Raw genomic sequence first — 72,089 nt, 5'->3', positions numbered from 1 at the left:
CTATATGGACTTCGCGGATGTTTTCTGCAAAAAACAAGCTGAGACTCCAACTCCTCACAGGCCTTATGATTGCCCTATCGACCTCCTCCCGGGCACTACTCCACCCCGGGGCAGAATTTATCCTCTCTCTGCCCCAGAGACTCTTGCCATGTCCGAATACGTCCAGGAGAATCTTAAAAAGGGCTTTATCCGTAAATCCTCCTCTCCTGCCGGAGCCGGATTTTTCTTTGTGTCCAAAAAAGATGGCTCCCTACGTCCTTGCATTGACTACCGCGGTCTTAATAAAATCACGGTTAAGAACCGCTACCCCTTACCCCTCATCTCTGAACTCTTTGATCGCCTCCAAGGTGCCCACATCTTTACTAAATTGGACTTAAGAGGCGCCTATAACCTCATCCGCATCAGAGAGGGGGACGAGTGGAAAACGGCATTTAACACCAGAGATGGACACTTTGAGTATCTGGTCATGCCCTTTGGCCTGTGCAACGCCCCTGCCGTCTTCCAAGACTTTGTCAATGAAATTTTTCGTGATCTGTTATACTCTTGTGTTGTTGTATATCTGGACGATATCCTAATTTTTTCTGCCAATCTAGAGGAACACCGCCAGCATGTCCGTATGGTTCTTCAGAGACTTCGTGACAACCAACTCTATGCCAAAATTGAGAAATGTCTGTTTGAATGCCAATCTCTTCCTTTTCTAGGATATTTGGTCTCTGGCCAGGGACTACAGATGGATCCAGACAAACTTTCTGCCGTCTTAGATTGGCCACGCCCCTCCGGACTCCGTGCTATCCAACGCTTTTTGGGGTTCGCCAATTATTACAGGCAATTTATTCCACATTTTTCTACCATTGTAGCTCCTATCGTGGCTTTAACCAAAAAAAATGCTGATCCCAAGTCCTGGCCTCCTCAAGCAGAAGACGCCTTTAAACGACTCAAGTCTGCCTTTTCTTCGGCTCCCGTCCTCTCCAGACCTGACCCTTCCAAACCCTTCCTATTGGAGGTTGATGCCTCCTCAGTGGGAGCTGGAGCTGTTCTTCTACAGAAAAATTCTTCCGGGCATGCTGTCACTTGTGGTTTTTTCTCTAGGACCTTCTCTCCAGCGGAGAGGAACTACTCCATCGGGGATCGAGAGCTTCTAGCCATTAAATTAGCACTTGAGGAATGGAGGCATCTGTTGGAGGGATCAAGTTCTCCTGTTATTATCTACACCGACCACAAGAACCTCTCCTACCTCCAGTCTGCCCAACGGCTGAATCCTCGCCAGGCCCGGTGGTCTCTGTTCTTTGCCCGATTTAATTTTGAGATTCACTTTCGTCCTGCCGATAAGAACATTAGGGCCGATGCTCTCTCTCGTTCCTCGGATGCCTCAGAAGTTGAACTCTCTCCGCAACACATCATTCCACCTGACTGCCTGATCTCCACTTCTCCTGCCTCCATCAGGCAGACTCCTCCAGGAAAGACCTTTGTTTCTCCTCGCCAACGCCTCGGAATCCTCAAATGGGGTCACTCCTCCCATCTCGCAGGTCATGCGGGTATCAAGAAATCTGTGCAACTCATCTCCCGCTTCTATTGGTGGCCGACTCTGGAGACGGATGTTGTGGACTTTGTGCGAGCCTGCACTATCTGTGCCCGGGATAAGACTCCTCGCCAGAAGCCCGCTGGTTTTCTTCATCCTCTGCCTGTCCCCGAACAGCCTTGGTCTCTGATTGGTATGGATTTTATTACTGATTTACCCCCTTCCCGTGGCAACACTGTTATTTGGGTGGTCGTTGATCGATTCTCCAAAATGGCACATTTCATCCCTCTTCCTGGTCTTCCTTCTGCGCCTCAGTTGGCTAAACAATTTTTTGTACACATTTTTCGTCTTCACGGGTTGCCTACGCAGATTGTCTCGGATAGAGGCGTCCAATTCGTGTCTAAATTCTGGAGGGCTCTCTGTAAACAACTCAAGATTAAATTAAATTTTTCTTCTGCATATCATCCCCAGTCCAATGGACAAGTAGAAAGAATTAACCAGATCTTGGGTGATTATTTGCGACATTTTGTTTCCTCCCGCCAGGATGACTGGGCAGATCTCCTCCCATGGGCCGAATTCTCGTATAACTTCAGGGTCTCTGAGTCTTCCTCCAAATCCCCATTTTTCGTGGTGTACGGCCGTCACCCTCTTCCCCCCCCTCCCTACTCCCTTGCCCTCTGGTCTGCCCGCTGTGGATGAAATTTCTCGTGACCTTTCCATCATATGGAGAGAGACCCAAAATTCTCTCTTACAGGCTTCATCACGCATGAAGAAGTTCGCGGATAAGAAAAGAAGAGCCCCTCCCGTTTTTTCCCCTGGAGACAAGGTATGGCTCTCCGCTAAATATGTCCGCTTCCGTGTCCCTAGCTACAAGTTGGGACCACGCTATCTTGGTCCTTTCAAAATTTTGTGTCAAATTAATCCTGTCTCTTATAAACTTCTTCTTCCTCCTTCTCTTCGTATCCCTAATGCCTTTCACGTCTCTCTTCTCAAACCACTCATCCTCAACCGTTTTTCTCCCAAATCTGTTCCTCCCACTCCTGTTTCCGGCTCCTCGGACATCTTCTCGGTCAAAGAAATCTTAGCTGCCAAAAAGGTCAGAGGGAAAAATTTTTTTTTAGTGGACTGGGAGGGTTGTGGTCCTGAAGAGAGATCCTGGGAACCTGAGGACAACATCCTAGACAAAAGTCTGCTCCTCAGGTTCTCAGGCTCTAAGAAGAGGGGGAGACCCAAGGGGGGGGGTACTGTTACGCCGAGCGCTCCGGGTCCCCGCTCCTCCCCGGAGCGCTCGCTTCACTCCCCCCGCTGCAGCGCTCCGGTCACGTCCTCTGACCCGGGGCGCTGCGATTCCGCTGCCAGCCGGGATGCGATTCGCGATGCGGGTAGCGCCCGCTCGCGATGCGCACCCCGGCTCCCCTACCTGACTCGCTCTCCGTCTGTTCTGTCCCGGCGCGCGCGGCCCCGCTCCCTAGGGCGCGCGCGCGCCGGGTCTCTGCGATTTAAAGGGCCACTGCGCCGCTGATTGGCGCAGTGGTTCCAATTAGTGTGTTCACCTGTGCACTTCCCTATATCACCTCACTTCCCCTGCACTCCCTTGCCGGATCTTGTTGCCATTGTGCCAGTGAAAGCGTTCCTTGTGTGTTCCTAGCCTGTGTTCCAGACCTTCTGCCGTTGCCCCTGACTACGATCCTTGCTGCCTGCCCCGACCTTCTGCTACGTCCGACCTTGCTTCTGCCTACTCCCTTGTACCGCGCCTATCTTCAGCAGCCAGAGAGGTGAGCCGTTGCTAGTGGATACGACCTGGTCACTACCGCCGCAGCAAGACCATCCCGCTTTGCGGCGGGCTCTGGTGAAAACCAGTAGTGGCTTAGAACCGATCCACTAGCACGGTCCACGCCAATCCCTCTCTGGCACAGAGGATCCACTACCTGCCAGCCGGCATCGTGACATAAACTGAGCTCAGTGTGGCAAGCACAACGGACTCAAGATACTTGTCAGTACACTCCTCCTTTAATCCTTCCAGTACTTAGCTGCTGTATGCTCCAGAGGAAGTTGAGTTGTTATTGTTATTTTTAGTCTGAGTCTGACCACAGTGCTCTCTGCTGACACCTCTGTGGTGATTTGCGCCTATTATGGACAGTTCCTGACATGGACAGAGGTGTCAGCAGAGAGCACTGTGGTCAGACAGAAAAGAAATTCAAAAAGAAAAGAACTTCTTGTGGAAAATACAGCAGCTGATAAGTGGTGGAAGGGATTAAGTTTTATATTTAATTAATTTACAAATCTTAAGAAAGGGATTTCTCAGTCCTCAGCTTACCAGCTGTCACAAGGACTGATCTATGGTGAATGTCTGTATCTCACAAAAAAGAAACCTTATAGACCAATTCTAAGTATAAAGTTACATTTATTTAAAAAAATGTGATCAGTTTATACTCTAGTATAATAAAAGATTCACAGACTGCAGGGCCCTACAGCTGTGTAATAAAATGATTACTTGTACCTCAATTTACACACAAATTTAAATATATATGGTTGTCACCAATGTATTTGTTTGCAAAGTACAGGGTGGGCCATTTATATGGATACACCTTAATAAAATGGGAATGGTTGGTGACATTAACTTCCTGTTTGTGGCACATTAGTATATGTGAGGGGGGAAACTTTTCAAGATGGGTGGTGACCTTGGCGGCCATTTTGAAGTCGGCCATTTTGAATCCAACTTTTGCTATTTCAATAGGAAGAGGGTCATGTGACACATCAAACTTATTGGGAATTTCACAAGAAAACAATGATGTGCTTGGTTTTAACATAACTTTATTCTTTCATGAGTTATTTACAAGTTTCTGATTACTTTATAAAATGTGTTCAATGTGCTGCCCATTGTGTTAGATTGTCAATGTAACCCTCTTCTCCCACTCTTCACACACTGATAGCAACACTGCAGGAGAAATGCTAGCACAGGCTTCCAGTATCCAGTTTCAGACCCCCCCCCCCCCCCCCCCTCACATATAGTAATGTGCCACAAACAGGAAGTTGATATCACCAACCATTCCCATTTTATTAAGGTGTATCCAAGTAAATGGCCCACCCTGTATATCTTGCTAAAAAAAAGGACCAATACAGTATGTATTTAGCACTGTGTGCCTATGAACACATTCGCTGAATGGTCAATATTAACTATTTGTGATCCTATACAGATAATCTAAGGAGATCACTTACATTTACTATTATTACAATATACAATGTCTGACAAAACAATATACATATCCATAATTTCTGTAAACAATATATAATGTTCCTTTATATATTCTGTAAGGACAAATGGCCAAAAATCTTGTAAAAGAAAATATGCAGTGTTCCTTTATATATGGTATGCAATATAGCATCCTCCAATCCTTTAAGGAAAAATATGCAATGTCCCCAAATCCTGTAAAAGATAATATAAAGTTTTCCTTTTGTGTGTATCAGGGAACAACAAATATCTGTAATTATAATAACGTTCCCTTATGGTGCACAAATCCTGCGTTTTGTCCTTACAGAACATATATATATATATATATATATATATATATATATATATATAGACCGTATATATATATATATATATATATAAAAAGGAACATTGTATGTTTTTTACATGAATTATGGATATGTATATTGTTTTGGCAGACATTGTATATGAACAATAGTGAATTTAAGTGATTTCCTTAGGTCAGTGTTTCCCAACTAAGGTGCCTCCAGATGTTGCAAAACAACAACTCTCAACATGCCTGGACAGCCTGTCAGTTGATATATAAAAAAAAGTTTTTTCCTGGATAACCCCTTTAAATAAATGTAACTCCCGTATGCCTTTCTATGCGCTCCCGTATGTAATTAATTTCAATGAGCCAACCACAGTGAAACGTTCGGTCGGCTCATTTTTGCCCCGTATGCGCTTTTACAACCGGACCTAAAACCGTGGTCAACCACGGTTTTAGGTGCGGGAAAAAAAAGCGCATACGGGGCAAAAATGAGCCGACCGGACCCCTGCCGTATGCGCTCCCGTATGGGGGAAAACGTAATGGGAACCCAGCCTGACTGTGGGACTGATAACCTGAACCAGTGTTTTCCAACCAGGGTGCCTCCAGCTGTTGCAAAACTACAAGTCCCAGCATGCTGGGAGTTGTAGTTTTGCAACAGGTGAAGGCACCCTGGTTGGGAAACACTGACCTGGACTGACAGCTGTTGGGTCCAGTCATCAGATCTGCGGATGGGCTGGGACTAGAGGCCATAGTATAAACACAAATATAGCTATAAACTATGCTGATCCGAACCCAGCTTAAGAGCTCATCAATCACACGAGTGAATTTCCTTTTAAACTCGCAGGGTGTTTCCAGATGCAAGTTTGAAAGGGGAGGGGGGGCTCTCCAAGGGCTGTCCGCAGCAAATTTTCGCCAGTGGAATCTCTGCAGCCAAAAATCTGTTGCAGACCCCATTGAAGTTAATGGGGCCTGTGTTGGTTTTTACGCTGCTGAAAATTTGCTGCGGACAGCCTGGGGAGTGCCCCCCGCCCCATTTCAAACTCACAGCTGGAAACACCCTGAGAGTTTAAAAGGTAATACAGTCGTGTGAATGCACCCTATGGCACTCTTATTTGGCCATTCTATGGCACTATTATAGCAATGTCATGATGGTATTATAGGCCTTTTGCACACAGCCTTATTGTACAATGCTGTAATAAGGCTCCCATTCTAGTTTATGGGACCTCCACAATACTGCAAACCTTATACTGAGAGATAGTTATTCTGTTCTTTTCTTCTATTTTATAAATATAGAGGCAAATGTGCCTTTGAAAACTTTTAGTGCAGCAGAAATATTTTGGAACCTTCTCCAGATCTGTGCTCTCTTAAAGGGGTACTCCGCTGCCCTGCTTCCGGAGCTCCGCTCCCCAGCGTCCGGAAGTTTATTGTTCCGAACGCTGTGTGCGGGCTTCCGTATTCAGGGCCGCCCCTCGTGACGTCACGCCCGCCCCCTCAACGAAAGTCTATGGGAAGGGGGCGTAACGTCACAAGGGAATTTAAGTGATCTCCTTAGGTCAGTGTTTCCCAACTAGGGTGCCTCCAGATGTTGCAAAACTACAACTCTTCCCATAGACTTTCATTGAGGGGGCGGGCGTGACGTCACGAGGGGCAGCCCTGAACACGGAAGCCCGCACACAGCGTTCGGAACAATAAACTTCCGGACGCTGGGGAGCAGAGCTCCGGAAGCAGGGCAGCGGAGTACCCCTTTAAGGGGAGCCCATTCAATTCTATGGCCAAACAGAATCACCTAGTGACTCCAATCAGGATGTATGTGCTGCTTCAATAGCGCCACCATCATGAGTTCACCTTAAAATAGCAAATACATCCCGAACAGAGTCACTAGGGTTGACTCCACTTGGCCATGGAAGTGAATGGGGTCTGCTGCTTCAATAAGCAGTATATGTCAGCATCCCCTTTTTTGGTGGGATGCCAACAGATTCTATTAACAGCAGCTATAACATAGTGTGATTGTAACCTTACAGGCAAGTCTTTCCCCCTCATGGCTTGTTTTCTATCTCAGATATGCATTGTCAGCTGTGATATGTTATATAGACAGGACTGTGGGGGAGATTTATCAAGACCTGCCCGGAAGAAAAGTTGCTCATAGCAACCAATCAGATTGCTTCTTTCATTTTTGAAAAGACCACTGAAAAATGAAACAATCTAATTGGTTGCTTTGGGCAACTCTGGAAAGGTTTTGATAAATCTCCCCATATCTTTCCAGATCATGCCCAATCACCTTCATTTATCACAGGTGACTGCAATACAGGTGTTGAAACATCTCAGATGATAAAGAGAAATAGGAGGCCCCCCCCAGATAAAATGTTTCTCCCTTAAATTCCGCAATAGAAATCCTAGAATGATATGACTTTAAAAAAAAAAATTAAAAAAATTGTGGGGGGAAAAAAGCCACAAAAACTGCATCATGGAGGATGGGGTTTCAGCCCAAAAAAAAAGGCAGAGGAAAAAGTGTGTCTGAAGGAAGCCTAACGTTAGCTTGGGATGACTGTGCGGATAGAAGGAACTTTGACACAACAAATCATCTGTCATGACTGGAATAGGAGCAGATACTGTGGGCCCCTGGTGTGATTTACCGTATTTTTTAATTCTTTATTTTTAAGTTTCCACATAGATTAACATCCAAAAACAAAAAAGGAGAATGAACATTACACGCGTGGTTCAATTATACAATGCATCCATCATATTAAAATTATATATGAAGCTTATCCATCTCCTCTCTTACTCATTAAGGAAAGTGTCTAACTTATTCCCTCCCCTTTACCCTCCCGCCACCCCCCTCCCCTCTTAAAGGAAAACAAAAATTTGTACAGATTTAATAGGTCAAAGTAGAATAATAGATGCAAGGTTAAAGGGGTACTCCGGTGAATACCTTTTTTCTTTTAAATCAACTGGTGCCAGAAAGTTAAACAGATTTGTAAATTACTGCTATTAAAAAATCTTAATCCTTCCTGTACTTATTAGCTGCTGAATACTACAGAGGAAATTCTTTTCTTTTTGGAATTCTCTCTGATGACATCATGAGCACAGAACTCTTTGCTGACGTCATTATAATAATAATAACAATAACTCTTTATTTATTGTCGTCCTTAGTGGGATTTGAACCCAAGGCAGCAGTGCTAACCACTGAGCCACCATGCTGCCCTTAGCATACATCTGCTATGCACGGTTGCTAAAATGGACCGTGATGTCAGCAGAGAACACTGTGCTCGTGATGTCATCAGTGTTCCAAAAAGAAAGGAATTTCCTCTGTAGCATTCAGCAGCTAATAAGTACTGGAAGGATTAAGATTTTTTAATAGAAGTAATTTACAAATATGTTTAACTTTCTGGCACCAGTTGATTTAAAAGAAAAAAGGTTTTCACCGGAGTACCCCTTTAATGTCCTAAACTGTTCATTGGATAACCCCTTTAAGCTTTCATTTTAACAATGTGATCAGTTGCCACGTGCTACGTGGCACAATATTTATATGAGACACAACGCCTGTTATACAGAGATAGGCCAGAGTCTGTAATACTGGCCTCCTTGCAGCAGTCACGTAGGCTATGTAAACATCTTATGTGAACACATCCAGCATAGGTGGCAGGAAGAGTAATGGTGCATGGACTGAATATAGTCATAACCCTCCTCTCCCCCCAACATCAAGGTTACATGTGTCTGAAAACGATTTTTCAACAACACAGCATGCTGAGCTTTCCTATGCAGTGGGCAGCTGGAAAAAAATTAAATAAAAAGCTGTGGCGAAACAAAAAAAAATTATTTGTGGGGTGAAATGAGGAAAAAAATATAAAACACCATTTTCCAACTTTTTAGGGCTTCCGTTTCTACGCAGTACACTTTTCGGTAAAATGACACCTTATATCTTTATTCTGTAAGTCCATACGGTTACAGGGATACCCAATTTTTGTAGGTTTTATTTATTTTACTACTTCAAAAAAATTATAACTACATGCACCAAAATTAGTATGTTTAAAATTGTCATCTTCTGACCCCTATAACTTTTTTTATTTTACCAGATACGGGGCTATACCATGAAATCTTTTGATTGCATACACTGAACAATGCTACGCCATAGCATTGCATTGATCAGTGTCATTGACGCTCTACTGCTCCAGCCTGCTAAGCAGGCTTGAAGCAGTAGATCGCCGATCAGATGACAGGGAGGTAGGTGAGGACCCCCATGTCGTCCAGTAAGTCGATTGGGACTTCACAATTCTGTCGAGATAGTCCCGATCAGCTCCGCTGAGCTGCCGGGATAGTTTTACTTTAACTTTAGATGCCGCGATAAACTTTGATTGCGGCATCTAAAGGGTTAATCGTCCTGATCAGTGGTGCCCGGTGTTAACCCTGGGTCCTGGCTGCTGCTAGCAGTCAGGACCCACGGGGTTTGAAGCGTTCTCCGCTCATGAGAACATTTTGAACCCCGGTAACCGGAGTCCTTAGGTACCAGAGCATCATTAAAGTGTTACATTAGGGTCAGAACACACTACGTTTTCGCCCATGTTAGTCGTATCCATCAGCAACCCCCCAAAAATGGGGTGCTGACGTATACAGTTAATGGGCGCAGCGGACCCCATTCAATTCTATGGCCAAAAGGCAACAGAGTTCTAACATCTCTATGGGAAAGCTGAAGATACACGATCACCGTATCTCCAGCTCTACCATAGAGAAACATGGAGGGTGTGTCAGCCACCACTTTGTGCCATGGTGGACTGTAATTTGTGCACAAAGCAGAGATCCAGGGTGCCAGGAAGACGATTGCAGGGAGTCCCAGCGGTTAGACTCCCCACGATAAGTACTTATGTACCAAAGTTCCCTAACTGCTGTCACATTGCCGAACAGGACTTTTATGATCGATTCTGGCAGAAGATTGAACAGGTTTTGGAATCCAAATCCTTGTTGGAAGTTCCATCATGGAACTTCTGACGTGTGAACTGAGCATCCGCAAACCCCATTGAAATCAATGGGCATGCAGTGCAAGTCAGAATCCACATGGAATTTGGGGTAATTTCCTGAGCGTATTTAAGTTTTGGGTTGAGCTGAGAAATGCAGCTGGCAGACAAAACTGACATGTTGGGAAAATCACCCGAACATAGTCACTAACTGACTACGCTTGGGCAATTGAAATGAATAGGGCATATCATTATGACATTTTCCCGGTGTATCTGTGTGTTTGTGGCAAAAATCATGGTCTCCAACCAGATGGGCTGGTTCACAAATATTTCAACAGTGACTGCATGGGTTTACAATAGCTTTTTTTTTTTTTAAACGGAGAAGTCTCATGTCTGAAATTACAGAAAAACTTATCCCCTATCCGCATGAATTATCTACATTATATAAAAAGTTTTTGTTGACGACAGGTAACCCTTTAAGTTTAGTATGGCTTCAAATTACAAAAGCTGGGTTTTACTTGGGTAAGTTAGCTCCCAAATGCAGTATTCAAGTCTTATGTATTGTATTGTATTTTTGAATTATATAGATAGGTGGCGGGTACTACTCTGCCTTTGCTCAGAGAGGGGGGGGGGGGGGGGGGGATGATTGTCCCGAGTGTTCTGTATAACCACCCACATATTTTACACGTTTGTGTGTAATATATATTACACACACACACACACTGCAAGGAATTTTAAGACCAACAACTGGCAGCAAGCGTAACAAAAACCTGTGGCTTTTATTGCAATGTTGAAGTTTACATTTTCTTTCTTTGGCCTTGTCCACCGTGCAATTTAGAGTGTTAAATTATAGGCCAGAACTAGTATAAACAATATATTGTGAACTTCATAATTATATATACACACACACACACGTGTATTATATATGTATTAACCCCTTAACGACACAGGACGTATATTTACGTCCTGCGCCGGCTCCCGCGATATGAAGCGGGATCGCGCCGCGATCCCGCATCATATCGCGTCGGTCCCGGCGCTCATCAACGGCCGGGACCCGCGGCTAATACCACACATTGCCGATCGCGGCGATGTGTGGTATTAACCCTTTAGAAGCGGCGGTCAAAGCTGACCGCCGCTTCTAGAGCGAAACTGAAAGTGACCCGGCTGCTCAGTCGGGCTGTTCGGGACCGCCGCGGTGAAATCGCGGCATCCCGAACAGCTGACTGGACACCGGGAGGGCCCTTACCTGCCTCCTCTGTGTCCGATCGGCGAATGACTGCTCCGTGCCTGAGATCCAGGCAGGAGCAGTCAAGCGCCGATAACACTGATCACAGGCGTGTTAATACACGCCTGTGATCTGTGTAGAAGATCAGTGTGTGCAGTGTTATAGGTCCCTATGGGACCTATAACACTGCAAAAAAAATGTAAAAAAAAAAAAAGTGTTAATAAAGGTCATTTAACCCCTTCCCTAATAAAAGTTTGAATCACCCCCTTTTCCCATAAAAAAAATTAAACAGTGTAAAAAAATAAAAATAAATAAACTTATGTGGTATCGCCGCGTGCGTAAATGTCCGAAATATAAAAATATATCATTAATTAAACCGCAGGGTCAATGGCGTACGCGCAAAAAAATTCCAAAGTCAAAAAAGCTTATTTTGGTCACTTTTTATACCATAAAAAAATGAATAAAAAGTGATCAAAAAGTCCGATCAAAACAAAAATCATACCGATAAAAACTTCAGATCACGGCGCAAAAAATGAGTCCTCATACCGCCCTGTACGTGGAAAAATAAAAGTTATAGGGGTCAGAAGATGACATTTTTAAACGTATAAATTTTCCTGCATGTAGTTATGATTTTTTCCAGAAGTGCGACAAAATCAAACCTATATAAGTAGGGTATCATTTTAACCGTATGGACCTACAGAATAATGATAAGGTGTAATTTTTACCGAAATATGCACTGCGTAGAAACGGAAGCCCCCAAAAGTTACAAAATGGCCTTTTTTCTTCGATTTTGTCGCACAATGATTTTTTTTCCGTTTCGCCGTGCATTTTTGGGTAAAATGACTAATGTCACTGCAAAGTAGAATTGGCGACGCAAAAAATAAGCCATAATATGGATTTTTAGGTGGAAAATTGAAAGGGTTATGATTTTTAAAAGGTAAGGAGGAAAAAACGAAAATACAAAAACTGAAAAACCCTGAGTCATTAAGGGGTTAAACTCAATGGGGGAGATTTATCAAAACCTGTGTAGCTGAAGAATGGTGAAGTTGCCTAAAGCAACCAGATTGCTTCTTTCATTTTTAGAAAGGCCTCTGACTGGTCAACTTTTACTCTGAACAGATTTTGATCAATCTCCCTCAAATGTGTATATGTGAGTGTATGGTGCAGCATCACTTCCAAATGGCGGAAGAAATTTTGATAAAACTTGGTACACGTTACTTACGGTGGGGCAAATAAGTATTTAGTTAGCCACCAATTGTGCAAGTTCTCCCACTTAAAAAGTTGAGGAGAGGCCTATACATTTTCCTCATAGGTATACCTCAACTATAGGAGATATAATGAGAAAAAAAAATCCATAAGATCACATTGTCTGATTTTTAAAGAATTAGCAAATTATGGTGGAAAATACGTTTTTGGTCACGTACAAACAAGCAAGATTTCTGGCTCTCACAGAGCTGTAACATCTTTGAGTCTCCTCTGTCCTCCACTAGTTACCTGTATTAATGGAACCTGTTTGAACTTGTTATCAGTATAAAGAGACACCTGTCCACAACCTTAAACAGTCACACTCCAAACTCCACTATGGCCAAGACCAAAGGACACCAGAAACAAAATTGTAGACCTGCACCTGGCTGGGAAGACTGAATCTGCAATAGGCAAGCAGCTTGGTGTGAAGAAATCAACTGTGGGAGCAATTATTAGAAAACAAAGACCACAGATAATCTCCCTTTATCTGGGGCTCCAAGCAAGATCTCACCCCGTGGTGTCAAAATGATCACAAGAACCGTCAGCAAAAATCCCAGAACCACATGGGGTGAACCTAGTGAATGATCTGCAGAGAGCTAGGACCAAAGTAACAAAGGCTACCATCACTAACAAACTACGCTGCCAGGGATTCAAATCATACAGTGCCAGACGTATCCCCCTGCTTAAAGAGGCACTGTCATTGTTAAAAACTTTTCATATATTGCAGGACTCAATATAATATGACATTTCTCAATATACACCTGTCAAATTTTTTACATTTTCACCTGAAATTCAAGCTCAAAATAGCCACCACTAGGGGTCACTTGTCTTTTAGCCAGACAGACTAGTCAAGATTTTACAGCATACTGGATACGGCCGTAAAGCATACCGGTATCCAGTATATGAGGTTTCTATTGTGTATGCAAAACTACAGATAAAGGATGTGTGGACATGCTGGGAGCTGTAGTTTTAAAACAGCTGGAGGCAACACTGCTCTAACACAGTTATTTACAAACATTGCAGCTTCAGTTGTTACTAAACTACAACTCCCAGCATGCTGAAATAGTCAAAGCTTTCTCGGACTCCTGAATGACAAAGAAGTTGATCAGACATTCAGGAGTCTGTGAAAGATGAATGACACACATAGTGACAGCTATGCTGATTAGCATCCAGCTTTACTAGGAGAAGATAAAACAGATAGAACATGTATTCATAAAAATGCTGTACTTTTATCTAAAAAAAATCCTTGAACTAATTTTATAAAGATCTATTCTTATATTTATGCATTTTATCCTGTTATGAATTCACCATAATGTCTTCTGATTACTGCAGGCAAGCTCCAAGTATCTTCCTCTGACACATGACACAGCATAAAATCAGAGAGGAAAGGGTTACAGAGTAGAGAGTACTGATTGGCTGACTGCCCAGGCTTGCTCCTGTGAGGGAGACAGACTGACACGCCCCCTCCAGCCTGCACAATGAAAAAGTAACTCACCAGCAGATAAATGCTTATATCTCTGGATATATAGGTCCGAGACACATAAAAATTATATGCACATGATCAGGATTGGGTCCTGAGTAACATATTACTTTTTTTTCTTTTTTTTGCACTATGACAGGTATGCTTTAAGCCAGTACATGTTCAGGCCTGTCTGAAGTTTGCTAAAGAGCATTTGGATGATCGAGAAGAGTATTGGGAGAATGTCATATGGTCAGATGAAACCAAAGTATAACTTTTTGGTAAAAACTCAACTCGTCGTGTTTGGAGGAGAAATAATGCAGAGTGGCATCCAAAGAACACCATACCTACTGTGAAGCATGGGGGTGGAAACATCATGCTTCGGGGCTGTTTTTCTGTTAAGTGACCAGGACGACTGATCTGTGTAAAGGAAAGAATGAATGGGGTCATGTATCGTGAGAGTTTGAGTGAAAACCTCCTTCCATCAGAAAGGGCATTGAAGATGATACGTGGCTGGGTCTTTCATTTCAGCATGACAATGATCCCAAACACACCGCCCGGGCAACGAAGGAGTGGCTTCACAGGAAGCATTTCAAGGTCCTGGAGTGGCCTAGCCAGTCTCCATATCATAACCCCATAGAAAACCTTTAGAGGGAGTTGAAAGTCAGTGTTGCCCAGCAACAGCCCCAAAATGTCACTGCATTAGAGGAGATCTGCATGGAGGAATGGGCCAAAATACCAGCAACAGTGTGTGAAAACCTTGAGAAGACTTACAGAAAACGTTTGACCTCTGTCATTGCCAAAAAAAGGGTATAACACAAAGTATTGAGATTAATTTATTATTGACCAAATACTTATTGTGCACCATAATTTGCAAATAAATTCTTAAAAAATCAGACAATGTGATTTTATGGTTTTCTCATTATGTCTCTCATAGTTGAGGTATACCTATGATGAAAATTACAGGCCTCTAATCTTTTTAAGTGGGGGAACTTGCACAATTGGTGGCTGGTAGAGATGAGTAAATTTGATTAGTCACGAACTTCTCGGCTCAGCAGTTGATGACTTTAGTCTGCATAAATTAGTTCAGCTTTCAGGTGCTCTGGTGGGCTGGAAAAAGTGGATATAGTCCTAGGAGTTTCTTTCCTAGGACTGTATCCAACTTTTCCAGCCCACCAGAGCACCTGAAAGCTGAACTAATTTACGCAGGATAAGTCAGCAACTGCCGAGCCGAGAAGTTTGTGACAAATCGAATTTACTGTTCGCTCATCTCTAGTGGCTGACTAAATACTTTTTTGCCCCACTGTATATGTAAACTACAAACATAGGATAGATAAATTAACCCTTACCCACCCCCATTTGCCAGGGTTGGGGTTTTTGTTTAAAGTCCCATGCAAGTCTATGGAAAATGTATGTTCCAGCCTAACTTTCCAAATTTACAAACTTAGTACATGTTAATTTATGTCAAATTAAAATATATGATAGTTAAATTAATCCTAACCTACCCCCTTATGTGAAGCATGGGGTTTTTGTCGTAAGTCCCATGCAAGTATATAGGACTTCCAGCATCTTACTCCAAGCTCTGCATTTCCTGGTGAGTGTGTCATTCCTGCCACAACCCATCTCACAAAACCACACTCACCATTTAAGCCACACCCCTTTTATTTTCTACCTTTTGGTGCATTGATCAGGCTTACAGGTCATGCCCACTTCAACAAAACCTCGCCTCCTATTTTCACCCTACAATCTCTTCATCACAACTCAGCCCCACTTGAGGATGGGATAGGTGGACGGGATATGAGGACAAGTACTTCCTCCTATGTTGCTTTTCCTCCCCACCCCTTCCCCCCCCACCCCACAAGGATTAGGTAGGAAAAACAAGGCAACAGCGGGTACTCCGCTAGTAAGCAATAAATGAAAACAAACAAACAATCAGCTTCATTTAGCTAAGTTTATTAAACCAAAAACTCTCTATGCAAGAGTTTTTGGGGACCTTGAAAAAGTTCTCTGGATGCATGGACACCTGCCATATAACAGCTGCTATTAAGACTATACATTTAATGTTAGAATTGTTGGAGATTTCTTACCCTTATCAGTAAGAACATGTACCTGACTACTTGCTATTGGACAATTTGTTAGAGCGATTTCACAGAAGCAAAGAAAATCACATCCATAAAAGAAATAAATAGGTGAACAGCAGTCTAAACTCCTTAATATTGACATTTAAATATATTTGCATTGTGCTGAAAACTGATTTTAAAACACCTTTGAGGAAACCGAACAAAACGTGTGGCAAATATTTATTCTATGTTATTTCTCAAAGCAGTGTGTGATCTCAGCATCAAAAACAATGTTATTTGAATCAGCACTTTTTTTTAATACAGCAGCCCATAATTTCAAAATAAGGAATGTTTTCATACATTATTTTCCTTTGTGACAACTATAACTTTCATACATCCAAACTAAAAGTCAATGACGGATTAAATTAAGGACTTCACAGTTAGTAATGAATGAAATCCATGTAGCCTGGGACTATGTAAAAACACACGCGCACACGCTCACAATTCTATCAACTAGAGCAGCTAGATCTTGCCTGCAAGTTTAAGGGGTCACAAAGCCCATAAATGTGCAAAGAAATGCAATACGAGAAACCATGCAAAAAAATAAAAAAATAAAAACAGAGGGAAACAAACTGTAAAATAACAAAATAATGGAAAGAAAAAATATATGCGGTATAAATACATTTACTCTCCACTGCTTGGTGAGCAGCAAAGGACCTAATATGATCTGTATACAAATGGTAGTCTATAGCATTAGTTGGATACTGAGGCAGAGCCGACACACCAGATTTAATGCTTCCACGTCTGTGCAGTTAATTCATGCCAACTTTTTTTTTTTTTTTTTTACTTCTTAAAGGAAAGTTTATTCTGGATTTCAACATAAGTCATGCCATCTTTGGTTGGCTGCAGTACCGAAGGGAGTGAAGGGGCAGATTATTTAATGGATTTGAGAAATGTCAACTATCAGTAGGAAGTTGAGCTTCAATGTCCACTCTACAAATGGGGCACTTTTTATTTGTGATCAGCCACTGGTCCACGCACACTTGGTGAAAGAGATGCATACAGGGAAGGCGCCTAGGAATAGAAAAACAAAACACAAAACACATTAGCACAAATCTAAACTTTCTATACAGTAGAGCAGTGTTTCCCAACCAGTGTGCCTCCAGATGTTGCAAAACTACAACTCCCAGCATGCCCGGACAGCCGTTGGCTGTCCGGGCATGCTGGGAGTTGTAGTTTTGCAATAGCTAGAGGCACACTGGTTGGGAAACACTGCAGGAGAGACTGATAAAAAATAAAACACATATTGGAGTTACATGAAGCCCATTGTCTCTGGTGCAAAAAATGTAATCAGTTCTGTACTATTTTTAGTTCATGTGGTTGTAAAGCATATAGGGTCCGAGCAGTGACCAGCAACAAAACTGCATCTCCATTTCTGAATGGAAATACGCTGGAATCCTGTAAGCAGAATTAAAAGGGGTTATCCAGGAAAAAACATTTTTTAAATATCAACTGGCTCCAGAAAGTTAGAGATTTCTAAATTACTTCTATTAAAAATAAATCTTAATCCTTTCAGTACTTATGAGCATCTGAAGTTGAGTTGTTCTTTTCTGTCTAAGTGCTCTCTGATGAGACGTGTCTCAGGAACCGCCTAGTTTAGAAGCAAATCCCCATAGCAAACCTCTTCTAAACTGGGCGGTTCCCGAGATACATGTCCTCAGAGAGCACTTAGACAGAAAATAACTCAACTTCAGAAGCTCATAAGTACTGAAAGGATTAAGATTTTTTTAATAGAAGTAATTTACAAATCTGTTTAACTTTCTGGAGCCAGTTGACATATATAAAAAAAAGTTTTTTTCCTGGATAACCCCTTTAATGGTGTAATATAGGAAAATGGGCAAATAATGCATAGAAATAGCATTAAAAGAAATTATGTAGAAATGACATAGAAGTCATATCTCAAGATGGTCATACACATACAATAAGTGCATATAAGAAATCGCAAATATTAAAAGCCTAATGATAGTCCCTAAAATGTCTGATGAGAATACAAAAACACAAGTAAATATTATGCCAGCTCATTACTATTTTTAGGAAATGGTTAGGTTTTAAAGGACCCCCCCCCCCACCCCCCAAAAAATAAAAAATAAAATAAAAAATAAAATAAAAAATAAAATAAAAAATAAAACAGGCAGATGTGGTTCTTAAAATGGTATATTACCTGACATCTTCACCTTCCTCTAATATAGAAAGGCAGATGGTACATTTTTCTTCAGTGTCTTCCTCAGTGGCTTCCTCCCCATCTTGTTTGTCCTGCAGTTTCCTCTGTGAGAACCAATCAGTGGATACCTTATTAGAGATGAAATTATTGGCAAACTTTATAAAAGACCAGTTTCAGGAATATGCATACATTAACTACAATACAGAAATAGTCCACGCACCCCAATTTTCCTTCCAGCAATACTGGCAACCACTGCCTTTTAGCAGGAAAACTCAAACAACATTGAACAAAAACGTTGGACATGTCAAAAGTTTTAATCCGTGGCTGTCCCAGTACTGAGACCCAGGCATTAGCTGAGAACTTCTTCCTATTCGTTTTAGTGATCAATGGGAGTTTTGGCACCAAGACCAAATCAAAACGCCATAATTATTTATTTTTTAATGACCCTAACACTAAACAGCTTTAAATAACTATTCCAGGATGTAACAAAAAGATGATAAGATAACACTGCAACTATTCATCTAGATGTGTGCTCTTTGTTATGTTTATTTTGATATTTAGTTTTAAGCAATTGCATGATATACAGCAATTGACACAAAGGCAGAATGATGGGGGGGGGGGGGGGGGGGATCTGTCCAATAATGCAGATGTGTGTGTTCTTTATAAAAAGCTATGGATCTAGTGGGTTTCACCTAGCATTTCTTTCACACCCAGCTTCTGTATTAGAAGGTAGGAAAATAGCTAACTAGAGTATCAGAAGACTGAACATACTGGAACACTATTTTTATGCTATAATATAGGTGTATCATAGAATACTTATTAGGAGAAGGTTTTAACGACTCACCTTCTTATATTTGTGTGGGTATGTGCATCTCTCTATGGTCCCCTGTGAAGCGCCACGATTTACATTTCCAAGCCTTTCCTCCAGATGGATAAGCTCCTGTTAAAAAAAATATATATAATAAATAATAATTAGCATAAGTGAAAAAATAAAAACTGACCAGCAGCCTCCTTTGGCAGTAACAAGCATCAACTATAAATGTCACTTCACTCAGTCCCTCCACGTAAATGGTTTATATTACTTATGTCAGATTGTAGTGCGCAGCTTTCAAACCACCATGAAAAGATGGCACATGGATAAAGTGGTCGCTGCAAATACAGGAAAGAAGTTTATGCATGTATGGGATAGGTATAGTGCTATCCTTCATATAAGAGGGCCAGGGATAATATTCAGAATATTGGGCAGACTAGATGGGCCGAATGGTTCTTATCTGTCGACACATTATATGTTTCTATAGTTTGCAGAAAAAAAATATATATACACCAAGAGCTACTTTCTAACAACCTGACAAAGCTCAGCCTCCCCCTGGGCTAGAATAATACAATGCTATTATGTTAGGCTGGGTTGACATCACGTTTTTTCCCTACATGGGACCGCATACGGCTGGAGGAAGATAAAAACGTGCGGTCCCATATCCCTGCCGTATGCGGTCCCGTATGTAATTCATTTCAATGAGCCGACCGGAGTGAACCAGTTGGCTCATTTTTCCCCGCATGCGGTTTTCTACCGGACCTAAAACTTAGGTCAACCACGGTTTTAGGTCTGGTAGAAAACCGCATACGGGGAAAAATGAGCCGACCAGTTCACTCTGGTCAGCTCATTGAAATTAATTACATACAGGCCGCATACGGCAGGGATACAGGAGCGCAAGTTTTTAGCTCCCCCCAGCCGTATGCGGTCCCGTATAGGGAAAAAACATGATGTGAACCCAGCCTAACACAGGCAAAGGCACATATAGAAGTCACATTCTGCTCTGCATATTCAACATTACAACTCTAGAGAACTGAAATATTTATGAATTAAAGAGCTTTTAACAACATGAACTTGCTTCATGTCTTACAGAAAAACTTTAAAATCATACATCAGATCTGCTGCACAACACAGGAACTGCGGGACTATTAGGATGACACTACTAACAGGAGAAAAAAATATCTGCATTTTTGCATTGCAGTTCTATCTATGTACAAACAAATACTGCAGATTTTAGGCCTTTTATAAAGTTAGGCCTTGTTTTACAAACTACAGTAACGTGGACATTCTCATGTACATTCTCACAAGTATGGAGAGGTTTAAGACAGAATGGCTAAGGCTGGGAAAATACATTAGATTTGCCAGCCAAGCGTGCCTATTGAGCTCAATAGAGCATGAATGTGTTTAAGTGTTAAAAAGTTAACTGTCCAGTCCTTCATTCCCTGACAATCTCTCAATGGCTTGGTGGAAGGCCACCCATACATGATAGATGGTAAGCCAGCCGCATAGAACACTATAAGCCAGAAAGGGCTGGCAATTTTACTGTCCAACTGAGTAGACTGTATCGGAAAGCAAACCCTCTGGTGCTGTACATGGGACAGTTTTATAAAGGCATGCCTCTTTGAAGCAAATACACAAAATAAAGTAAACTGAAATACTCTTTTTAACCAAATTTGACAGTTTAAAAAGGGAAACTGACAGCTGGACCAACCCCACTGACCTGAATATACCAGTGGTTAGCGTGGGTGATCCTGAGTACAATTATGTGTTTCTTACCCTAATCCGTTCAGCCATTCCCGAGACATAGCAAAATCTTGCAATATACGAATAAATGCTTAACTGCACTGGAAACTGGTTTAAATGGGTACTCCGGCCCTAAGACATCTTATCCCCTAAGACATCTGATTACAGAGGTCCCACCGCTGGGGACCCCCACAATCTCTCATGCAGCACCCATGATGCTCCGTCCCCGTGGTCGTGAGGCTTTAGACAGCCTCCAGCGCTGTGTGCGGCACACACAGGTGGGTGCTGCATGAGAGATTGCAGGGGTCCCCAGCGGCGGGACCCCCGTAATCAGACATCTTGGGGGATAAGATGTCTTCGGGCTGGAGTACCCCCTTAAACCAGTCTCCAGTGCAGCTAAGCATTTATTTGCATATTGCATGATTGTGCTCTCTCTTTGGAATGGCTGAACGGATTGGGATGAGAAATGCATAATTTTACTGAAGATCACCCACACTAACCACATGTAAATTCAGATTGATCAACCCCCACTAAATTTTTATTTTTCTTATATAGAGCAGAGTAGGCTATTATGAAATAGTAAAGTAGAGGCTGTTGCAAATGCTGTGTATTTAATGCTGTGTATTGTATTTTGTGGGGAGAGTCTCATCATTGTGTTTGCTCCGAGTTAAATCTTAGTACAGAAATGTACTTAGCTCTTCTTTCCACTCACTCACGCTGTATTATATTGTCTATGATGCAGCAGCTGTATCACACCCGTCTCCTTTTCTCAGTCATCTCTTACACACAGAAAAGAGCTGTGTCAGACACCATCACACAGGACACAATAGACAATCTGCTTACAAAAGGCAGTCAGTGTGATCACTTGTATAAATGCAGCTGACCAGAGTTTGGACTCACCAGCTGTCATGGAGATTTTTGTATTTTAGGGCAAAATATAAAATCTGGGACATAGAGATGAACAGGAGGGTGGAGCTGATAGGTGATTATGTAATCATGTAGTTCACAGGAAGTCTGGTTACACAGGACAGACAACTTCCTGTGACACATTAAGCACTGTTATTTTTGGATTGTCAGACTGATGGTCATGTGAACCATCTGCATTAATGAATTGTATGGATGCAGTTGAGCTGGGATGAAAAGGATAGTACTACAGGAATATCGGTGGCGAGCTTTATATGCCGCCCCCCCCCCCCCCCCCCCATAAAAAAATAAACAAACAACAATAAATAACAAAACAACTCTGGGAAGCTTCTCTAAAGTGTTTGCTTGGTCCCAGGTACCTATCCTATAAAGTAATCGCAGGTAAGACATCTACATAGTAAATACTCTTCATCTAGGGATAGCTGTTCTTCGTTTTGCTGCACTTCATTAACCAAACAAGCATTATCTTTTGCTCACACAACATAGTGATTGTACATGGAGGATACACAATGGCAGATGATGCAACAAGCAGTAAAATGGCATCAAATATTATGAAAACTATGTATAATTTGCTATAATTTGCTTTTTAGTCTTACAGAGTGCAAATGCTGCATTATTTTAAAACAATAAAACAAAATGCTTAAATATTGAACATGGATATGTGCATTTACAGTATACTGTACTTCACAATAGAATAAATCAAATAGGGTTTAATTCTTTGTCTAACAGCTCATTCCAAAATGCGTACTATAGAGATCCATAGGAAATTGGACTGTTTCTCGTATTTGGGAGACCCATATTAACACTCTGCATCTGATTATGGGGGTGAATTTATTGTGTATCCTTTTAATCACACTAACACAGCAACCTCATGGAAACATTCCATAGATACGTTGCTCAAAAACATAACAGCAGAAAGCTAACATTCTGTTACAAACCTCAAAATTGCCCCTGAAAGGAACTCTGAATGACCTTCCATCCAATCCAGATGAAATGTAGCGGATGTGAGGGTAGCCCGCCATGTCTGGTACCTATTCAAATAGCAGATGTAAGTTAAACTTTAACACAACTGCTTGGAAATGATCACACTGATCTCTTTGCTGTTGGAGAGGGTTTCTGCTGAGCCTCTAAGGGAGAGAAGCACCCATCTGACAGCAAGAAGATCACTTGTCAAAGAAAAATATATATAAATAATGAAACAAAAACAACACATATCTAAAGTGAAGAACCAGAGTCTGGTTTTATTTCTTTGAGGTAGCCTACTATATACAACTTTGTACATTTATTGTACCATACTACAGAAAACAGCTGTAGTCCCAACACAAAAGGTAGATGCTTCATGGGCCCCAGACAATGTTGTTCAAAAAGACGACAACTTTGATGACATAAGACAAAAAGGACTACAGGCAACATTTCAGACAGAAGTTAGTCAGCTTAGTACCCCAAGATACAAAGATCCACAGTATTAACATGTCATATCATATCCATCAAAGACCAGAAACTATTGCCTGTCCAAAACACACGATACTTAAAAAGGACTGATACAAGTCCTGCTGAAACCATCAGCATGTCCTAATCTTTCTGTAAAGAGCAGAAAGTTAATAGACTAGTATTAAAGACAATAGGGCCAATACACCCAACTATCTATGAACCAGTAAGACAAGGAGATAACAGATTACTGATCTGCATGGAGGAAAATAAATAAATAAAAAATGTGCGAAAACTGCAATACAGATTTTATATAAATTAATAATCTAATAAACCAATCTCTGCCATCAATGTGTTTAATGGATTAACAATAAGTTGTCACTGAAAGAATAAGTTTGTTTCTCTTCTCTAGTCTAGGATTATAAAGGATGCACACCCTCAAGAGCTAAAATGAACACAACATTAACAACTCCTGCTCTGTGCAGGAGAACTGCTAAAATGCAGACATCACCGTAGTGGAATTAGAATCAGATGCAGAGTGTCAATTTACTAGTTGTCAACCGCCCAACAACTCAGTTTTTGTTGAAAACAGAAAAATGTTACCAAAAAGCTGATGAAAAATAAAAATACACAACATCAACGAGTACACAAGAGTATAAAAAAGAAACATTAGATCCACAAAAGAAACTGAATAGACATGGCACTCACCAAGGTGGACGTCTTGAAAGTGATGTTAATTGTCGTATTATTGTACAAACATCAAACATCGGGCTGACGCTGCGGGAGAGTGGGGCGGGTGCGGGGGAAGGCAACATCCGTTTCACGGCACATGATTCTTCTTCCGGCCTCCGTGCAGGCTGGAAGAAGAGTCATGTGACATGAAACAGATGTTTCTTGCCCCCCGCCCCACTCTCCCGCAACGTCAGCACGAATGTTTGATGTTCGTACAATAATACCACAATTAACATCGCTTTCAAGATGTCCGCCTTGGTGAGTGCCATGTCTATTCAGTTTCTTTAGTGGATCCACTATTGCTTTTTATTGAGATAGAGCACCACGCTGACTCATAAGCTGACCGCTATAAGCATCATATGTGGCTGATTGACTATTGGGCTGTATTCACACTTGCAGTGCCTTTTTTTGCGTGCAAAAAAGAAACATGCTTCTTCGGTTCATACTAAGCAAAAAAGGCCCTCATACCATGTGACGAGCTGCTGTACAGAAAAGCTTAGCTCTGATATTATCGTGACACTGCATATAAGACTACAGTTGTTGGCAGAAAGTTTACTGCTTTTAGGCAGTTATTGCATATTGCCGATTGCTTAGCACAGCCCTACCTTGGCATAGGCATTAATATCCCCCATTACTAAATTAAATAGTTACTTGATGAACATCAATCTTACCTTCAGGTGTACAATGGGTTAAAGCATCACTTTCACTTACAAAAACTTTTGATATGTCAGAGACAAGTTTTGATCAGTCAGTGTCTGGGTGCTAAGACCCCCACTAATTACTAAAATGAACCATAAGAAGAGCTCAGTTAAGAGTTACGCAGTGATATAGGGGATACATTTTGTTATACTGGACTACTCCTTTCGGTGCTTTTTCTCCTTATCTTACAGCATAGTATGAGCTCCAAAGACTTACTATGAAGTCCATGTTATGCTGCAGGCAGTGAGACAGAACGAGAAGTGTGCTGGAGTTTGAACAGCCAGACCCCGACTGATCAAAACTGCGTGACAGACAGATTCCATTGACTTTAACAGTCTGTTTTTCCTGAGCGAACCAAAAAAAAAAAAAAATTAATTACTGCTGGCAGCATTTTTTGTCCATTCAGATCTTGTTTATTAAAAGGAAACTGACACCTTGTTCACCCACACTAAACCCAACAAACAATGTTATAATGGGGATAACCCTGATTAAAACAAAGCAAAACTCACCCTGATCAGTGGTCCGCTACATTTACGATTGCTAATATTTCCTGTGCAATGCAGGCGGAAGGCGGTTTGAGGTGCAGAACTGCGTGCCATGCAGTTCTGAGTTCGCTTCTTCCCTCAACTGTTCAGAGATTTTTGAACATACAGCGAGGGGAGGGGGAGGCAGAGCTGGGCAGGACGCAATTCTACACCTCCCTCAGCCCCGTACAGCGCTCCCTCAGGAGGAAAGGAGGGACGTAACTTTTCACAGCCCCGCTCATGTCACCTCAGCCCCGCTCAGGGACGTAACTTTTCACAGCCCCGCTCATGTCACCTCAGCCCCAATCAGGGACGTAGATTTTCCCAGCCTCGCTCGCACAGTGTTTATAATCATTTAAGGCTTATTTTTCCCTTTAAAACCCATTAATACAATGTTACTTTGTATCTTTAAAAGAGTACCTGCCACCATCTCCATCTTTATATTATGCTGCTGGTATGTTGCCCTCTTCATTACCTGCCCCCCGCAGTTTTTCTTTTTCATTTTCGCCCAGTATTTCCTTCATAATCCTCTTTCAAAGCTATCTTACTCAGGCAGTGTTCACTGTAGCTGAGGTACGCCATGCAGTGTGAACAGTGCTTGCTCCCGTCTGTCTGATTGACAGACAGGGAGCTGTGCTGTGCTTGGCAGTGTCCAGGCTGCACTATGAGAGTTAGGACCCATGCATGAGCCTGAACTCTGAGAGACTTGTGGCCGGGACATGTAGGGAAACCCCTAGTGGTCAGTTTTTAAAAGTCAAAATAAATATATAAATGTATTTTTAATGACATGGTATTAGAAAGTTTTTTCTAATACATTAATTAACAACATATAAAAAAAATTTTGATGACCATATCATACAGTCAACTACTATAATACTATGCTTTATTGGTAGTTTTTATGTAACAACAACAGTAAAAAAAGCATTCTGGACAGTTCACTAACATATTCTCTATTAGATTCAAGCAGGAAAGGTCTACATGGTAAACAGTGCAGCTGCTGGGAAATAAGTTACATTGGCTAACCCTGGTGAAAAACTAGACAATCATTTACAGCTTACAGTAACACAACACTGCATGAATTATTATCTTCAGGTATACCTAAAAGCCAGAAGTGTATTGTAAAAACTCTGCTTAAAGAAGTTGGCCCAACTTGCACGATGAGAGAGACAAGCAAAAACAAAAAAACAAAAAAAAGCCTTGTCAACAAAAAAAATTCCCAAATCAAAAAAATCCAACATTACATCCGTGCAAAGTTTTTTTTTTCTTTTTTTTTTTTGTTGGAAAGCACATCAGAACATTGAAACACATTCTAAAGCAGCAGATTAGTTCCTATAGGTTATTGCAGGGTTAACACGATAATTTAAAAAGCACATCCATTAGTCAGCACTGATCTAGTTTTTTTGGCTTGGAGGTACATACTACTGGTTGACTAAACTACCTCCTGATGGTAAGAATACAATTGTAATACACATACAATTTGTATGTGGAACAGATTCATAGTGACAACTTACCATTAAGGGAAGGGCCCCGAGCTGTAAGTGGTGAAGCCTTGGAGGTGTATGGTAGTGAGATAAATGGGGATGTAAGGGACTGGTTTGGTACGGTGCTGCAGTCACTCCAGTTTCAATTGCTATCTCCCTGCAGGATTTAAACAAAAGAATCCATTTTGATCAGTTTTTTCAGTACAACATTACATAAAGAATAAAAACCAAGACAATGGTGTCACATCTGACGGGATTAATTATTTTTTGTTTTGTTTAAGGCCTTTTTGAAAATTAAATATAAACAGAAACTCCACTGATTTACCCTTCTCTAATTTTGAAGAATCTCTCATAACACTGTTCATAGAAAATGGCCTGATGGTCGATGCTGGACACAGAGATAGTCTCTAGGGGTGTGAATCGCCAAGAATTTGGCGATTCGATTCGAATCGTGATACCAGTGTGGCGATTCGATATATCCCGATATATCGCGATACCGTCTAGGTGACAATACATCGCGATATATCCCGATTCTGTCTAAAAAACAATGTCTTTTACACTTTTATTAAAACTTTATTTTTATTTTATTTTTTTGTACACTTTATTAGTCTTTTAGGAATCATTAGATTCCTCAGACAGATGAATAGATTCTATTGAACTCCATTTATCTGCGATCCATTGATAGAGCCTGGTCCAGCCAGGATCTATCAATGACAGAGCCACGGAGAGCAGGGAAGCAGAGGTAAGTCCTCTGGCTACCTCCACAGTGGATCGCCCACCCGCGATCGCGCTGCGGGGGGGGGGGGGCGATTTAGCCCACCAGGGAGCATACACATGTCCCTTTAGACGCCGCTGTCAGCTTTGACAGCGGCGATCTAAAGGGTTAATAGCCAGCCGCGGCGATCGCTGCATGCTGGCTATTAGCGGCGGCCCCCGGCTACTGAGAACAGCCGGGGGCTGCAGAGTTTGGAGCGGGCACGAGTCGGGAGCCCGCTCCATACACACTGCAGAGCACCGCATGCTGGATATTAGCGGCGGTGAAGCATCAGCGGCCCCCGGATACTGAAATCAGCCGGGGGCCGCAGAGTATGGAGCACGAGTCGGAGCCCGCTCCATACATCCAGAGCGCCGCCGCCGTGTCCGATCCGGCTGACAAAATGTGGAACTTGTATCTCCTGATGCCCGGGACATGCTTTCTGTGCATCAGGAGATACAAATTCCACATCACTAAAAGAATCGATTCAAAAATATTTTGAATCGATTCAGTATCGGCAAGTGAAAAATCGCGATAATCGCGGGAATCGATTTTTTCTTACATCCCTAATAGTCTCTGTAATGTTATTTGCATTGTCCCTTCAGACCTTTGCCTGGAGCATCTATTGTTAGGCTCCCCCAATGGGAGGTTGTTGCATCTACACATTTCCTGCATGATGTAGTATTAGGTGACAGGCATTTGACTAAATTCATCACCATGTTATTATGTAATGCATGGCAATACTGAGGCCTCCAAAGTTGAAGCTAAAAGAAGTCGGTGTTCCCAGTTGTGTGGCATTTCTACAGCTTTGCAACAAAGTTGACATCTCAATACAGTTTGACAATTTAGGCAGTGGGAGTGACTTCAGAAAAAAAATTATATAAATAATAGGGGGATTGAAGGATGATATGTATGGTAGAAACTAGGAGAGTGCGAGTGAGGAAATAGGTGAGCGGGAAGAAAGGAGTGATGTGGTTGAGTCAGGATTGAAGGTTGGATTTTGAGGAGGGAGGAGCCAAATGCTATTTTTCTAATTTTGTTTGGTTTTAGTGATGGGAAGGTCTATTTAGGGGGTGGGTGGGGAAGAAGAGGAGAGGTAGTATTAGATAAGGCAAAAGGAATATTCAGTGGTGAGGGTCAGACAGGGCACTGGAACCGGATTGAAGAAATGTACAGGGGGGGGGGGGAATTATTTTGAAATATTGATAATAGATGTTATTTTATATGGAATGTATAATTGTTGTTTAAATAAAAAAAAAATGGGGAAAAAATAAAATGGGAGTGACTTCAGATAATGTGCGTGATTGTACAGTTAGGGGGTGTGAATGTTTACATTGAGGGGCCTGAATGCCTAATACCCCCCTGACTGTATAATCCCACCCATCACCTGATATTCACTTCTATTATTGAAATTAAGTTCACGCCCATCTGACTGATTTCCTGAATGGTCAGACACTATAACCCTACATATCCCAGGAATGGAGGGACACATCGAAAAGCTATTTAAAAAAAAAAAAAAAAAAAAAAAGTGTTATCAGGGCACTCTAAGCTATTTAAGGATAACCCTGCCTAATTTTTTGGCATTGGCAACAGGTTCTCTTTAAAATTCATTAGTCTGTATCAGGCACAACACTTAAATGGGGGAAATAAATATGACAATAGGATTCTGAAGTAAAATGAAGTGTTCATATCTCCGCACTGACCAGATTGTGTCCTTTCCTAGCTCTGATGACTAAGTGTAGGGGTATATGGAGTTACCATGCAGCTTACTTTTGGATGCCATCTAGTGAGTGCACTAGATGTAGTATTAGAGTAAGATTAACATATGAAAGAGGGAACCAGTAAAACTCTGCCAATAGGCTTATGCTGCTCGGAGTTTCTTAAAGTGTAGTTTCACAAACAGTGTTTTGTGTGAAAAAAAATATAATGGAAGGACTTCCGGATTTAGCTCAGAAAACATGCATAACAACTGCAGCTGTGTCTTTAAAAAAAAGTGCCATGTGTAAAGAATTACCACTAAATGCCTTTTTTTTTTTTCAGATAAACATATGCATTTTATAATTCAACATAAGATTAATGCGATCAACAACACGCACCACAGCCAAAATAGACATCTTCCACTGTGCATTTGCCTAAAAAAATCAACATAATATTTTTAGGCAGACACAATGGAAGATGTCTATTTTGGCTGTGGTGCGTGTTGTTGATCGCATTAATCTTATTATGTTTAATTATAAACTGTCAATTATTAGAGAGAATACAGTGGAACACCTAAAATGCCATTTGGGAGCCTTGGATATCATTTGCCCATTGCCAAAATATATGCCATTGTCTTTATATTGATTACCGATTCCCTTTTGTGACAGGGAGAAGCCAGCAACAAGAACCACAAAAACAACACATATCCACCTAACTTTAGCCTACTTACCAAGCAGAACGTTCAGAAGCTTGTCTAGGATGAGAGGACATTGTTTGTGGTACATGAATATGGTGTCCATGCCCATAGTTTGGATGCATTCTGTGCGGATGTGGCGGTGGGCGTTCATGAGCACGTCTAGAAATCAAAGCACAAAAAAAAAAAAGTTTTTTGTTTTGCTTTTATGACCAGTAAACACAATAAGAGTTGACAGAACAAAATTTGGGCTTCTGTAAAAAAAAAAATAAAAAAAAACAAGCCCAAAAACGTTCATTAGACTTACGTTGGATGTTGCATCAAACGTCTTCTTTGAACTTCCATTCTTTGAATAACTTCATGAGGGTGTAACCTCTGTGTTGCAGGTGCTGTTGCAGAAATATGATGGGACATGGACTGATGGGAGGTGGAAAGATGCTGAGAGAGGGGAGCAGTAGCACTTGTAAAGTGGTGGGATGGTGGGGGAGGAGGAACAGGATGTGTGGAGGAAAGACTGGGCAGAGATGGGTGGAAAGGGGGCACAGCGTGAGCAATCACATAGTCCATCTGAGGAGGTGGTGGAGGCGGTGGTGGTGGTGGCGGCTGCGGTGGAGGATTAGCATGTGAATGAGGACAGGCAGATGTTTGGTGGTGAAGAGGTCTTGTAAGTGATGCATCTACCAAAATAAAGAACAACAAGATTAGCACTTCTATCCATTCAAACTGTCCAATTTCAATATAGCACCCTGCTGGAAGTTAAACATTGTCCCTTAATTAAAACACTGATTCAGGTCTATAGCGAACCATAAATAATCTATGCATCTATTCAGCATATGTTTGCCAGGAGATGCTTGAAAGAAGCCAGACAAACCACTTCAAGTTGACCCAATGTATGTTGCAACTGCTATTGTGTAAATACAGGTTTTACATGTTTAGCTATGTTCACACTTGTGTTAGAATTTCCATATACAACAAAATCATGTATACTGCAACAGAAGCCACTGCACTAAAGGTTTCTCCAGTGATGTTGTCCCACATGTTCTCCACAGTTTAGTATGGGAAAAATGCTCCTTATTCCTGGTGGTTGGGTTGCCAAGGCAACCATACAATATCTGGTGAGTTCCGTGCACTAGAGCTGCTGAGCTACGGTTATCTGGAAAGCAGGGACGATTTATTAAAGGGAATGTGTCACCAAATGTGATATTTTTTTGTCATATCTCCCACTGTTGATCAGCAGAGGGAGCCAACATGAAGAATCTGGTGAAAGCAAGCAACTTGTCTGGCTGCTGCAAAGTAGACCTCGCCCGTCTGCCTTCCTCCTTTGTCTATGTGCAAAAGGAGAGGGGGAGGGGGTTTTGTAGTTTTCAATTCCACTGTCACAGTTTTGTTCGTGTCTTAAAGGAGTAATCCAGTGGTGATTCAGTGGTGAGCAACTTATCCCCTATCCTAATGATAGGGAATAAGTTTGAGATCGCGGGGGTCCGACCGCTGGGGCCCCCTGCGATCTCCTGTACGGAGCCCCGACAGCCCGCGGGAAGGGGGCGTGTCGACCTCCGCACGAGGCGGCGGCCGACACGCCCCCTCAATACAACTATGGCAGAGCCGAAGCGCTGCCTTCGGCAATCTCCGGCTCTGCCATAGAGATGTATTGAGGGGGCGTCGGCCGCCGCCTCGTGCGGGGGTCGACACCCGCTATCTCGGCGGAGAGCCGGGGCCCCGTACAGAGAGATCGCAGGGGGCCCCAGCGGTCGGACCCCCCACGATCTCAAACTTATCCCCTATCCTTAGGATAGGGGATAAGTTTTTAACCACTGGACTACCCCTTTAAGAGTGGCAAAGAACAGACTAGATGTCTCTCACTGCTCCACAGGGACCTCAAGAAAATGGCACTGGCTCCCCCCTTTCATTTAACCTAGCCTGTGCTATGCACATGTGCAGTAAGCAGTCCATGCTTTCCTATGAGACACTCTCAGTCTCATCTTTCTTATGCCCTGTGCCTGCCATAAAGGAAATGTATAGGTGTTGTGAAGAGACACGCCACAAAGAGGCTACAGTAATGGCAGGTCCCCAGTACACACGTTGTTAATAAATAACATTAAAACTACATTGTCCTAAAACTAAATACATAAATCTTGATAGAATAATTTTATAAAAAATAAAATAAAATGGTGACACATTCCCTTTAACAATGCTTTTCTCAGGAAAGCCTGGCTATCACTGGAGAGCAGTGGATGAGAGTAAATTGCAGACCACCAGATGTTGGGGTCCACAAGAAAATATGATGGAATCTGCTAGGGAAGATCTAAGCAGACCCATTGACAATAATGTGAACAGGAAAAATACTGCAATTTATGGAAGTGGTACATACTTTTATGATGATTTTATGAGTACTGCACTTCTGCAAAGTTAAAATAAACAAACTCATGTTTCATCTCTGGATCACTACTTTTGTGACTTGCCAGGTATTCGCCTGTCTCTGTACTGCTAATCTTCTTTAAATAAAAAGGATTAAAAAAAAAAAAAATTAACATACAATTTTTACCACCCTCCCATTCTAAGCTGAAACAAAGCAAATCTAAAAACCGTAGTAAAAACAGTTTTTTTTCTGCAGAACTACCAGTGAAACCTACATGGAGCATGCATAAAATGCCGACAGGAGGAGAGAGAAGTCTGTGGAGGTTGTTGCGCCTGGGCTACCATACTAGCTCCATAGCCATCAATAGCTATAGTTTGGGCTGTACTGACAGTCGACTGATGTCCGTAAACTGAAGACCGCGAAGATGAACCAGGACAGCAAGGGTCAAAAGCCGAGGTGCTATGAAAGCTAACACTTCCGTGGCTTCTTATCCCATTATTGCTCAGATCCACAGGCAAGGCTTGCTGTAAGATAAAAAAAAAAGGTACAACCATGAGAAAACAAAATATATATAATTTGAATCATGTATCCACACAAATCAATACAATAATACTCTTAATAGAAAGCAAACCTCCAAGTATAAAAAATAAAACTGCAAAAGAGAATGTAAATCATGCTGAAGTGGTAAATAAAGCAATAAACACTAGACATAACTTTTCCACTGCGGTTCTAGAAACTTGTTAAATACATATATGGGAATATATGCGACACAGAGGCGATATTACTTTATTATTCTATCTATTCAACAGTTATTTATTACATAGAACAATATTATAGCAACAAGAAATCATATGGAACTTCTTCACAAACACATTCTTTTAATATAAAATATGGAAGCTGTTTTTTCTCGATAATTCTTACCGGGTCATGGTATGTGGAAGAAGAGCTGCTTGTGGCTCCACAAGGTGGTGGGACAGGGGCATTTCTTTCCACAGGACAGTGTGTGTCCGAAAAGGAAGGAGACAAGGGAACGGTGGGGTGAGAACTGTGATGGTGGTGATGATGGTGATGTGGAAAGTGGTGACTGTGTGTTGGATAGCAACTTGAATGAGGATGTCCGAGGACATGGGGATTCTGAGATGATCCTCCACAGGGTGAATGCTCCGGGCAACAAGAAGGTAATCGTGGCATTGCTGGAGGACCACCATCGGCAGTAGTGCCAGCAGTCCTTCTGGCATCATCTACAAGAGGAATTAAAAAGGCAATATAAAAAAAAGTGAATTTTAGGGAATGCTGCAACTTTAACCCAAAATGTACATACGGCATATGCAAATTTTGCAGAAGATAATAGGCCACAATGTGCTGTGTGTGATCTCCGGAGCTAGTACTCTTTCCCAGTCAAACAATACATTGATATCCTTTGAAAAAAAAAAAAAAAAAAAAAAAAAAAAAAAAAAAAAGGAGTGCAGTGTACTGCACATGGGGAGTCCGCTGTCCTATTTACATGACAAAATTTCTACAGCAAAAATTCTGCTTTATGGATTTTGCAAAAACATTGAACATTTAAAATTTTGCAGAATTTCTTGTGGAATCCCATTGCAGTCAATGGGTCTTTTAATTTTGAGCACACAAATTCCGGAAGCTTTGAAGAACAGATCTTAAGTGGAATCACAGAATTTCTACTGTGTGAACATAGCCTAAGAATCTACTTAAAGGGGTACTCCGCCCCTAGACATCTTATCCCCTATCCACAGGATAGGGGATAAGATGTCAGATCGCCAGGGTCCCGCTGAGAGTTCGCTCTGTGCATAATGACGGGCAATACAGGGGCCAGAGCAGCGTGACGTCATGGCGCCGCCCCTCATGACATCACAACCCGCCCTCTTAATGCAAGTCTATGGCAGGGGGTGTGACGACCGCCACGCCCCCTCCCATAGACTTGTATTGAGGGGGCGGCTGTGTCATCACGATGCTCCAGCCCCTGTATTGCCCGTCATTCCACGCAGAGAGAACTCGCTCTGTGCAGTAATGATAGCGGGGTGCCGCAGCGGCGATCCCGGGGGTCACCAGAAGCGGGACCCCGGCAATCTGACATCTTATCCCCTATCCTTTGGATAGGGGATAAGATATCTAGGGGCAGAGTACCCCTTTCAACCTAAAAGGTATACCCTGATTTATGACATATATAGAGGACAAATTTTTCTATGTAAAAGTCTTGTGTGCACATGGCCCACAAACATCTGATACCTCGCCTTTTAGCTTAGTCATGAATGCTAAAAAGAAATCACAGTATATTTCAATATCTTTTTGTCACTGTAGACAACATTATTATGGATATTACAGCTTTGGCTCCAAACATTGTGACACACATTATACATCAGAAATCACCCAAGAAAACAAACAGTCTTTTTTTCCCCAGACACATAGAAAGTATTACATGTACAGAATACAAAATGTCCTCCTTCCTCCCCTCAATGTCATATCAAACAGTCCTTTCAGTGTTCTCTTTAAGACTACTTACTTATGACATGGCAGCGTGACTTCCGTTGTGGAACCCTCGGCGAATATCGGGAGAATAAATAAGAGAACTTAGCGGCCGTTCTCGACGGGGCGCAACTTTAGTGTTAAACTAGCCTAAGAGTATTATGAAGATCTTGTTGTGAAGGTACTTGAGCCCCAGGAGAAGGGGTCATTACTGAAACGTGGATCAGTATGAGCGCCACCTCAGCCTTCCATTGCAGTTCTTTATTGCTAATCAACGCATTTGTACTATTCCCCGTTGTAGTATTTTCACTTGGATATTGTTTTAGGAATACGTACAATAGCTTTAACCAATAAGTTTTGCTATAAGTCAGAAGTATACTGTATTTGCATAATCTGCATGGATGCCAGTAGCTGAAGTCTAGGTAATTTATTTTATGAGTTTTTATTGATTAGTTGCTGCAACAACTTCCTGTAGGTGAGGGACTTCCCAAGTATAGGCTGCCCCTACAAAGTGAAGGCCTTCACTCACTTCTTGTCTCACTGTCAACCATTTAAAAAAAATAAATCAATAAATAAAATTATATAATATACATATACACACACACACACACACACACACACACACACACACACCGTATTTATCGGGGTATACCACGCACCGGCCTATAACACGCACCCTCATTTTACCAAGGATATTTGTGTAAAAAACTTTTATCCTTGGTAAAATGAGGGTGCGTGTGTATACCCCGATACACCCCCAGGAAAGGCAGGGGGAGACAGGCAGTCGCTGCCCGCTTCTCTTCCCCTGCCTTTCCTGGGGTCTAGAGCCCTGCTGCCGCCGCTTCTCTCCCCCTGGCTATCGGCGTCGCTGCCCCATTGCCGTCGCTGATAGCCAGTGGGAGAGAAGGGGCAGCGGCATCCATTGCCCGGCGCCGCTGCCCCGTTGCCTCCCCCATGCCCGGTTTTATAATTACCTGTTGCCGGGGTCGGGTCCGCGCCGCTTCTGGCCTCCGGTTTGGTGTCCCCTACGTCGTTGCTATGCGCTACGAGACGCAATGACGAGTGACGTCTTCAACGTGACGTCACTCGTCATTGCGCCGTGCAGTGCATAGCAACGACACAGGGGACACCACACCGGAGGCCAGAAGCAGCGCGGACCCGACCCCGGCAACAGTTAATTATACAACCGGGGATGGGGGAGGCAACGGGGCAGCGGCACCGTTAGCCAGGGGGAAGAGAAATGGGCAGCGACGGCTCGGGGCTTGTGCGGGGGTCAGAAAAAATGGGGATGGGGGAGGCAATGGGGCAGCGGCGCTGGCAGTAGTCTCTGGACCCCAGGATAGGCAGGGGCATAGAAGCCGGCAGCGACGGCAGGTCTCTGCACCTGCAAAAGCCGCTGCAGTTCATTGATTTAAATCGCCCGCTTTAAAATCATTGAACTGCAGCAGCTTATTGACATAACACGCAGATAGACTTTAGGCTAAACATTTTAGCCTAAAAAAAATGTGTGTTATACGCTGATAAATACGGTACATATATTACAGTGAGTCACAATGTAAAAGTGAATGGCTTGATTGCAGTCAAACTGCCCCCATATTTCTTTGCCATCAGAAGGAGAAACTGGACTTACCCGCTGACAAGCCTGTTGCACTGTTACTTGGTAGGACAGCAGGACCTTCAGAATTTGTTAATGTCTGACCCACTGAGGGTCCTGAAACAGCATCAGAGGCCGGCTCTGAGGTAGACGAATCACTGGAAACAGTGCTTACAGGCTGAGACTCTGTTCTGCCAGAGGTAGTTGGCACAACTGTAGGATCTGTGTTGGAAAAAAAAAAAATTTACAAATATAAATGGTTAGCATTTGTATATACCGTATATACTCGAGTATAAGCCGACCCGAATATAAGCCAAGGCCCCTAATTTCACCCCAAAAACCCAGGAAAAGTTATGGACTCGACTATAAGCCTAGGGTGGGAAATACATCATCCCCCCCATGTCATTATCAACCCCCCCCCCAGTCATCATCCTCCCCCCTTCATCATCACCGCCTTTCAATCCCTTCTCAGTGGTCTTCAACCTGCGGACCTCCAGATGTTGGAAAACTACAACTCCCAGCATGCCCGGACAGCCATCGGCTGTCCGGGCATGCTGGGAGTTGTAGTTTTGCAACATCTTGAGGTCCGCGGGTTGAAGACCACTGAGAAGGCATTGACAGGCGGAGATGGACGGCTGGGACCATCCCCTCACAGCTAAAGCCAGAAACGTTTTTTTTTGTTCACTCGAGTATAAGCCGAGGGGGGAGTTTTCAGCACGAAAAATCCTGCTGAAAAACTAGGCTTATAGTCGAGTATATACGGTAAGCATATATTTATATATTAACATATAGCTCTCTGGAATTCTTCTGTCTAGTAACAACAGAGCATAAGAAGATGTCATCAGCTGGGCCAAAATACTGCCAGCATTAGAGCTTGGAGATTTTTGGAAAACTCATGCCAACAAGATAAATTCTGCTCTAAAAAATCTAAACTAATCTGTGCGATCTAACTTTTTGTATATCCCTGCGCATACATCCTCAGTCCAGTGTTACAGTAGTGCCATAGTGGATGTAATAACTGCAAGGAGGGGGGCAAATACATGAGCTATAGTAGAGAGCTGCCAATGGGAGCTAGAATTCTACAAAGCATCAATCTATAAGTTTGTGGTGCATTACGATCTTGGCATGCACTGCTATGGAAGAAAAGTCAATTTAAATCATTTCCTTTTTCATCAAATGGTCTCTATATCTGATACCTCCAAAACACTGGTACAGTTCAAGGGAGAAGTACAATTTATTTTATTTACTTACTTTTTTCCCCCCCCCCCCTTTTTTTTTTTTTTTTTTTTTTTTTTTTTTTTACAGTGAACAACAACAATTTGTCAATCTACTTCTAAATATTTGTTTCTCAATAAGCTGCATCAATTGAGTATCATCATTGATGACCTGCAAAACTGTCACTAGTGTATACATGTTGACCAAGTGATAGGACTTGGATTCTCCACAGGCCAGTTACACTTACCATCTTCATCTACAGTCAGGTCCACAACTTCAGTTGCATTTTGTCTTAGAGGCTGAATAACAGTGGAAACTCGACTGCGACTCCTGTGCTCCTGGGATCTTCCAGACTGTGAACTTGAACTTTGGCCCCAGTGAGATCGAGAGTGTCCAAGTGAGGACCGAGATCTGAGCAAAAAACATAAGTGCCTAGTATTGAACATCTACCGTTGAGCAATATAGATAGGTTAAAATATGTACGATACATACGAAATATAAAAATGGGCATCAATAAGACCATTGTCATACTCTCTGCTAATCATAGTGTGAGCCAAAATTATTATAAAAAAAAAAAAAAAAAAAAAAAAAAAAAAAAACTCATGGAAACTTTGGCAAAGGCCTAGCTTAGTAAATAAATATAGGTTAAAGGGGTACTCGGATAAAAATAAAAAATAAAGTTTTCTACCGGAGTACCCCTTTAACTGCTGATCCTATTTTTATTTGCTAAGATAGGCCTTCAAGTTTCCTTGAGGGTTTATTTATTTATTTATTTTTAAATGAACTGGAGCCAGAAAGTTAAAACAGATTGGTAAATTACTTCTATTAAAAAATCTTAATCCTTACAGCATTTTTTAGCAGCTGTATGCTACAGAATTCTTTTCTTTGTGAATTTCTTTTTTGTCTTGTCCACAGTGCTCTCTGCGGACACCTCTGTCAGTGTCAGGAACTGTCCAGAGCAGCATAGGTTTGCTATGGGGAATTTTCTCCTGCTCTGGACAGTTCCTGATACGGGCATAAGGTGTCAGCAGAGAGCACTGTGGACAAGACCAAAAAAAAATTCAAAATCAAAAAAATTTCCTCTGTAGCATACAGCTGCTAAAAAATACTGGAAGGGTAAATTTTTTTTTTTTTTTTTTTTTAATAGAAGTAATTTACGAATTCCATTTATCCATCTGGCACAAGTTGATAAAAAAAAAAAAAATTCCCACCAGAGTACCCCTTTAAGACCCAATATACCTGATCCTTCTCTCACATGACAGGTGACTGAGGCCTCCATACACACTAAACAGGGAGCCAGGTTCGGCCACCTTTTCACTATTGTGTATGGGACTGCAACTACTGCTACTAAATATAGAAGCGTTTCTCAACCAGGGTGCCTTCAGCTGTTGCAAAACTACAACTCCCTGGATGCCCGGACAGCCAAAGGCTGTCCGGGCATGGTGGGAGTTGTAGTTTTGCAACAGCTGGAGGCACCCTGGTTGGGAAACACTGACATATGGTGACAATAAGTTTAAAGGGGTTTTTCATTCGTTTATAAAAGTTTTGTTTACTTACCCCACCGGAAGAGCTGCGGCGACGTTGTGTACACCTTATCAATCGCAGGCCGTAGTGGTCTCTTACTGTATGTATGACACGTGACTGCTGAAGCCAGTGACTGGTTGAAAATTGTACACGACATTATCACAGCACTTACAGCAAGGAACACTGTAGTGGCCACAAAATAAGGGCTCAGCCTGTATTAACACCAATGAAAAAATCTGAAGCTTTGAAAGGTTAGCTACTTTTTTCTTTTTTACAAGGGTGATAATGGTGTTGGTCAAATAATCCCCCCCCCCAATCTCTGTAAATTATGGTATGATGATAATCTATACCATAACCCAGTATTTCCTAACTAGTGTGCCTCCAGCTGCTGCAAAACTACTGAATATTGTAATTTTGCAACAGCTGGAGGCACACTGGTTAGGAAACACTGCCCCAAAAATCAATAAGCATGGTGGATTATACCACTGCTTAGCACACTTACACATGTGCTTAAAGGGGTACTCCGCCCCTAGATATCTTATTCACTATCCAAAAAGGATAGGGGATAAGATGTCTGATGGCGGGGGTCCCGCTGCTGGAAACCCCCATGATCTCTCCTGCAGCACCCCGTGCCGCCACACCCACTCCCATAGACTTGCATTGAGGGGGCAGGCCGTGACGTCACAATACTCCGGCCCCTGTATTGCCCGTCACCATGCACGGAGCGAAGTTCTCGATGTCCACCAGGTGCTGCAGAAGAGATTGCAGGGGTTCCCAGCGATCAGACATCTTATCCCCTATCCTTTGGATAGGGAATAACATGTCTAGGGGCAGAGTACCCCTTTAATTAAAGCCCTCTATATAGTGGCACCAGTGTGCATTGATTCTACAGTAAATGGTTTTAATTCTGTAACGTAGCGCACAGGTCAAAAAGTGCATGCGGTTTTGATGCGCAGTGATCACCCATGTGGTAAAAGGACAGCACAGCACCCTCATTGTGGTGGGAAAACGCCCTAAGATAAATGCAGTTATCATTCCAAATCCATCCCGTGTATCAAGTAGGTCATAAAGGAGACATCTGGAAATGTAGTCTTCATATAGCTGCATAAGCCATGAACTATTTGATCAGGTTAATAAAATAAAAAACACATCGCTAACTATTTCTGGGAAACTCAGCACGCAGCCATGTAAACAGCTCTAAACCATAGAGCCCGAGCTTACAGTGCTTGTCAGCAAATGGGTTAAATGCTTTCATTTAATTTGCTTTGTGTGTGAGGAAGAAACTGCACAGCAAGCAAATTTCAGGAGCCTGTGGAAAATACTCCAACCGCCTGTTAATACCAGAGCAAGTTCCAAATTATCTGGGCCTCTTCCATTTCACACTGAAAACAGATGGAATGTTTAATAGCTCCTCCGGAGAAATCGCCTATCACTGCACATTTCAAGGTATTCTTGGGTAAAGAAATAAACTCCTAACAGCACAAGCTCTAATCCAGTGTTTTCCAACCAAGGTGCCTCCAGCTGTTGCAAAACTACAACTCCCAGCATGCCCGGACAGCCGAAGGCATCTTTTCTTCTAGAATTATAGGTTGGGCTGTTCCTCCATTATTCCTCCTGCATATGTATTAAAGGGGTATTCCAGGAAAAAAAACATATATATATATATATTATATTATATATATATATATTATATTATATTATATTATATTATATTATATATTATATTATATTATATTATATATATATATATATATATTATATTATATTATATTATATTATATTATATTATATTATATATATATATATATAAAAATATATATTTCTCTCTCTCTCAACTGGCTCCAGAAAGTTGAACAGATTTTTAAATTACTTCTATTAAAAAATCTTAATCCTTTCAATAATTACCAGCTGCTGAAGTTGAGTTGTTGTTTTCTGTCTGGCAACAGTGCTCTCTGCTGACATCTCTGCTTGTCTCGGGAACTGCACAGTAGAATAGAATGGGGATTTGCTTCTAAACTGGTCAGTTCCCGAGACAGGTGTCATCATAGAGCACTTAGACAGAAAAGAACAACTCAAATTCAGCAGCTTATAAGTACTGAAAGGATTAAGATTTTTTAATAGAAGTAATTTACAAATCTGTTTAACTTTCTGGAGCCAGATGATATATATATAAAAAAAAGTTTTTCCCTGGATAACCCCTTTAAACTATTACCATCCACCTAGTTGAGTCCCTACATAGTCTGACAGTCACCAATGAGAAATGCCTAGCTGATAGTAGCCACTTGTCAACCTTTATAGGGTGATAACCCGATGAACGGCACAACACAGAGTTCTAAGAAAATATATCCCACAATTGTTACCGGTACTAAAATATGAATGCATGTATGTATACACGATAAAAAAACTGTATGGTGTATCTGTATAGAGCAGTGATTGTCTGGGCTCTTAAAGGGGTACTCCACTTGGCAGCGCTCGGAACAAAAATTTTCCTCATGCTGTTTTCACGCGGCGGGAGCCGACCACGCCCCCTTGTGAGGTCATGGCCATGCCCCCTCAATGCAAGTCTATGGGAGGGGGCGCGAAAACAGCATTTGGAACATTTAGTTCCGAACGCTGGCCAGGGGAGTACCTCTTTACGGGAACCTGCACCATCAGCAGTAGGCACCAGCTATAATATACAGCTGTCATCCTGCAGCAACAGCAGGGATCAGAAATAATTTCTGCCCATTAGATGCCACAGTTTCTACTGAAAGCAAAATATAATAGGTTAGACAGAGGTTAGGGCTCGGTTAAAAAAAAAAAAAAAAAAAAAAAATGTGTATATATATATATATATATATATATATATATATATATATATATATATATATATATATATATACACAAAATATATATATATATTTTAATAATAATATTTTTTTTAATTTTTAATAAAATATATATATATATATATATATATATATATATATATATATATATATATATATATATATATATATATATATATATATATATATATATATATACACACACACACACACACACACACACACACATACATACATAATACATACACACACAAAAATTAGACAATTGCTATTGCTACATCCGCAATCCACAAGGTGAATGTTGTTAAGGGGGGGGGGGGGGGGGGGGGGGGAGAAAGCCACAATTGTCTAATTTTCTTTCATTCCACCGTCCAAAACACAGAAATAAGTCACCAAAAATTCCTATGTACCCCAAAACGGCAGCAATGAAAACAACAGCTCATCTTTTGATCTCACAATATGGTGACAAAAACAAAATGATGTTTTCACTGAGCAAAAGTAGAGACTTAAAACCGAAACAAAACACTATGATGCCCAGAATAAAAGTCAACATGTCACCAACGTCAAGAGATGAAATAAAACCCAAACACCCCATCAGTAAAAAAAATTTATAAAGATAAAAAATACATAGTTCCAATACATTGTACTACAAACACCACCATTAAAATTACATTAACCCTTCATACAGCTAAATAAAATTTGGTACATCATTCCATTCCAATCAAACAGAAAATTCTGTACTGCCGCCTTGTAAATGAAAACAATAACAGAGCACATACTTACTGGGTACTGTAATAAAACTGTTCTAGATTATTTTAACCATAGTTGGAATAATATCATGAGGGCTTTATTAGAATATAGTTCTAATAATGCTCCATAATTGTTGTTTCATACAAAATACAAGGATGTATTACAACTGGCAGATCAGGAGAAGTGACAGATCCACGTTAATTCTCATCCATATGGCAGCATTACTGCCCAGTGTACCTTCTGAGTTGTACAGGACCCTAAAAAGGCAGCAATAGAAGTCTACAGAACCATAATGCACAGTCATCCGTTTTGCCAAATTTCCCTTGTTTTTAACCTGCAACCCTTTTCTACCTAGTACAAAGGTACGTCACAAAACAGATTGAGGCTGGGTTCAACCGGCATTAATGCTTTATGTCCTGCTATAACAGCTACTGACATATACTGTGGCACAGCAATAGTTCCATTTTTTTTAATGGCACAAATGTAGTCAGCCACTTCTCGCTCCTACGTGTTTATTTTACTGTACACAACAGTACAGCAGACTACGCTACTGAGTCCTGCAAAATAACTTTGTTCAAACCATTGCCTGCTGATGAATGGAACCGCTGCTGTGCACCCCAGTAAAAAAATAAATAAAAAGGAGGCCAATCAGGGGTCAAGTCCTGGGGAAAAAAAAAAGTGTGGAAACTTAAAAGGGGTACTCCGACCCTAGACATCTTCGCCCCTATCCAAAAGGATAGAAGATAAGATGTCTGATCGCAGGGGTCCCGCAGCTGGGACCCCTACGATCGATGTGCAGCACCCGGTGTTCATTTAGAACACTGGGTGCAGATGGCGGGGGTTGGGACGTCACAGCCACGCCTCCTCGTGCCATCACGCCACACCCCCTCAATGCAAGTCTATGGGAGGGGCATCACGCCCCCTCCCCTAGACTTGCATTGAGGGGCATGGCGTGACATCACAACCCAGCATTCAGAACAAAATGTTCCGAACGCTGTGGCAGCGGAGTACCCCTTTAAGATTTTCACTCACAGGCTGGTCCTGTGAACAGTGTTCCTGCTGTGGAACAAGTGCAGGAACTCTGTTCCCATGCGTTCCTGCAGGACTTAAGCCCTGTGGCCAATGTAGAGCTGGAACATACAGCATTACACTTGTCTCAACCCAAATGAATAACTAAGTAAGATACTATGCAAGCCACATAAAACAATAAAACACGATTATTTACGATAGGAATGACTAACCTGTACGTTTCACCGACTGTCACAATTTCTACTTCACTGTCAGTTGAGGTAACGTTGATTTCTTCATTGTTGCCAGGGACTTGTGGTGTGGATGAAGCCTCAATGACTACAACGTCCTCATCAATGCTACCTGTGAAGTGGGATACAGGAGAAGAATACATAAAATTAGCATTACTTCATTACTAACACTTTCAGGCCTTCCCTGGGAGTACTCCTTTAATAGCCGTGTACAAATAACTACTTATAAAATACTATTTTATTAAGACATATTGACAATCCAACTAACAGTCACCTACAGTAGCCATTCATAGATTCCATTCCCCATGTAAATACTCTATTAAAACCTGTCCTGAGGAAAGTTGCCCAGTTGCTCATAGCAACCAATCAGATCGCTACTTTCATTTTACCCTGGCATCTGATTAAACAGCACCTTACAGCAGCCGCCACATAAGAAGTAGCTCAGCTCCTGGGCCAGCCTCATACGTCCCTAGCAGACATCCTGCGTGCATGTACACCTGATGCCCCAAAGGGGGTTAAAGGATTAAAATTACACATAAAATGACAACTTTAGTCATATTCATTTCAATTTACCGTAGTTTCGTCAGTGTGAAGAGTGCACTAATATAACAGAACTAAAAAGAAAAATATATCACTGAACCGTGACTGCCACCTAACTCCATATGTGACTGCTAGTAACTGTAGTAGTACTGTGAAATAATTCCAGGCTGGCGCTCTGTAAGGGTGGGTTCACATCACGATTTTGCTATACGTTTTCGGCATACGGTTTCATAAAAATAAATAAATAAATAAACTAAAAAAAAACCCTATGCAACCGCACAGAAAACCGTGCCCATAGACTTCTCATTCAAAACTGTATGCACCATATTGTATTCGGTTACCTGTTTTTCAAACCATACGGTTTTTTACTTTTTTTTTTCCCAGACAGAAAATCGTGGCCTACTAAACCGTATACTTTTTTTTTTTTTTTTTAAACATGGGAGTCAATGGGAACCGTACAGAACCGTATGTGCGTACAGTTCCATACGGTTTTTGACTTTCCATTTTTTTTTTCTTGGAATTTCAATCAAACAAGTGAAACTTTATTCATAATGGAGTGAAAAGTTCAAAACGTGTACTTTTTTTTCGAAAAAAACGGATGCAACCAGACACCATTTTTCAAACCATATACGGTTTTCAATCATATACAGATAAAAGTTTGTACACGATTTAATACAGTTTAGTCAGGAATACGTTTTTTTTATTTATTAAAAACCTGATACAGGAACTGTATTGCAAAAACGTGGTGTGAACCCAGCCTAAGACTGGGACCACAGCTATGATCTATCAGACTGGCTGCTGTTTCTGAGAACAAACTCATAAGACACAGTGCATGGAAAGAAGATTTCATTCACAGAAAAATAAAGCAATTCTGAGGGGAGGGAATATAAACTACGGCTCCTAAATACAGAGCTAGATTTCAGTGCATTTTCTCTGCAACATAGAATGAGTGTATATATGTATACACACACACACATACATATATACATATATATATATATATATATATATATATATATATATATATACACACACACTATAGTGTTTGTGTGTCACCGATTTGAAACCTTGAAAACACTGAAAATTGCTCTCTGTATAGTACAAAGGAATGTGTGATAATACATAGCAATAGTGAAGATAGGAGATTACTAGAGGCTGGTGTTCCCTGCTGATTGAGAGCGATTTTCCATTATTATACTCAAACCATCTGCTCTATCTACTGCCACCCATGGCAACAAACTACTTACTGTCTGGCTAAGGGATTTATTTAGAACCAATGCCAACAACCCTATGTTAACTGGGATTCATAACCGAGAGGTTAGGACATGGGGAAAATAAATAAAAAAAAAAAAAAAAAAAATCGCTACATAATTTAATATATAAATAAATATATAAAAAAAAAAAAAAAATATATATATATATATATATATATATATATATATATATATATATACACATACACACACACACACACATATATATATACACACACACACACACACACACACACACTTTATTTTACTTTATTCGTCTATGCTATTTAGGGTGGGGAAGGGGAACCTGTGACACTGAGCATGGAATATAATAGCAGAAGAGAAGATTGATCCATAGCTTTAAAGGAAAATATACAGTATAATATATTCATTTCTATCCGCACAGAGAAAATAGAGCTGGAACTACCTCCTTAGGATCCTATAGTGCTCCTCTAATACGTGACAGCGGTGCTCCGTCCCACAGCAAGTATAGAACAAATCCAAACGTAAGAAATAGAATGGACGGCAACTCACTGTGATCCACCGTAGCTTTATTCAATGAGGATGGGTGCAAAAGACAGACAGGCACAGCAAACGAAGCAACGTTTCGCGTTACACCCTTCTTCTGGCTCACCCGGAAGAAAGGTGTAACGCGAAACGTTGCTCCATTTGCTGTGCCTGTCTGTCTTTTGCACCCATCCTCATTGAATAAAGCTACGGTGGATCACAGTGAGTTGCCGTTCATTCTATTTCTCACGTTTGGATATTCATTTATATCCCTGCTTATGATTTGTTTTGGAGTCCAGAGGGTGTTTCTAATCTGTAAACGACTGCATGCTCATACAGGGAAGGCTGCCATCAACTATTTGGACCACTCACTGGACTACTAAGCATAGAAAGAGCAGGGATTTCAAGCAATGTCATCTACCTAATTTTCCCCATAAAACTATATATCCATCAGTTAACAGTAGATTCTACTGTATATCTATTGTTAAGAAATAAAACAAGAAAGTGTCAAATGTCAGAAGTTATGATTAGTGAAGGTCTAGGTTAAAACTTACTAAAATGAAGAGGTAGAAACTCTTAGCTGTGGATACAGTTAGTGAGGGTGGACAAGCAGGGCTCATGTGCACCGAGGACAAGCAGGGCTCATGTGCACCGAGGACAAGCAGGGCTCATGTGCACCGAGGACAAGCAGGGCTCATGTGCACCGAGGACAAGCAGGGCTCATGTGCACCGAGGACAAGCAGGGCTCTGTGTAGTGAGGCTCTGTGACATGCTCCCGGCTCACACAGCAGGATGATTGACAAGTCAGGAGCCTGCACAGAACCCTGTTTGTCTGGCCCTCACTTCCTGTATTTGGACTCCTGACAGAGACAGACAATATCTGCAGGGACAGCATTTTTCCAACCATAAGTTTGCACATTTTTTAACCTATGTATATTACAAATAAACATTTAATGGTATTATCTACATTATATAAAAAGTTTAACGACAGGTACTCTTTAACCAATCTCTTTTATCTAAATTACAGTACTAGAAAAATTATTCTAAATGGCCGTTATGTGGTCCAATGTTTTTATGACAACCATGATTTAAAAGAACAAACTGTGACCTTGTGGAGAGAGGTGCTTATTGAGATCTGCTGATAACTTGTATGGTTACATGGGAGGTCTTATGTAACACAAACAAATGAAATTTTACCTGAGGGAATTGTTGTACCATTTTGGTGGTTTTCCCCAGGAGACACAAATATATCTTCTTCTCCTTCAGTGGAAGAACTGGAGGCCGATTCACTGCTGAGGTCATTCTCACTGGAGCTACTAGAACTGGGGAGCAAGGCGTACTTCTGCCTTGCTAGCACTTCTCTCTTCTTTCTTTGCATTAAAATCCGCTCTTTTTGTTTCTGCGTCCTTTGAGTTGAACCCTTTTTCAAAAAAGTCTTTCGATGCACAGGCCTCCTCAAGTTGCTCACTTGATAACAAGGCCTTTTCATAAGCATAGGCACAGAGTCTGACTGGGGACGAGGCCATTTTGAAGCCCTCGCACCAATTCTATTAGTAGGGTTATCTCCTGCAGGTGAGAAACGTCTAGGGTTGTCCTTATCCTCATCAGAAGTCATTGTATCAGAATCACCAAAATGTGAGCTTGATGAAGGTGAAGAAACACAGTCACTAAAGGAAGAATCATTGTCATCATCACTCTGGGGCTCCAACCTTAGCTCCAACAGTCTCTGATTTTCCTTACCAGCACAACTTTGGGTAAAGGAAGGACCAGCCTGCTGGCTTTTCCTCTTTTTTCGGACAAGTCCCTTCTCTTGATCTGTGCCGTTGTTATTTAAGCTCCTCTGTTGCTTATTCGAGTCAGTGCAACAGTGAGAGAATTTGTTACCTACTTTACTTGCTATCATGTCCATGTCTGCTGGGAAGGTCCTTGCTGTCCCAGCACACTTAGGGTTCAGCAATACCCCTTTCAGATTTTCCGGCCTCTTTGGTGCATCTGAAGGAACCTCACGCTTCATATCCGCTTATAGCAGGTTTTGTCACTCACGCAAATAGACCATGAGTGGATTAGTGATGTCCACCACAAGCTGAAAAGAGAACAAGAAATATCAGTATAGGATGTAAAACTTGGAGGCTGTAATTTAACAGTAATAGGAGTAGGGGAAAAGCAGCCTGCCAAAACCTTCTACATAAATGTGATATTTTTAAATATGGATAAATAAAACTGCAGGGTCACAGCTAAAGAAATAAGACTGCCAAACATTTAACAATTTACAGATCACTTAAAGGAAATATGTCACCCTTACATATATATATTTTTTACACTGACTAGAGTCCGATACTGTAACATTTCTTTATTTTTTTGCACATTTTTATGGGGGAGGCCATATTGCATAAACTCCACCTCTGCTTTTATAACAGCATTTAAAGAACAGCTTTACAGCAGCTATATAGACATAGGAAAATAAGTCTAGAGGGGAGTCCAGAGCATCACCTATTGTGAATTGTCTGATCCCCTCTAATCTATATACTGGTGTCACCTTTCACTGGATCCTGCCTGTGATGAAGGAAGTGTTAGCTTGTTGTTAGGCTTAAAGGGGTACTTCGCTGCTCAGCGTTTGAAACCAACTGTTCCGAACGCTGGAGCCGGGAGCTTGTGACGTCATAGACCCGCCCCCTCATGATGTCACGCCCCCTCCCATAGACTTGCATTGGCAGGGCCTATGAAGTCACAAGCTCCTGGTACTGGCTCCAGCAATCGGAACAGTTTGTTCAAAACGCTGAGCAGCGAAGTACCCCTTTAATGCCCAGGTTGAAAATTGCAAGATTTCAGGATAAATATATATATATATATATATATATATATATATATATATATATATATATATATATATATATAAAAATTGGAAAAACTAAATTTCCTTAGGTTATGGTTTATCAATCGGTTTGAGGACCAAAAAAAATAAATAAATAAATAACAGAACTTACAGATTCCCCATAGCAACCAATCACTGCTCATTTCTCAAATAGCTCCGACTGAATGAAAGCAGAACTGTGATTGGTTGCTATGGGAAAGAGATCCCTTTTGTCCTCAGACATTGATAAATGTAGGCCATTATAGTTAAATATCCATGCCTTGTGAAAATCTACTGCACATCTACAACAGAGTGGGCAGGCTGAGAACTTAATAGACAGCATGAGCCGCTTTCCGTCAGAACTTATCTTGCAAATGTGAACTGGCTCTGAAAAGCTGACCTGCGCTTATACCATAGTACTGTTACTGGATTGGCAGTGCAGAAGTCGCAGCACAAATCTGCTGAGTCTGGACCAAGTCAAAGGCAGGGTTACTGAAGGATGCGACAACAACAGTGAAAAAAAGCTAAGGAAATGGACATGATGGGGATTAAAATGGGCACTGAAGGGCATCATAATGTACAAAATAGCTTTAAATAAGGGCTCAGAGATTTATGTAGTAATATGAGGAAGTATTACTTTACAGTGTATAATGGATACATGGAATAGCCTTCCTGTAGAAGTGGTCACTGCAAATACTGAAAATAAATTTAAAGGGGTACTCCGGCCCAAAGACATCTTATACCCTATCCAAAGGATAGGGGATAGGATGTCTGATCGCGAGGTTCCCGCCGCTGGGGACCCCCACAATCTTTCATGCAGCACCCACCTGTGGTAGCTTCACACAGCGCTGGAGGCTCAGAGTCTGAAGCCTCACGACTACAGAGTCGTGACGTCACGATACTCCGGGCGCCTTAGTCGTGAGGCTTCAGACTCCGCCTCCAGCGCTGCGTGAAACTCTCACAGGTGGATGCTGCATGAGAGATTGTGACCGGGACCCCCCGTGATCATACATCTTATCCCCTATCCTTTGTGCCGGAGTACACATTTAAGCACGCATGGGATAGGCATAAGACTATCCTTTATATAAAATAGGGCCAGGGACTATTCATACTATTCAGAATATTAAGCAGACTAGATGGGCCTAATGGTTCTTATCTGCCAGCAGTCTATAATTTTTTATAGTTTCTAAAATGTCTGCAAAATATGGATGCGATTTGTAAATCCACTTTCCTGCTACTGTATTTTACTGTGGACTCTACCTGCACGTATTAACAGTGTTTCTAGCTTATGACTCGTGCCATTGAAGTATAGTCTTCTGTACACAAACCAAAAATATTAGCCCTCTCTGCCAGTAGAGCACCACCACCCTGAACTTCTCAGTGCTCCAATGATGCCCTTGTACACTCAACACAAGACAACGAAGTCAAACTCTGTGGCAGTGCTGGGCCTGAAGCGTAAGGACAACACCTAACAAAGACCAGTTCATGCCGCAGTCTAGCAATTTATTAACAAAAAGGTATGAAGCTCAGAAGACACACACACACACACACACACACACACACACTTTAGCTGTCGTGAACCGGCTTCAATATTGGATTCAGATGATTTGTGTAACTACATGCAACTGATAATTCATCCTAGGGCTGGGCAGTATACCGGTTCATACCGAAATTTTTGTGCTGCACGATATGAATTTCTCCCCATACCGCAATACCGGTTTGGCCCCTCCCCCTCGGGAATGAATCAGCCCAGCGCTGCGCTGTCCCAACATCGGGGAACTAATCCTGTGTGACCTGCGAGCGCTGTTCTGCCCCCAATTAATGATCAGCCCAGTGCTGTCCCCATCGGGGTACAACTCACATGTCACCCGCATGCGCTGCCCTCCTCGTCCTGTTTGTTGTGGCCGTCGGCGCTGACACTCTATACCAGTGGTCTCCAATCTGCGGACCTCCAGATGTTCCAAAACTACAACTCCCAACATCTGGAGGTCACCAGGTTGGAGACCACTGCTCTATATTGTGCAGTATCCCTATGCCCGGGCTGCAAAAAAATAACTAAAATAAACTTTTAACTCAACTACCGTTGGTCTCACTTGTTTCCTGGGGATGGGAACGTCGGACAGCCGTCAGCCTATCACCTGCCGCAGCGATGTTCTGCCTCGGCCGGTGAGAAGCTGAGCCCACTGTCATAAGAAGCCGGCTTCTTACATGACAGTGGGCTCAGCCTATCACCGGCCGAGGCAGAACATCGCTGCGGCTAGTGATAGGCTGACGGCTGCGGGTGACGTGAGTATTTACCCCGATGGGGATGTGGGCTGATAATTTGGGGGGGGGCTAGGAAATACCGTTTAATACCATCGAACCGCCAAGAGTTTAAAAAATACCGTGATACACACATTTGGTCATACCGCCCAGCCCTTATTCATCCTGTGTCAGAAATGTCCAATATAGATCGGGCCATCTTTTATCAATCTCCTTGATGTGGGTGTCTTTATCTACCTTAGGGAAAGTACAAGTCTATATATACACAACCATCCACAAACATTAAAACCAGTGACTATGTTCAGTCCATTTCCCCGTAGGCCCACTGCAGGCACGAGATTGTACATGTCAACATACTTTTCTGCTGCTATGATGTCACACCCCCCAAATATAAGGCACTTTAAAAAGTGTGAACTTCCCCATAGACACAACAAATTGGTCACATTTAACATAAAGCATCAAACTCAAATTACATTAAAGGACCTACAAGACCAAGACACAATCTGTGTTTCATCAGAACAGTGTGGGGACCATGCCGATACCCCTTGAGACATTGTATGCACCTTTTGGGGAGGTAAGAAGTTGGTATTAAACAACAAGGAATCATAAAAACTTGGCTATGTTGGTGGTGGGGGGGCCTTTAGAGCCCAGACATACCCATTACTCCACTTTATTAGAGCCATTGACAGCTGCTCCTAAATAAAAGGGTCTGCATGATGCTGGATATTCATAAATGGATTTTATGTGTTAGCAATTCTAAACGCTGCATCTTCATACTGCTTAGTGACTAAACCCTGGATATGAAACCACTAAGAAATTCTTGTCCAGTGGAATGCTTAAGTGTTCATTTGTGGTCAACACCCAGCAGCAGATCATTACCTGCTCTTCTATCTGAAGACTGTTTATATTAACTTGGTACAGAAACAGCACCAGATAACATGCAGTAAACAGATACACTACTTTATGCAGATCTACATATGAACAGAGCAGATTAATTCTATCCTGTTTTGGAACCTGCCCATTGACTTCTAATGCAAAAATAGTATGTTCGCATATAAAGTACTGCAGCCCATGTTATCGTAGTATGCTTTTATGCCCATAACATTGCTGTGGGCACAACATTTACCTAATACAGTGATCCCTCAACTTACAATGGCCTCAACATACAATAGTTTCAACATACAATTGTCTTTTCTGGACCATCGTAACTTGAAACCAGACTCAACATACAATGCTACGGACAGTCCAGATCTGTGAAACGTGTCCCAACTGGAGGAATTGACCAATCAGAATGGGCATTTTACTGATAAATCACCTCTATTACTGAAGTGCCTGCACTGATTGGCTGTCTGGTAGCGCCCCCTACAGTACAGGGAGGAACTACAAGTTCTGTACTACTCCTTACCTGTGCCAGGGTTTGCTGCTCCTTTGGACACCAAGGGAGGCTCCATATGTGTGTACTGTATAGGACCCTGAAGAAGCTCCTGTCCGCTACATAAACCATTGTTTCCCAACCAGGGTGCTTACAGTTGTTGCAAAACTACAACTCCCAGCATGCCCGGACAGCCAACGGCTGTCCGGGCATGCTGGAAGTTGTAGTTTTGCAACAGCTGGAGGCAACCTGGTTGGGAAACACTGACATAGATAGTGATTTACAGCTCCCAGCAGCTCTTTCTTACTTTTATATGTAAAGATTTTCTTTATCTATATTAGTTATTTACTTATTTTTCCTTAAAGGGGTATTCCAGGCAAAAACTTTTTTTTATAGATCAACTGGCTCCGGAAAGTTAAACAGATTTGTTAATTACTTCTATTAAAAAAAAAATCTTAATCCTTCCAATAGTTATTAGCTTCTGAAGTTGAGTTGCTGTCTAACTGCTTTCTGATGACTCACGTCCCGGGAGCTGTGCAGTTCCTATGGGGATATTCTCCCATCATGCACAGCTCCTGGGACGTGACATCATCATTGAGCAGTTTGACAGAAAACTTCAGAAGCGAATAACTATTGGAAGGATTAAGATTTTTTTTTATATAAGTAATTTACAAATCCGTTTAACTTTCCGGAACCAGTTATATAAGAAAAAGTTTTTGCCTGGAATACCCCTTTAATCCTCACCTTTTCCTATTTTTGGATGACATTTTGGTGGCTTCAGAACCAATTACCAGGTTTCTATAGAGTTATGGTCTCAACATACAATGGTTTCAACATACAATGGTCGTCCTAGAACCAATTAATATTGTAACTTGTGGGACCAAGGTAACACTGCAGATACCTTTCTGTAAAGCACCAGCCAAGTGGAGAAAGGAAGAAATACACCTCTCCATACAACCAAATAAAATGAAGAATTGAGCTCAATAGGGATGATTTGGCAAGCTAGTCACACAGTCCAGAAACATTATGCTGTAAACTCCTCTCTGGCAACAGATGGTGTGGAGAGATGAGTAATGACTTCACAGAAATTCTGCAGAGAGAAGTGAAGCAAACAATATTCAAATAGAAGGCACATAGAATAAATGTTCTAGAAAAAAAAAATATATAGTGCAGAATGACCTTAAAGGGGTACTCCAACGGAAAACATATTTTTTTTTAAATCAACTGGTGCCAGAAAGTTAAACAGATTTTTAAATGACTTCTATTAAGGACGCAGGGTTCCGTTTTTGCCTCATCACCTTCTAAAAATCATAACCCTTTCAATTTTGCACCCAAAATTCCATATGATTGCTTATTTTTTGCACCACCAATTCTACTTTGCAGTGACATTAGTCATTTTACCAAAAAATCCACAGCGAAACAGAAAAAAAAATCATTGTGCGACAAAATTGAAGAAAAAGTTTCATTTTGTAACTTTTGGGGGCTTCCGTTCCTACGCAGTAAATTTTTCGGTAAAAATAACACCTCCTCTTTATTCTGTAGGTCCATACGGTTAAGATGATACCCTACTTATATAGGTTTGATTTTGTCGTACTTCTGGAAAAAATCATAACTACATGCAGGAAAATGTATACGTTTAAAATTGTCATCTTCTGACCGCTGTAACGTTTTTTTTTTTTCCGCGCACAGGGCGGTATGATGGCTCAATTTTTGCACCGTGTTCTGAAGTTTTTATCGGTACCATTTTTGTGTTGATCGGCCTTTTTGATCGCTTTTTATTCATTTTATTTTTTAGGATATAAAAAAAAGGGACCAAAAATATGCTATTTTGGACTTAGAATTTTTTTTGCGTGTACGCCATTGATCGTGCGGTTTAATTAATGACATAATTTAATAGTTCGGACATTTACGCACACGGCGATACCACATGTTAATTTTTATTTACACAGTTTTTTTTATGGGAAAAGGGGGGTGATTCAAACTTTTATTAGGGAAGGGGTTAAATGACCTGTGTTAACTTTTTTTTTTCACTTTTTTTTTTGCTCCCATAGGGACCTATAACACTGCACACACTGATCTCCTAGGCTGATCCCTGCAAAGCCATAGCTTTGCACGGATCAGCGAGATAGGGGCTCGATTGCTCAAGCCTGTAGCTCAGGCTTGGAGCAATGAAACCCCGACCGGACGCGGCGGAGACAGGTAAGGAGACCTCCGCCTGCATTCCGGCTGATCGTAACATCGCGATTTTATCGCGATGTCCCGATCAGCCTGACTGAGCTGCTGGGAAGCGTTTACTTTCGTTTTCAGATGCGGCGGTCAACTTTGATCTGAAGGGTTAACAGTGCGCAGCACAACGATCGGTGCCGCACACTGTTAGCCCAGGGTCCCGGCTATCGTTAGCAGCCGGGACCGACCCGATGGGATGCGGGGTCATGGCGTGACCGGGCTCAGGGTTAAAAAAATCTTTATCCTTCCAGTACCTATTAGTCGCTGTATATTTCAGAGAAAGTTCTTTTGTTTTTGGATTTATTTTTTTTCTTCCTCCACAGTACTCCCTGCTGACACCTCTGTCCATATTAGGAACTGTCCAGAGCAGCATATGTTTGCTATGGGGATTTGGGGACAGTTCCTGATATGGACAGAGGTGTCAGCAGAGAGCACTGTGGACAGAAAAAAAAATAAATCTGTATAACTTTCTGGCACCAGTTGATTTGAAAAAATTGGTTTTCCACAGGAGCACCTCTAAGTGATTTGTGTCTATATTTAAATGTGGCAGGGTGATGACAATATTTTCAATGCTACAAGGTAGCAAGTCAGGTCTAACCTGTCATACGTATTTGTTTAAAGACATTGCTAACTACGTCTTACAAGACGTACTACTCCTAGCATGCTGTCTCCTCTGAAATACATAATCCGAATGCTTTAAAGCCTTAAAATGTGTCAAGGGTCACAACCAATTGATGAATGTGGAGTAAGGGGCTATTTCAATCAGGTTCTCTCTTTTTGTTCAGGGTACATAGGTATCAGGAGTAATGAGTACCATACTGGCAGCAGCCCTATTCACTTTGATAAAACGCAGTCAACTAGTGACAACATTCGGGCTATTTCCCACATGTATATGTTTGCAGGGCTCAAAAGCGTGGTCTGCTTTGCTCTTGGGTCTCATTAAAGTAAACATGTGAGAAATAGCCAGAACACTAAGACCGATGAGGGGTCCCAGACTACAAAATACCTTTAGTCTGGAGATATGTCCCTCTGAAGATCTGCTTCTATCTTCTCTGAACTGCGCACTGGAGGCAGGCCCACCAGCTTAATTTGGATATTCATTGTCGCTGGTCATGTGAGCACTTGGGCCTATTTAGCGCTCACGTGACCAGCAACAGTGAATACGGTAATCAAATTGAGCCTTTAGCGCGCAATTCAGAGACGATAGAAGCTAATCTTGGGAGGGACATTTCTCAGGACCACGTTTTTTTTTTTGTCCGGGTGAAAACCTTATTAAACCGTATACATATTTATTTATTTATTTTTTACATGGGAGTCAATGGGAACCGTATGTGCGTACGGTTCCAAAAAAAAAAAAAAAAAAAAAAAAAAAAAAAAGGATGCAACCGGACATCATTTTTCCAACCATATATGGTTGAAATTTGCACACACATTTTGATACAGTTTAGTCAGGTTTTGAGGAATCAGTTTTTCATCAAAAACCTGATACGGGAACTGTATTGCAAAAACGTGGTGCGCATGCAGCCTTAGACTTACAGGACTTTGGGGTGGGTCTAGCAATGTTATTCACAGGGTAGAAGAAGCAGTGCAACACTACTTCCCAAATGACGAGACTGCTAACATATTGCCAATTGCAAATTCTAGTGGTACGCTGGTACTATAACCCCTTAAGGACGGAGCGTTTCAGTTTTTGCACTTTCGTTTTTTCCTCATCACCTTTTAAAAATCATAACCCTTTCAATTTTGAACATAAAATTCCATATGAGGGCTTATTTTTTGCGCCACCAATTCTACTTTGCAGTGACATTAGTCATTTTAGCCAAAAATCCACGGCGAAACGGAAAAAAAAAAATCATTGTCTGACAAAATTGAAGAAAAAAAATGCCATTTTGTAACTTTTGGGGGCTTCCGTTTCTACACAGTACATTTTTTGGTAAAAATTACACATTATTCTGTAGGTCCATACGGTTAAAATGATACCCTACTTATATAGGTTTGATTTTGTCATACTTCTGGAAAAAATCATAACTACATGCAGGAAAATGTATACGTTTAAAAATGTCATCTTCTGACCCCTATAACTTTTACATTTTTCTGCGTATGGGCTGGTATGAGGACTCATTTTTTGTGCCGTGATATGAAGTTTTTATCGGTACCATGTTTGTTTTGATCGCTTTCATACATTTTTTAATGGTATATGCAATAGCATAGCATTGATCAGTGTAATGGGCGCTTGACTGCTCCTGCCTGGATCTCAGGCACGGAGCAGTCATTTGGTAATCGGACCGTGAGGAGGCAGGTAGGGGGTCCTCCTGCTGTCCTGCCAGCTGTTGAAATCACGGCGGTCCCGAACAGCCCGACTAAGCTGCCGGGATGATTTCAGTTTCACTTCAGACGTGGTGGTCGACTTTGATCGCCGCGTCTGAAGGTTTAATACCGGGCATCACCACGATCAGTGATGTCTGGTATTAGCCGCAGGTCCCAACCATTGATTGCCGTCGGGACCGACCCGATATGACGCAGGGACACCGCGTGACCCCGCGTTATATCACGGGAGTCGGTGCAGGACATAAATATACGTCCTGCGTCGTTAAGGAGTTAAAGTACTACTGCTCACTTCTAGGTGCCAGATCACACAGGAGATTATTTCTAGAATTGTAATACTCTGGAACACTAAGCTACTCTATAAAATGTGTCTCCTCATTTTTCCCTATAAACCATTACTTAGCTTTTGACAGAAGAATGTGTTTTGGAACTCTGAAAAGGGAGGGGGGGGTCACTGCTCCAGACACACCCCTAAATGTACAGCTAAAATAGCAGCTCTGAAGCAAACACTTATCTGCTCCAAGTGCTAGTACATGTCTCAGCACATAGCTAGCTACTCACCGAAAAATATATTTTCACAGGCCTCTGTGTGTGACTTCTGAACAAACCTTACAAGAAAAACTGATCACACTAATTCTAAACAAACAATAAAATACAAATACAGAATCCAGAAATAGAAAATATTAAGAAATGATATACAGTATTTCCTTGTAACAATACATTTTAAAAACTGCAAAGGCTGTATTCACACACGCTGGTTTAAAGAGTTGCCACAGTACCGGTGAATAATGTTATTAAATCTAAGTTAAAGGGGTACTCTGCCCCTAGACATTTTAGCCCGGATCCGCGATCTCCCTGCTGCACCTGGCATTCGTTTAGAGCATCGGGTGCAGTGTCGGATGCTTGTGACATCACAGTCACGCCCCACTTGTGACATCACAGCCATGCCCCCTCAATGCAAGTCTATTGGGGTGGGCCTGACGGATATCATGCCCCCCTCCCATAGACTTGCAATGAGGGGGCATGGCCGTGATGTCACAAGCCTCCGCATCGCCAGTCATCCGGCATGGAGCGGAGTTCACTCTGTGCACCGGATGTCTGGGGTGCTGCCTTTTGATAGGGGATAAGATGTCTAGGGGTGAAGTACCCCTTTAAAACACATCTGCCATTTTAGGTAAATTTCGATATTCGATATTCGATGGACACAGCAGAGACTGCATTGATTCGCATATCACAGGACTGTAACTGCCAGCCCCAGCTAAGTAATGCCAAATAACTGGAGTATGCCCCAGGGGTAACCATAAGGGCATCCCATGATAGTTGAACAATTTTAAAGTTGTCAGACACACGGACAGGGACAGGGTACCTAATCATAAAAATGATTAAGGAGATTTATCATTCTTTTCAAACGTTTTACATCTAAAAAACGTCTTACTTTTGCTTACATGCAACTTATTTATTAAATAGTCGCATGACCTTGATAAATAAATCACACGTAGGCAAAACCCAGGAAACCAGCTTACAAAATCAATTTTTAAAGCAGAAAAAATAATAATAGCCAAAGTTCTTTATGTACCCTTTATTACCAGTAGCATTGCTAGAGTGAGTGTGTGTGTGTGGGGGGGGGGGGGGGGCTGCATAGCACTAAATAGCTGCACTGCAACTATCGATCCTCCCTCAGAAATTTAAAAATATTGAAAACATACTATGTCGCACCATGAATATCCATATAAATAGGCACTGTGATACAAAACTTGTGATATGTTGTAAAGCATGCAAAACCAATACGTTTTGCAATTGCTTTCATTAGAAAATTTTCAGTATTTCGTACGGAAAAAGCCAGTCAAACAACTGCCCCCCTGCCTTCTCGGACACATACTAGTCCTGCTGTGTCCATGCGTCATGGACACACTTCCTTGATTGACAGCTGTGAGCGCAGAGCTCACAGCTGGAGGAAATACTCCCACTGTCAGCTTGTGTCCCGCTACTGTCAGTGAGGACAAGCTGGGAGATGTCGTTTTGCTAATGCTATACGAGATGTGAGTAGACAGAATATTAAGGGAGGGGGTGGAGACCTGCACAGTGAGGCCACGCCCCCTCCCTTTGAGAGGAATTCAGTGAGCTGAATTAAAAGTGTAATAAAAATAAATAAATAAAGGTGCTAGACACATAAAAATGTAATGTACTGTACATGGTCAGGATTACGTACTGAGTGAAATAAAAATATATATATTTTTTTTGTTTGATCCGACGGCTACGCTTTAACTTTGAGCCCGCATTTTGTGACATTGGTGGGCAGAGTCTTGCATCACTACGCTGAGGCCGGAGTTTACGTCAGGAAGGAAGACCGCGCAGCACCAACGGGCACATAAACAATAGTGAAGTTACAAAATAAAAACGCTTGGTACGTTACCCACCCCAAAATGTGCACGAAGCTGTATTACTATGGATGTTTCTTTCTTTTAAAGGGGTATTCCACCCCTAGACATCTTATCCCCTATCCACACCCCGCCCCTTCCCCCTCCCATAGACTTGCATTGAGGGGGCAGGGCGTGACATCACACGGGGAGTCATGATGTCACGATCTTCCATTCCCGTGGTCCGGAGCAGTAACAGGTGGGTGCCGCATCCTTTGGATAGGGGATAAGATGTCTAGGGGTGGAGTACTCCTTTAAGGAAAAAATGTTGGTGCCACTTATGGGTTATTTACATAGTCTAAAAATTCTTACACAAATTATTTTGTGCCTTATGCTACTTTAACACAACATTAAATTAAAAAAAATTTTGTGGGTACGCCAGCATGTATGTGTCCTAATATTAGCAAGGTGTGCAATGTGTATTTTCAACCTTTAAATTAATAGTTATTAGTTATATAATTTTTTCTTTAATTAACATTAATGTAGTAGCTTTGTTTCATGATGCAGAACAAGAACAGTTGTTAAAGTGGGTGTTAATGTCCTTTTGTATGATGTCTGCACTTTCTGTAAGCCAGGTTGGACCTGGAATACATATGTGACTTTTAAATGGAGATGCGACTTTTTCTTCAGAAATAGTGACTATCGCATTTGATAAATATATGACCGCTGCAAAGTAAAAAATAAAATAAAAATTACTACGTGAGCAGATTTCAGAAATGTGCTTTGAAATAAGCAAAAATCTAAAGTCGCAGCATGTATAGAAAAGTTGCACATGCACAAGTACCTGCGACTTTTTTACGCAATATAAAAAATAAAAAAATTTAGTACGGAGCTTGATGAATCTCCTTCGATGTGTTTGCTGATGACAGCCAGTGAGTACCGCCACACAGCCGGTAAACACAACTATCAAATGGAGGGAAACACGTTGGGATGTGGTGTAATGTAACAATTTTTGGGGGGTCACACTTTGAGCTGGATTAAACTGAATGCATTTGTCTCCTGGACATCTCCAGCAGGTCTCAATTATCCAGTGTAATTTGATTTCTGGAATTGGGTTTTAACCGTGTGCCTTGACATATACGGTATGCACTAAACTGGAGGACTTTTGGAGTATTCATTTTTATTATATTAAATAAACCAAGATTTAAATGGGTATTCCAGAAAAAAAAAAAATATATCGTATCAACTGGCTCGGGAAAGTTAAACAGATTTGGAAATTACGTCTAGTAAAAAATCCTTCCAATAATTGTCAGTTGCTGAAGTTGAGTTGTTGTTCTCTGTCTGGCAACAGTGCTCTCTGCTGACATCTCTGCTTGTCTCGGGAGTAGGAGAGGTTTGCTATGGGGATTTGCTTCTACTCTGGACCATTCCCGAAAAAGGTGTCATCAGAGGGCACTTAGAAAAGAACAACTCAACTTCAGCAGCTCATAAGTACTGAAAAGATTAAGATTTTTTAATAGAAGTAATTTACAAATCTGTTTAACTTTCTGGAGCCAGTTGAATATATATATATATATATATATATATATATATATATATATATATTTCCTGGATAACCCCTTTAATACGGTTTTACAGTCCTGTGATTTCAAATTTTCTTTAGTAGGGGTCTGGGTGCAGAGATCTCAACTGATGGTAGTATGGATAGGCACACATTCAGGTTTAACATCTAATATATTGTCCGTGGTAAAGAGAGGCCCCATTACAGGACTTACAAGTTACATGTGTAGACTCAACCCGCCTTCACTAAGATTTTTGGATCAAGGGCTGAACAGCATCACTTTTTCTAACATTCTCAAAGAGCTATTTTTGGGAAGCTGTCATAGTGAAGTCCACTAATCCACTTAAGTAAGAGCGTGATGTTTGATGTGCGACCCACTCAGACCAAGATGACAACTACGAGGAAGGCAAATGTAATAAGGACACTTTCACTGGAACTTGCTCCCTCACGTGTAGCTCTTCACACCAAGTTCTAGCAATTCTTCCTTCCTGAAGGAAAGATCAAAGGCTAACCAGATTACCGAAAACCTGTCAAGTGTGTGAACCGGCACAAGCAGTGAACTGACTACTCACCCAAGAGGTCATTGCATATGGAATGTAAAAATACCTACAACATTTTAGTGATAGAGAAATATTGGCTCTGAGTGCTCAACAATCTTCCTCATCCCCTCTCTGCAAGGAGGCCAGATCAGTCCAATTTCAGGCTTGAGCTGAATACCTGTGTAATCTGAGACACTACTAAATAAATAAAAAATAAAAAAAGATTCTTACGAGCGCTCTTTGGAGTAAGAATAAAATTACATGATTCCCACCAGAACGCGTAAAAAAAAAAAATGGTTTTAGCGGTCAGACAGACAGTATTCCTAGTTGCCAGGATTAGTATTTTTAACAGCAAACTAGGGTAAAGGAAGATTCGCAGTAGTCAATCCCTATGATCATTTCTATGAATTGGCTAATAACGAAGAGTACCTCCAATTTAAAGGATTTGTCCTCTCAGGACAGCCTCTATCTACTGCAATGATTTCACACCTGTGGCTCTCCAGTTGTTGCTTAAAGGGGTACACCAGTGGAAATTATTATTATTTTTTTTTTAATGAACTGGTGCCAGAAAATTAAACAGATTTGTAAATTGCTTCTATTAAAAAAATCTTAATCCTTCCAGTACTTATTAGCTACTGAATACTACAGAGGAAATTCTTTTCTTTCTGGAACACAGTGCTCTCTGCTGACATCTGTGTCCATTTTAAGAACTGTCCAGAGTAGGAGGGAACTGTTCTGGACAGTTCCTAAATTGGACAGAGATGTCAGCAGAGAGCTCTGTGTTCCAAAAAGAAAATAATTTCCTCTGTAGTATTCAGCAGCAGATAAGTACTTGAAGGATTAAGATTTTTTTTAATAGAAGTAATTTACAAATCTGTTTAACTTTCTGGCACCAGCTGATTTAAAAAATAAATAAATAAAAATTAAAAAATACGTTTTCCACCTGAGTACCCCTTTAACTACAACTCCCAGAATCTAATGTATATGCCATATTAGTGAGCGTTCCTTCACAATTCTTGTGATTTTCTATTGACTTCAGCAGCCACGGCAGTGTTTCGCAACCAGGGTGCCTCCAGCTGTGGCCAAACTACATCTCCCAGCTTGCCCGGACAGCCTACGGCTGTCCGGGCATGCTGGAAGTTGTAGTTTGGTCACAGCTGGAGGCACCCTGGTTGGGAAACACCGGTCCATGGTGTAATATATGTCACCATCTTTGAAACAGCCTCCCCTATAGATAGCAACTGATCCTACTCCATCTGGACCTCTGACAATCTGCTCACCACCAGGGGATCTTCTTGTAATAAAAGGCTGTTTGTGGCGGACAACCTCTATAGGAAAATAACAGCAAGCAGAATTCCCAATAGCATTAAGGATCTGTTCACATTAGCGTCATGGCTTTGTACTGACTTTGATGGTGTCCATGGAGATTCCAGTAGAGATTACATCAATAACAGCACTGCAGATTGCCCTATTATTGCTGTCAATTACCGAAAAGCCCTACAGAAGCACCAACAGACCCAATTGATGCACAGGTGAACCGAGCCTAGGGTTCTGTTTCAAGTCACTGGCATCTGCATAAACAATTATTATTATATCATTATAGTTCTTTAAAGGGGTAGTCCAGTGGTGAAAAACTTATCCCCTATCCTAAGGATAGGGGATAAGTTTAAGATCGCGGGGGGGTCCAACCGCTGGGGCCCCCAGCGATCTCTCTGTACGGGGCCCCGGCTCTCCGGACAGATAGCGGGTGTCGACCCCCGCACGAAGCGGCGGCCGACACGCCCCCTCAATACATCTCTATGGCAGAGTCGGAGATTGCCAAAGGCAGGGCTTCGGCTCTGCCATAGAGTTGTATTAAGAGGGCGTGTCGGCTGCCGCTTCGTGCGGAGGTCGACACGCCCCCTTCCCGCGGGCTGTAGGGGCTCCGTACAGGAGATCACAGGGGGCCCCAGCGGTCGCCCCCCCCCCCGCGATCTGCAACTTATCCCCTATCCTAAGGATAGGGGATAAGTTGTTCACCACTGGGTCACCACTGGACTACTCCTTTAATCCTAATTTAAAAAAAAAAAAACAAAAAAAAACTAAATGACAAAAGTGCAACATAAACTGTATGTAAACGGGATACGAGCTAACAAGCTACAATGGTCTCAATAGTGAGCTGTATCTAGTGGGTCTCGTTCTGTGCTTAGGAGAAGTACTGGAATTGCCAGATGAAGCGGGTTACCTTTCTTGATCATGAAGACAGGATAAAACATCAAACATGAGGCCTGCTGAGACATTAGCACAAGGCGTAATTGACAAATACATATATCCTTTACATCAGACATAAAAACGTCTAAAGTTTTCCCAATCGCTGCCCTTTAAAGAATACAGCCATAACTCATCTCATTGAATTTACTTGTGCTGCATTACAGCTATTCTTTATAAAGAGAATTGTTATTATTAGATATTTTCATTGTTCGCAACGTGTACATGTTACAATTTACGACCGACATCCCACTCCATGATGAAGACCCCTGCCTCCCCCTTACAATAGAAGAGCCATTCTGATGACTTGCTACAAGTCATAAAATGTATCATTATAACAAACAGTTATAACAGTCGGCTTGCCTTGTAAATTTCCCCTCACGCGTCCCAGAGATAATGATCGGAACCTGAAAATTAGCATTGCAGCGTTCTGGCGTATATCAGCAAGTAATATGCCACCATTTATTGTCTGACTTCATGTGGAGCTTCACTAACAATTGCTGCACAACCATCTAGATGGGAAAAATAAAGAACTTCTCGCTCAATGACAAAAGAATTGTGGGGGTCAATGGTTAATATTGGGGTCCTAGGTTTCAAATCCAGCCACAGGTAGGGCTGGGCGGTATACCGGTTCATACCGAATACCGACATTTTTGTGCTGCACGATATGAATTTTAACCCATACCGCAATACCGGTTTGGCCCCTCCCCCTCGGGAACGAATGAATTATCAGCCCAGCGCTGCGCTGTCCCCACATCGGGGAACTAATCATATGTTGCCCGGGAGCGCTGTTCTGCCCCCCCCCCCCCCCAATTAATTATCAGCCTAGCGCTGTCCCCATCCTGCTGTTTATTGCGGCCGCCGGCGCTGACACTCTATACCAGTGGTCTTCAACCTGCAGACCTCCAGATGTTGCAAAACTACAACTCTCAGCATGCACGCTGGGAGTTGTAGTTTTGCAACATCTGGAGGTCGGCAGGTTGAAGACCACTGCTCTATACTGTGTGGTATCCCTCTGCCCGGTCTGCAAAAAACAAACAAAAATAAACGTTATCTTACCTCCCATTGGACGATACCGGCCTCATCTGCTTCCTAGGGAATGGAAGGTCGGACAGCCGTCAGCCTATCACCGGCTGCAGCGATTTTCCGCCTCGGCCGCTGATAGGCTGAGCCCACTGCCATGTAAGAAGCCGTCCAGAGCTCCTTACATGACAGTGGGCTCAGCCTATCACCGGCCGAGGCGGAAAATCGCTGCGGCAGGTGATAGGCTGACGGCTGCCCGACGTTCCCGTCCCCAGCGTAAGGCCGACTTCACAACATGCGTTAGTTTATTTTGTTTACCTTGTGTCAGCGCCGGCGGCTACAACACGAGGAGGGCAGCGCTAGCGGGTGACATGTGAGTATTTACCCCGATGGGGACAGCTCTGGGCTGATAATTTTTTTGGGAGGGAGGTTGAGGAGGAAATATCGTTATATACTATGGAACCGCCGAAAGTTACAAAAATACCATGATGCACACATTTGGTCATACCGCCCAGCCCTAGCCACAGGCTATATGTATGTGGAGTCTTTATGCCCTCCCTGTGGATAAATAAATAACCAGTATTTTGCTTTCTATTAAATTCTCCATTATGTGAGATATGTGGATCACATCATGAGCTTCTATGGTAGTGTCAAACTGTTTTACTTACCTCCACCACTGTTCCTGCGCAGATCTGCCTGTAGTGTTCCAGGAGCAGTGGACATCAGGTGACCGCGGAAGCCAATCAGTAGCCTCAGTGGTGGCACTCCGTACACAGGAGTACGGAGTGTGATTGCCAAGGCTACTGCAATCATGTGACACTGAACCACCAATGACATTCAATGCTGAACACCACAATCAGAAAGGGGAATCAAAGGTGGAAGTAAAAAATTTTTAAAGGAGAGGACACTTATGACTGTGGTACACAATGACAATAACAATAACTGACATAGGGAAAGATGAGGGGATAGTATTAGGCTGGGTTCACATATGTCTGGCATGAACCGAGCCTTAAAGGGGTATTTCAGGAATTTTTTTATTTGACTATGCTACAGGGGCTGTAAAGTTAGTGTAGTTCATAATATAGTGTCTGTACCTGTGTGTGACGGTTTCTCACAATTCTTCTGTGATTTTCACCCCAATATTTATTTTTACCAGAATACAAAATTGTGTCTCAGATTTTTCCCAGCTTGCAATGCGTCCGAGGCCTGACTCACTAGTCAGCTGATGACAGGGAGCCTGTCTGCTTCAATGGGTGGGGGTGGAGGGATCGCTCTGCAACAGCTGTAGGCACCCTAATTGAAAACCACAGGTCTTTAGAATGGATGCAGCTCATTTATGTTTCAATGGGTGGGGTGGCTGATGTGTGGGAGGGAGGAAAATTGAATTGTGGGATTTGTAGTAAAAAAAGGAACAGTCAAACAGGAAATACAGATAACAAAAAGCTAGCCACAGTATTATTGTAATCTTATGACAGCCATTTATCCGCAAGACAAGCGCAGATTCTTCCTAAGCGTGTCCATTACTGTCTGCCAGGTACGTGCTAAAATCACCTTATGGTGGATAACCCCTTTAAACTCAATGCTAGAGATGAGCGAACTTACAGTAAATTCGATTCGTCACGAACTTCTCGTCTCGGCAGTTGATGACTTTTCCTGCATAAATTAGTTCAGCTTTCCGGAGCTCTGGTGGGCTGCAAAAGGTGGATACAGTCCTAAGAGAGTCTCCTACTCAATGCAACTGATGCTACAACTGATAACAACGTGCATCAGTTGTTTAGGCTAGGATTACATAAATCTGTCATCCGGCATACATAATCCCAGCCTAAATCTCAACGCAACTGATGCCAGAACTGATGACAACATGCATCCGTTGTCATCAGACCGAGATGCCGGATGATTGTGAACTGTCCCATTCAAATGAATGGGATCAGTTCTGCGATCAGTTTCCCTGCGGAGCACGCCGGAGGGAAACGCCGCCAGACAACTGATATAAGTAAAGGATGTCTTAACTGATAATATGACATCCCGTTGCGTGACGTGCGGAATCCTGGCTCATACTTTTGTTATGTTGGCTCTTAGATGCATAACAAATGTGTTAAGCCCTGCCCTTAGGGAAACTGACTAAATAATTACAGTTTCTGATGCCATGGAATATGTTGCCGCTATACAGGCAACATCAAATAAATAAAAGCAGGAGCCTCTGATATATATAATTTTTTTTTCTTCTTCAATAATGTCCTGTGTCTCCAGTAATAATAATTCTTAATGTACAACTTCAGAAGGAACCAGGCAAGATTTTGGGCCTATGTCATAGAATATCCCCCCTGAATAGCATAGCATGCAGCTTACATATTTCCTATATGACCGATTAGCCAGTTTACACTGCTGCTGGGCTGCACTAAGAGGAGCTCCGCTGCTTTACCCGTTTAAAAGACAGGAGCTGAGTGAGAAAAAAAAAATACTGCATGTCCTACTTTGTCTGAGCAACTGTAAAACAAACACCTTAAATGGGTACTCCGGCCCTAAGACATCTTATCCCCTATTCACTGGGGACCCCCGCAATCTCTCATGCAGCACCCCCTGTCAGATGCACGGAGCAATGACCGCTTCGTGTCTTAAGACTCACGGCCACAGGGTCGGAGTATCGTGACATCATGACTCCGCCCCCTTGTGACGCCACATCCCACCCCCTCAATACAAGCCTTTGTGGGGCGTGACAGCTGTCACACCCCCTCCCATAGACTTGAATTGAGGGGGCAGGGCGTGACATCACGATACTCCAGCCCTGTGGTCATGAATCTTCAGACACTGAGCGATCATTACTCCGTGCATCTGACACAGGTGGGTGCTGCATGAGAGATTGCGGGGGTCCCCAGTGGCAGGACTCCTGCGATCAGGGATCTTATCCCCTATCCTTTGGATAGGGGATAAGATGTCTTAGGGCCGGAGTATCCCTTTAAGCGCATGTCAGTTAGGTTATTTGTGTGAGTGCAGTAAACTATAACATAAGGCAACCAGGTGGTGAGTGCCATTCTTATTCCCTTCTTTTTGTAAAGTTGATATTCTGCAATGTAACACGCAGAGTGGAATGTGTCCCTTCACACTAATCTGAAAAATGGTCAGGAGTTCATCTTTACAGGTATCCTTTAAAAGGGTTATCCAGTAATAGAAATCCATAATATTCACAATATCATGCAGCAGAGAGTTCCATAGTCTCACTATAGTTACACGTCCTTAGTTTGTGCGTGGTATTGTAGCTGAGCGCCACCTTAGTTTATAGAAGGCAAAGAAGAGAGCGCTCCATAGCGTAAAACCACCTTCAGGTAATCTATCATAATAACTAAGAGCTCTTACCATCGGTGGTTACATGACCCCACACACAACAATGGTAAGCGTAGAGGGGTAATAATGCCTGGTCTGCAGCCTTCCCAATCACAGGGCTAAAAGAGAGGAGGACTTCCAAAGGATGAACGGCGCTGACCAGGACCAGAAGCATGAGGTAAAAACAGCAGGTTTATTTGGATTTCCCACAATGCAATGCGTTTCACCGCACCTGGGCGGCTTCATCAGGCATCTGCCTGATGAAGCCGCCCAGGTGCAGTGAAACGTGTTGCATTGTGGGAAATCCAAATAAACCTGCTGTTTTTGCCTCATGCCTCTGGTTCTGGTCAGCGCCGTTCAAAGCCATTCATCCTTTGGAAGTCCTCCTCTCTTTTAGACCTTAGTTTATGGGGCAGAGCTGTGGACAGGTGTGGCACTGTTTTGGCACCCATGTTTTTTATTTTTGTAATCCTAAATCCATCAAAGCCTACTAGTAACTATGTTCAAACTTTTTCATGAATGTATACTTTTTTTTCTTTCTGGTGGGACACAAAAGGGTCATAAACTGTGCTTTTGATTACCACACAAAAAATAAAAAACAACCACAAAAAAAAAAAAGCCAAGTATACTGTAGATTAAATTCCATCTATTAAAATCAATGGGTGGTTTGTTATTTTGAGGCAGCCCTCTTAGACTAGTTGCAGATCTCAGAAACCTTTTATTTTTTTTATTTTTTTTTTAAATTACGGTAAGACTCACCATGTTTTTTGTGTATGTAGTAAACATACAGCAAGATATGCTTACTACATACACAAAAAACATGGAGTATATATATATATATATATATATATACACATATACACACATACACAGGATCTGCAACTAGTCTAAGGGGGCTGCCACAAAATAACAAAGCTGCTGGGGTCGGAGACTGGCACGGGTACATCATTGCTGCAGTAAAGTAAACCAGATAACAGGGATCCCTAAACTGTGGCGCTGGGAACACGTTATGCGAGTAAAAAACAATCTGTTATTTTATGGCCCCACCTCCCAACCAGTTTTTTTTTTTTTTCTGCGCAGATCTTGGAAAATCCCTTAAAAGTAAAAGCAAGCATGAACACAAAAACAGTACCACAAGAACCTGGGAATCCAGCGTTACCACATTTCTTTCTGTAAAACAGTCACGAGGGACCTGCGTTACCCGTCGACGGCCATAGTAAGGGTATGTTCACGCGGCGGAATGTTAGCAAGGAATTCTGAAGGAATAGTCCCACTCATTTTAATGGGATTCTGCTGCACACGGTGGAAATTCCACGTCAGATGTTTCTGCCGCGGAAAATACATTTCCGGCATGGAAACATAGAATGTATCGGCAGATAAGAACCATTTGGCCCATCTAGTCTGCCCAATAATCAGAATCCTATCAATAGTCCCTGGCTAGAGATGAGCGAACTTACAGTAAATTCGATTTGTCACGAACTTCTCGGCTCGGCGGTTGCTGACTTTTCCTGCATAAATTAGTTCAGCTTTCCGGTGGGCTGGACAAGGTGGATACAGTCCTAGGAAAGAGTCTCCTAGAACTGTATCCACCTTTTCCAGCCCACGGGAGCACCTGAAAGCTGAACTAATTTATGCAGGAAAAGTCATCAACCGCCGAGCCGAGAAGTTTGTGACGAATCGAATTTACTGTAAGTTCGCTCATCTCTATCCCTATCTTATATGGAGGATAGCCTTATGCTCATTACATGCACGTTTCATCCGCAGAAATACACATGTCTATTTTTTTTTTTTATGGATTTCGCTCAAATTATTTGCCGTCTACGTTCAAAGGTGCGGAATGTATTTACCGGGTGGACATTTCGCACATCTTCATACCCTAATTCTTCCTGGCTCTTCTCACAGTAAAGGGCCGGGGGCTGGATTATTAAATATTCTGGATTATCAGTCGTAGTGAGGCCCATAAACTTAGCTCGCAGAAGACACTGGAGGAGCTTTAACGAAACCCGTGTAGGGGACGCGTGATGCAGTTGCCCATAGCAACCAAGTGAAAGAAGCAGTCTGGTTGCTATGGGCAACTGCGCCAATTTTCCTCTACACAGGTTTTAAAAACCTCCCCCACAATGCTTATATAAAACATCCATACAAAATGGTTGTCGGAATTCAGCTTTCAGCTCAAAACTACAACAGAATCCAGAATACCAGTGGTCTCCAACCTGTGCACCTCCGGCGGTTGAAAAACTACAACTCCCAGCATGCCCGGACAGCCGTTGGCTGTCCGGGCATGCTGGGAGTTGTAGTTTTTCAACAGCCAGAGGTGCACAGGTTGGAAACCACCGTCCTATACCATCAGGTAGCTTATAGGAATTTTGTTATATACATGGCAATGCAATTACGGTTATATTTGACGCTTCTTATGACCTAGTTCACACATGCGCAACTTCTGGCACTTTCAGCCAGTCAGAATACATGACACCACTTTAAGTCTGTCATGGCATCAAAAATCCCCCTAAAAACAGACTGGGCACAGCTGTCTTGGCTCCTAGTGTGAACAGAGACTTATGCACCCAGTGGCGTTTTCCTCTGTACAGTGTGGGGTCCTGGTGACAGGGGAGAATGCTGACCACGTCACTGCAGATACAACGCTGTCTAATCCGGGGTCTATCAGCCTCCAGTAAATGAAGGGTCCGGCAGTAACCAAGGGGTTAATGATGTCAGATGTAAATAACCCCCTCCCCCACCTTCCTCGCCCACGCTGTAGGCTCCCCCAGCCCCCTATATAAAGCGCACCGGCTGCTCTTACCGATCACGGGCTACGAGTCCGGGGCCTGGATCATCACGCCGCCTGCCGTAGCCGGGGACAATCCGACCCCCCGCAGCTTCCTTCCCCACCCAAAGGGGCCGATCGCTTGGCTCTACCCCCGGTGGGGGGATGGGGGAGGCTCCTTTGCCTTGTAGGAATTCTCTTCCGTCCTCCCCTTAGAATAGGAGAGAGGAGCCGGAGGGGAAGGGGGCACTTATCCCAGAGCTGCCCCCCGGTCCACCACGGCCCGTATCAGCCGAGCGGAGACTCGTCCTCGGCCCGAGCAACTGAGGCTCTCCCTTCCTCTCGCGACACTATTATGACACAACAGGGAAGCGGAAAAGCGAGACTTCTATTACGACAGCCGCTAGTGCGGGTCACGTGATCTGCTTTAGAGGCTCTTCGGCGTCCATTTTACTTTCGGGCACCTGTTTTTTAGGTGTACAGTTGACACTTGAGAGATAGGAGGTGTTCGTTCATAACCTAGGAAATAAATTGAAACTGCTGCCCATGAGAAGACATTTTTAGAGCACATTTTATGGGATATGGGGTGACCAAATATAGCAATTTTGACAATAAGTATTTTTATATATAGTTTACTGCAGTCATTGGGGGAGATTTATCAAAACCCCTCCAGGGGAAAAGTTGCTGAGTTGCCCACAGCAATCAATTCTTTAAAGGGAACCAATCATCCGATTTTACCCTATATAACGCTTGGCAAAGCGTTATATAGGGTAAAATCTTTATTTTCACCATTCCCGGGGGAGGCTCCTGCCCCCAGGGATGGTGAAGACATGAAGTTATAAACTAGTCACCGCCACCGCCGTAAGTAGTCACCTGGGCGGGGAGCTCTTCTCACCAACTCCCGTTCTTCGGCCGGGAGCGACGCCCCCTCCGCTTGATTGACGGGCAGCGTCATCACTCTGCTCCGTCTGTTCAGTGAGCGGAACAATGACGCGGCCCATCAATCAAGCAGAGGGGGCGTCGCTACCGGCCGAAGAACGGGAGTAGGTGAGAAGAGCTCCCCGCCCAGGTGACTACTTACGGCGGCGGCGGTGACTAGTTTATAACTTCATATCTTCACCATCCCTGGAGGCAGGAGCATCCCCCCGGGATGGTGAAAATAAAGATTTTACCCTATAGAACGCTTTGCCAAGCGTTATATAGGGTAAAATCTGATGATTGGTTTCCTTTAATTTTTCAGAGAC

The 72,089-nt window shown here is 42.2% G+C and overlaps 1 protein-coding gene across 5 annotated transcripts; it reads right to left on the bottom strand.

The window, feature by feature from the left end:
- Positions 1–15,855: 15,855 nt before the first annotated feature.
- On the bottom strand, positions 15,856–71,210 carry RNF111 (ring finger protein 111). Of its 5 annotated transcripts, XM_056572436.1 has the most exons (15): positions 70,882–71,210; positions 53,384–53,572; positions 47,195–48,080; positions 43,680–43,809; positions 37,584–37,747; positions 36,158–36,343; positions 32,965–33,284; positions 32,318–32,567; positions 29,995–30,364; positions 29,724–29,849; positions 26,572–26,698; positions 22,616–22,708; positions 19,044–19,139; positions 18,200–18,327; positions 15,856–17,052 (listed from the first exon to the last, which is right to left on the bottom strand). In XM_056572436.1, the coding sequence occupies exons 3-15, from the start codon at positions 48,009–48,011 to the stop codon at positions 16,935–16,937; spliced, it is 2,925 nt and encodes a 974-aa protein (XP_056428411.1). In that variant the 5' UTR covers positions 48,012–48,080; positions 53,384–53,572; positions 70,882–71,210; the 3' UTR covers positions 15,856–16,934. The 5 variants fall into 5 exon arrangements, with proteins under 5 accessions (XP_056428411.1, XP_056428410.1, XP_056428412.1 ...); XM_056572435.1 differs by lacking the exon at positions 53,384–53,572; XM_056572437.1 differs by lacking the exon at positions 53,384–53,572 and having other exon boundaries at positions 18,200–18,303.
- Between the last annotated feature and the right edge of the window lie 879 nt (positions 71,211–72,089).

The sequence above is a fragment of the Hyla sarda genome, chromosome 4, assembly GCF_029499605.1.
Source record: "Hyla sarda isolate aHylSar1 chromosome 4, aHylSar1.hap1, whole genome shotgun sequence".
Classification (NCBI taxonomy): domain Eukaryota; kingdom Metazoa; phylum Chordata; class Amphibia; order Anura; family Hylidae; genus Hyla; species Hyla sarda.
Note: the sequence above shows the minus strand (reverse complement) of the source record. Positions and strands in the feature narration are given on the sequence as shown.

What these genes read in the sequence shown, in the direction of transcription:
- RNF111 (XM_056572436.1), bottom strand. Translation starts at nt 48,011, where the DNA reads ATGAAGCGTGAGGTTCCTTCAGATGCACCAAAGAGGCCGGAAAATCTG. An exon ending in TGGTACAACAATTCCCTCAG is followed by an intron (nt 43,810 to 47,194) that starts GTAAAATTTCAT and finishes CCCACTTCACAG; the next exon opens with GTAGCATTGATGAGGACGTT. An exon ending in ACCCACACAAATATAAGAAG is followed by an intron (nt 18,328 to 19,043) that starts GTGAGTCGTTAA and finishes ATCTCTAATAAG; the next exon opens with GTATCCACTGATTGGTTCTC.